We start from the raw sequence: 71419 nt of genomic DNA, 5'->3' as shown, positions 1-71419 counted from the left end.
CCTCTCGCCCGCGCCTGGCCGCCGCAGAGCCGGCCCCGACGAGGCCTGCCGGAGCTACGGGGCATCTCCGGCGAGGCTCCGCACATGGACGAGCTCAGCGGACTCCGGTGCATCTCCAAGGCCCATCCACGGACGGCGGGGTGGACCAAGGTGATGGCAACACGGGCGCCGGCGGACGAGGCCTTCGGGCTCCGACGAACTCGAAGAATAGAGCCACCGGGGAAGGAAGGGAAGCGCTGGAGTGGCTCTAGAGTACTAGGGAGGGCCGAGGTGGTGGAGGAAGAGAGGGATGGGCTCGGGCTTGTGCCAATTTAGCCGATGATCGGCGATGGCCAAGGCGGCCATGGGAGGGCTCTGGACCATCTTGAGCTCGGAGGAGAGGTCGGGGAGGTTTCTGGGAGTGAGGAGAGGGGGTTGGTGATCTCGGGGGTCTCGGGGGAGGGCTTAAATAGGCGCGAGGCAAGGAGGCCGAGCTGGCGTCGCTGCGGATACGTGTCCGGCGCCGCGGACGTGTGTGCACGCGCATAAGCTCGGGGTTAGGCGACGAGAGGGAACAGGAGGGAGAGCTAACGGGGAAGAGGCGGGCAAGGAAGCACAGGGAGGACGAGACGAGGAGGAAGACGACGGTCGACGCACTGTGCTCCTGTGGGCGTTCGGCGGCGAGCGTCGGTGAGGAAGCAGACGGAGGGGGTGAGCTGTCCAGGGGGTGGCAACGATGAGGTGAAGACGTTGGACACGGTCACGCGTGCGAAGGCGACGAGAGGAGGAGGTGCCGAAGCACAAACAGCCACTGGATGCGGCCACTGCACACAGAGTGCGCGCACAGGCTTGCCATCGTCGCAGTCACCGCGTGCACTGGCATGTAGCGGGTAAAATGAGCTGGAACCTGTTGTCTAGTGCTAATTTCTTCCAGGGGAGGTTTCAACTTCGGTGGTAGATCGATGAAAAGCTCTGTGGTTAAATGGTAATCATCGTCTGAAGTTTACTGCAGTAAACTGGAACGTGCACTGGTGATCAACACGGAAGTGATTGTGGTCAATGGAGTTGTCTGGGGTGATTAGCTTAGGAAGGACTATAATCCTGGAGAGTTTGAGGGGATTTGGATCAAGATTTAGTATCTACTACTATTACTCCACACATCGACCGCTATCCAGCATGCATCTAAAGTATTAAGTTCATAAGAACAGAGTAACGCTTTAAGCAAGATGACATGATGTAGAGGGATAAATTCATGCAATATGATAAAAAAAACCCATCTTGTTATCCTTGATGGCAACAATACAATACGTGCCTTGCTGCCCCTACTGTCACTGGGAAAGGACATCGCAAGATTGAACCCAAAGCTAAGCACTTCTCCCATTGCAAGAAAGATCAATCTAGTAGGCCAAACCAAACTGATAATTCGAAGAGACTTGAAAAGATAACCAATCATACATAAAAGAATTCGGAAGATTCAAATATTGTTCATAGATAAACTTAATCATAAACCCACAATTCATCGGTCTCAACAAACACACCGCAAAAGAAGATTACATCGAATAGATCTCCACGAGAGAGGGGGAGAACATTGTATTGAGATCCAAAAAGAGAGAAGAAGCCATCTAGCTAATAACTATGGACCCGAAGGTCTGAGGTAAACTACTCACACTTCATCGGAGAGGCTATGGTGTTGATGTAGAAGCCCTCCGTGATCGATGCCCCCTCCGGCGGAGCTCCGGAACAGGCCCCAAGATGGGATCTCACGGGTACAGAAGGTTGCGGCGGTGGAATTAGGTTTTTGGCTCCGTATCTAATTGTTTGGGGGTACGTAGGTATATATAGGAGGAAGGAGTACGTCGGTGGAGCAACATGGGGCCCACGAGGGTGGAGGGCGCGCCCCCCTACCTCGTGGCTTCCTGGTAGCTTTCTTGACATAGGGTCCAAGTCCTCTGGATCATGTTCGTTCCGAAAATCACGTTCCCGAAGGTTTCATTCTGTTTGGACTCCGTTTGATATTCTTTTTCTGCGAAACTCTGAAATAGGCAAAAAAACAGCAATTCTGGGCTGGGCCTCCGGTTAATAGGTTAGTCCCAAAAATAATATAAAAGTGAATAATAAAGCCCAATAATGTCCAAAACAGAAGATAATATAGCATGGAGCAATCAAAAATTATAGATACGTTGGAGACGTATCAAGCATCCCCAAGCTTAATTCCTGCTCGTCCTCGAGTAGGTAAATGATAAAAACAGAATTTTTGATGTGGAATGCTACTTGGCATAATTTCAATGTAATTCTTCTTAATTGTGGTATGAATATTCAGATCCGAAAGATTCAAGATAAAAGTTCAATATTGACATAAAAATAATAATACTTCAAGCATACTAACTAAGCAATTATGTCTTCTCAAAATAACATGGCCAAAGAAAGTTCATCCCTACAAAATCATATAGTTTAGTCATGCTCCATTTTCGTCACACAAGAATGCTCTCATCATGCACAACCCCGATGAAAAGCCAAGCAATTGTTTCATACTTTAGTAATCTCAAACTTTTTCAACCTTCACGCAATACATGAGCGTGAGCCATGGATATAGCACTATGGGTGGAATAGAATATGAAGATGGGGGTTATGTGGAGAAGACAAAAAAGGAGGAAGTCTCACATCAATGAGGCTAATCAATGGGCTATGGAGATGCCCATCGATTGATGTTAATGCAAGGAGTAATGATTGCCATGCAACGGATGCACTAGAGCTATAAATATATGAAAGCTCAACAAAAGAAACTAGGTGGGTGTGCATCCAACTTGCTTGCTCACGAAGACCTAGGGCACTTGAGGAGGCCCATTGTTGGAATATCCAAGCCAAGTTCTATAATGAAAAATTCACACTAGTATATGAAAGTGACAAAGAAGAGACTCTCTATCATGAATATTATGGTGCTACTTTGAAGCACAAGTGTGGTAAAAGGATAGTACCATTGTCCCTTCTCTCTTTTTCTCTCATTTTTTTGGGCCTTCACTTTTTTTATGGCCTTTCTCTCTTTTTTTAATTCCTCACTTGGGACAATGCTCTAGAAAATGATGATCATCACACTTCTATTTATTTACAACTCAATGATTACAACTCGATACTAGAACAAAGTATGACTCTATATGAATGCCTCCGGCGGTGTACCGGGATATGCAATGAACCAAGAGTGACATGTATGAAAGAATTATGAACGGTGGCTTTGCCACTAATACTATGTCAACTACATGATCATGCAAAGCAATATGACAATGATGAACGTGTCATGATAAACGGAACGGTGGAAAGTTGCATGGCAATATATCTCGGAATGGCTATGGAAATGCCATAATAGGTAGGTATGGTGGCTGTTTTGAGGAAGATATAAGGAGGTTTATGTGTAAAAGAGCTTATCATATCATGGGGTTTGGATGCACCGGCGAAGTTGCACCAACTCTCAATGTGAGAAAGGGCAATGCATGGTACTGAAGAGGCTAGCAATGATGGAAAGGTGAGAGTGCGTATAATCCATGGACTGAACATTAGTCATAAAGAACTCACATGCTTATTGCAAAAATCTACAAGTCATCAAAAACCAAGCACTACGCGCATGCTCCTAGGGGGATAGATTGGTAGGAAAAGACCATCGCTCATCCCCGACCGCCACTCATAAGGAAGACAATGAAAGAACACCTCATGTTTCAAATTTGTTACATAACGTTTACCATACGTGCATGCTACGGGACTTGCAAACTTCAACACAAGTATTTCTCAATTTCACAACTACTCAACTAGCACAACTTTAATATCACTACCTCCATGTCTCAAAATGATCATCAAGCATCAAACTTCTCTTAGTATTCAACACACTCATAAGAAAGTTTTTACTAATCTTGAATACCTAGCATATTAGGATTATTTAAGAAAATTACCATGCTATTTAAGACTCTCAAAATAATCTAAGTTAAGCATGAGAGATCAATAGTTTCTATAAAACAAATCCACCACCGTGCTCTAAAAGATATAAGTGAAGTACTAGAGCAAAAACTATATAACTCAAAAGATATAAGTGAAGCACATAGAGTATTCTAATAATTTCCGAATCATGTGTGTCTCTCTCAAAAGGTGTGTACAGCAAAGATGATTGTGGTAAACTAAAAAAGTAAAGACTCAAATCATACAAGACGCTCCAAGCAAAACACATATCATGTGGTGAATAAAAATATAGCTCCAAGTAAAGTTACCGATGGAAGTAGACAAAAGAGGGGATGCCTTCCGGGGCATCCCCAAGCTTTGGCTTTTAGGAGTCCTTAGATTATCTTGGGGGTGCCATGGGCATCCCCAAGCTTAGGCTCTTGCCACTCCTTGTTCCATAATCCATCAAATCTTTCACCCAAAACTTGAAAACTTCACAACACAAAACTCAGCAGAAAATCTCGTGAGCTCCGTTGGCGAAAGAAAACAAAAGACCACTTCAAGGTACTGTAATGAACTCATTCTTTATTTATATTGGTGTTAAACCTACTGTATTCCAACTTCTCTATGGTTTATAAACTCTTTTACTAGGCATAGATTCATCAAAATAAGCAAACACACACGAAAAACAGAATCTGTCAAAAACAGAACAGTCTGTAGTAATCTGTAACTAACGCAAACTTCTGGAACTCCAAAAAATCAGCCAAAATAGGACTACCTAGAGAATTTGTTTGTTGATCAGCAGCAATTGGAGTCCATATTTTATCACATTCTGGTGATTTTTAACAATTATTTTCGTGAACAGAAAGTTTCTGGAATTTTCAGCAAGATCAAATAACTATCATCCAAGAAGATCCTATAGGTTTAACTTGGCACAAACACTAATTAAAACATAAAAACACATCTAACCAGAGGCTAGAACAAATACTATTCCTAAAAAGAAGCAAAAAGCAAAAAAACTAAAAATAAATTGGGTTGCCTCCCAACAAGCGCTATCGTTTAACGCCCCTAGCTAGGCATACAAGCAAGGATAGATCTAGGTATTGCCATCTTTGGTAGGCAATCCATAAGTGGCTCTCATAATAGATTCATATGGTAATTTTATTTTCTTCCTAGGGAAGTGTTCCATGTCTTTCTTTGATGGAAATTGTAATCTAATATTCCCTTCCTTCATATCAATAATTGCACCATTCGTTCTAAGGAAAGGTCTACCAAGAATAATAGGACATGAAGGATTGCAATCTATGTCAAGAATGATAAAATCTACGGGCACATAGTTCCTATTTGCAACAATAAGAACATCATTAATTCTTCCCATAGGTTTCTTAATAGTGGAATCCCCAAGGTGCAAATTTAAAGAGCAATCATCAAAATCACGGAAACCTAGCAAATCACACAAAGTTTTTGGAATCGTGGAAACACTAGCACCCAAATCACACAAAGCATAGCATTCATGATCTTTAATTTTAATTTTAATTGTAGGTTTCCACTCATCATAAATTTTTCTAGGGATATAAACTTCCAACTCATGTTTTTCTTCATAAGATTGCATCAAAGCATCAATGATATGTTTAGTAAAAGCTTTATTTTGACTATAAGCATGAGGATAATTTAGCACGGATTGCAACAAGGAAATACAATCTATCAAAGAACAATTATCATAATTAAATTCCTTGAAATCCAAAATAGTAGGTTCATTAACATCTAGAGTTTTGTTCTCTTCAATCCCACTTTATCAATTTTAGCATCAAGATCTAAAAACTCCGAATTTTTGGAACGCCTTCTAGGTAAAGGTGGATCATATTCAGTCCCATCATTATCAAGATTCATATTGCAAAACAAAGATTTAATAGGGGACACATCAATAACTTTTAGATCTTCATCTTTATTTTCAAAGTTTTCCGGCTTAGCGGCCATCTTATTAACTAAGGTGGCCTGCTTATCCGATATTTTAGTTATTAACATCTCAAAACGAGCAATTTGGGATCTCAACCCATCAAATTCTTTAGACATGTCATCGAGCTCTTTATTCATATAACTCATAAAGCTTTTTTGTTCCTTAAGCTCGTTTCTAAAGAAATTGTTACGTTCAAATTGTAAAACCATAAAACTCCTAATGTTGCTTTCGATCTCTTCCAACCTTTTAAGGTGAAGATCTCCAAATCTAGGTAGAGCCATTGAGACAAGCAAGCAATCCAACACACGAGCAAACAAGAGAAGGGAAAAAAGAGGCAAACGGAAAAGAGAGGGCAAATAAAACGGCAAGGGTGAAGTGGGGGAGAGGAAAACGAGAGGCAAATGGCAAATAATGTAATGCGGGAGATAAGGGTTTGTGATGGGTACTTGGTATGTTGACTTTTGCGTAGACCTCCCCGGCAACGGCGCCAGAAATCCTTCTTGCTACCTCTTGAGCACTGCGTTGGTTTTCCCTTGAAGAGGAAAGGGTGATGCAGCAAAGTAGCGTAAGTATTTCCCTCAGATTTTGAGAACCAAGGTATCAATCCAGTAGGAGGTACGCGCGAGTCCCTCGCACCTACACAAACAAATAAATCCTCGCAACCAACGCGATAAGGGGTTGTCAATCCCTACACGGTCACTTACGAGAGTGAGATCTGATAGATATGATAAGATAATATTTTTGGTATTTTTGTGATAAAGATGCAAAGTAAATAAAGTAATAAAAATAAAACAGCGTCAGAAATAGCTTGTTGTCGGGATATTAATATGATGGAAAATAGACCCGGGGGCCATAGGTTTCACTAGTGGCTTCTCTCAAGAGCATAATTATTTTACGGTGGGTGAACAAATTACTGTTGAGCAATTGACAGAATTGAGCATAGTTATGAGAATATCTAGGTATGATCATGTATATAGGCATCACGTCCGAGACAAGTAGACCGACTCCTGCCTGCATCTACTACTATTACTCCACACATCGACCGCTATCCAGCATGCATCTAAAGTATTAAGTTCATAAGAACAGAGTAACGCTTTAAGCAAGATGACACGATGTAGAGGGATAAATTCATGCAATATGATAAAAAAACCATCTTGTTATCCTCGATGGCAACAATACAATACGTGCCTTGCTGCCCCTACTGTCACTGGGAAAGGACACCGCAAGATTGAACCCAAAGCTAAGCACTTCTCCCATTGCAAGAAAGATCAATCTAGTAGGCCAAACCAAACTGATAATTCGAAGAGACTTGCAAAGATAACCAATCATACATAAAAGAATTCGGAAGATTCAAATATTGTTCATAGATAAACTTAATCATAAACCCACAATTCATCGGTCTCAACAAACACACCGCAAAAGAAGATTACATCGAATAGATCTCCACGAGAGAGGGGGAGAACATTGTATTGAGATCCAAAAAGAGAGAAGAAGCCATCTAGCTAATAACTATGGACCCGAAGGTCTGAGGTAAACTACTCACACTTCATCGGAGAGGCTATGGTGTTGATGTAGAAGCCCTCCGTGATCGATGCCCCCTCCAGCGGAGCTCCGGAACAGGCCCCAAGATGGGATCTCACGGGTACAGAAGGTTGTGGCGGTGGAATTAGGTTTTTGGCTCCGTATCTGATCATTTGGGGGTACGTAGGTATATATAGGAGGAAGGAGTACGTCGGTGGAGCAACATGGGGCCCACGAGGGTGGAGGGCGCGCCCAGGGGGTAGGCGCGCCCCCCTACCTCGTGGCTTCCTGGTAGCTTTCTTGACGTAGGGTCCAAGTCCTCTGGATCATGTTCGTTCCGAAAATCACGTTCCCGAAGGTTTCATTCCGTTTGGACTCCGTTTGATATTCTTTTTCTGCGAAACTCTGAAATAGGCAAAAAAACAGCAATTCTGGGCTAGGCCTCCGGTTAATAGGTTAGTCCCAAAAATAATATAAAAGTGAATAATAAAGCCCAATAATGTCCAAAACAGAAGATAATATAGCATGGAGCAATCAAAAATTATAGATACGTTGGAGACGTATCACTTGCTTCACCTTTCCCCGAATTCTGACGGGTCTTTGCTCATATACCAATTCCTTGACGTTGATTCTCCATACCTGTGGTGATATCCAATGGATCTGATCATAAATTTTCTTGTGGTCATGAAAACCTTTTTACTCCAGTGATGGGGTTGCTTTAAATAAATGCAGGCCTTCTAGTTTCAATAAATGTCGAGAATTAATCATGGCCATCTTCTGACGGGATCTGACTGCTCATAGGTGGTACCAATTTATTTTGATTTATTCCTTTGGCTCGAGCATGAGATATGTACCAAAGATTCGATTCCCTTTTGTCGTGAGCAATATAACGGGGTATGGAGTTATAGTTGTGTCATGCCACAAATATTTACATCTTGAGACTGGCCTGATAGGGGTTGCCGGACAAATGCTTTTCCTGACAGACTGACCATGTACTTGATTCCGTCGATAAGTATACCGGGTCTGAGCTGATTGTTCGGCTTTTGATTTTCCCATTTTGTCGGTATACCAATTTGGATTTTCCACACTAACCATTCCAAGCGGGTTAGCGGAATATGAAATCCTTGTAAAATAGAGTAGGCCTTTGAGGGTATGCCTTTGTGGATCCATATGGAATTACGGCCTCCAACTGATTTGGGTATCCGGACCCTCATGGTCGTGCAAAAATCATCATACCTTTGCTGTCAGTCCCACCCTTTAACGGTCATGATTTTCTTTGTTAGGATACCTTACTGAAATAACTTGGCCACACCTGTCCTTGATTCTTCGTATGACCAGGGACGTGATTAGTGCAATAATTTTGACATTATTCCCTTGTGCTTGTTTTTTGACCTGGATCCGCACACATAGGACGTATACCCGGGGTTTGTAGCTGTACGGAGCTCATTGCTGGGGCCAATCATACAAGAAGGTGACAAGGTTTTAGGACATCTCCTTGTCAGTTACGGGAATAATGACCTTGATAACCATTGTCAAGGTTGTTGATTCTGTGATGTCATCCCCAGATCTTGTCGGTTCTTGTAATTCATGAGATGTATCTCTGCTTATTTTCCTTTGCCTGACTCGTGAGGTTGTGGGATCCTTACTTTCCTTAGGTATATCTGCTGGATCCTTGCCACATCTCGTATGAGTGACTGATATGACTAGGGATGCATGCTCACCATATATAAGAACCATATGCGACCAAACACTGGCTTTCTGAAGAAGACGCATGCCCTGGCGGATTTGTGCTTCCGACAAAAATGTTGCGAGTCTGATTCTTGAGCGGTACTGCCATACATTGGCAACTTATCATATACCCTCTGAGGATGGTACATAGTGTTGTACTGACGGGAGCTAAGTGGCTTACGAGAGAAGCCATCCGAGTAGCTTGCTGAGGAAGACTTGTTAACTTTTGCTCAAATCTTTTGTCTGGGTATCGTGCAGAAGAAGGCTCTATAGCTTACACATGAAACTTGGTTTGATTATTGTGCTGGAGAAGCCTGAGTTCCGTACTTGAGAATCTTCTCCTAGGTTTGCTTGTTGAGAAAAATTCATTTCCGTCTGTCAGAAGCTTTTACTGAGGTATCTTGCTGAGAAAGACCGGGTATTTTGGATCGGAAACTGTTCACATATCATGCTGAGGAAAATCGAGGAGCCTTGCATCATACTTTCTTCTAATAACGTGTGGAAGAAGACTGAGTTTCTTACATCCAAAGCTTCATACTAATATGCAGACTGAAATCTACACACACACCCATAATATTTTGTGGTTGATTATTTGCATGAGAAAATTTCTTTGACTATCTTCCTTGAGCATATCACATTCTGACTTTATTTCGGATGATAACATATTTCAAGCATCAGGCATTACTCAGCCAAAATTTTGTATACAATCCATACCTTTGACTTAAAATATACCATCGATCTTGTACCTAACTTGCCTTGCCGCTGACTTGATCCTTACTGCTGTGAGGGTTTTGTGCTGATGTAGACTTGAGTTATTAGTACTGTTGTGAGGAGTGCACACTAATGCAAAATTGATTATCAGCCTCAAAATCAGATATTCCCCATTTCACTGCAGTCGGCTAAGAATTCCATTATGTTTAGCTGAGTTTCCAAATATTTGAACTCCATGCTGATTCTTCGGGTCCGGTGTCGGTTGATGAGCAACTCTTTATAGGGGAAAATAATGTAACACCGGGGCCCAAAAAGAAAGAAGCAAAAGAAAACTCAATAAAACAAAAGCACACAACAACAATCAATTCACACACCATCAATGCCACATATTACTGCTAGTCACACAATATTCATGCCTACTTAAGCACACAAATCTCGCGGGATCTCCGGTTCTACGATCTAGCATGCTGTGACGATGTGCACGAGGACGAATAAAGGTGTGGAAGAATTGGTGTAAACAGTGCTACACCAAGTGCTAGCTTAGCCAGGAAGCAACCTGGACTAGCTCGGAGGCGAGGATGCACTCGGTAATCATGTAGTGGGACACAAAGGTCGCAACCACATTATTATCAAGCGGACGGAAAAAGATCCGTACTCGTCCAAGAAATAGGATAGCGGGGAAAAACTGAGGCTGCTGACATTGCCCCTTTTTTGATAACTAAGATCATTAAGGGTTGCCAACACAACAAAATGAAAGAGCGATTCGGGATAGAAGCATGTCCATCACCGAAACGATCGACGGGGCTGAAAGAAAGACATCAGCGCGATTCCTGAGCACCATTTCTGCAAACAGTGTCGGGATCACGTGGCATCACTCTGTTGGGACAGGAATGACACCAAACACCGAAGAACGAGCAAGAAAAGAAAACTAAAGAAATGCAAAGGCTGAGCTGTAGTGGATCCGAACCGATGCCAGCTACACTCACCAGATAAACCGTTAGCAACAACTACTAAGGCTATATGCATGCTATGCAACAAACAAATGCAGCAACCAAATGTAATAAACAAGCCGGACTTTAAACTACTGATTTCTACCAGTTTCTACCGCTCGCGCTGACTAGGGCGTCCTACAGCCAGACCTGCTCTGATACCAAGCCTGTGGCACCCCGGCTCAGAGAAACCGGAACGCCCCGTATTCCAGCCCAGAGATCGAGATGAAGTCTTCTGGAATACGGCACTGCTTAGCATAGAACAAATCAGCTCTTTATTACCATCTATTTGGATACAGGGGATTACATCGGCACGATGACACTACGCCTACCACAGTTGCTCTATGTAAGCGGCAGAACAACTCGAAGCAGCGGAAAAATTTCTAGCAGCAGAACAGCGACGACAGTGACGAACTCCACTCCGCAGGGACTCTGGCTGGAACGCTTATCCTAGCTCGCACGAACGGAAACCACAACATGCAAGCAATCAAATCCGGCATGACCTACAAACTGGCATGACACGCCAGGTCAGTACATTGAATGTACTTGCAAGCTCACAACAACCAAAGCAATCAAGACAAACAACAACATGGCATTTAGAGGTTAAGCAGGAATTATCATGAGATCATCAGGATTACATAGCATGAACAACATGAACATGATACAGCTAGAACAATATGAGCATGGTATGACTATATAAATCTGACGATACTAGCATGCAACATGATGACACTATATGCACCACTTATTCTGCTCGGGTTACCTCGTAACCATCACATGCATTACTTACCAACCTTGGACATCACACGATCATCTCAGGATCAAATCAAGCTTGGTATAAACAATACTATAGTAATCATTAAATGACCACAAGGAGCTTGATCTTCACCCACGATTCTCACACAACATCACGAATATCCAACAACTCGGTATCCTCGATACCACGGTGATCATTCATAGATCACAAACGGAACCACTCTTGGCTCAACGGGTTACCTCATAACCAAACGGTGATCATTCACGGATCACATAACCAACTTATCTCATCATCGAACCAGGGTTGTTATTAAGCACATTATTATTATTACTGTTGACCCATAGTGTGACCAACTACGAACTGGGCCCTTATCCGCGGGCGCGGCTATCGATAGATTTAATATACACTCTGCAGAGGTTAGTACACTGTACCCACACCACGGAACCCATGGCCTCGCACTCCCATTCGGGTGGACCAACGGCGTTCCGACAAACCGTCCTACTGCCATGACACCCTCTCGGCCACTCCGACAAACTCCCCTTTGGGCTAAGTCATGGGTGGCCCCGTGCCTACCAAAGACACCAACGGCCACCGTTGTGGCAAAACATAAACGGTCCCAAACGGGGACAAGGTACCATAACAACAACAACGGGCACACAAGGCTTATGTCCGCCTACCTGATCAGGGTAGCGCGCGCCCATAACCTTCCCTTGTTGGAGGCACCGGCGAGAGGCATGACAATAGACCCAGTTAGGACCTTCCCATTAGGCAAATGTGGTTGCACTGGTCAGCTCGATATGGTGGCACCATGACTCAGCCAACAATTGTTCAAGTTCATTTTAATCCGGTTAAACTTGAATGCAATATGCTGAGCCATGATAAAATAACATGATGCAATTACAAAACATGACCATGATATCAACATAAGCATGGAGGTACAACATAACTATTAACCAGATGAACAATGAATCATATCCAACTGAGCATAGCATAATGACGAGCATGAATATTACAAGTACAACACTACTCATAGCATAACATGACCATTAGCATCAACAATAAGTACCATGCAAGAACACATCAATAACATAACCGAGTAAACACTTAACCAACTAACAGAAAAAGAACAATGCATATCTACAGTACTCGGTAACCGACGACAGTCATGCACCGAAGAACATGACCAACCCAACATGTACTACTACCAAGCATGGCCAGAATGAAAGTAATACTAGCAGGTAGAACATGATAACAGAGTGCAAGAAAACATAGCATGACGGTAACCACCGATCCATAAGCATAACCGAAATAACGACAGCAGTAGCAAAACAAACATACAGTTATTTAAAGATTCAAGTTGAAAACCAATGCTACTGCATGACTATATCATGCAAATGGTGGTTGTGGCTTGCCTGGGGATGAAGAAATCACCGGGAGAAAGTGCGAGCAGCTCGCGGATCGAATCGCCGGAAAACGTTCTCGCTCGGAGGGGGCTGATTAAGCATAAGGGTAAAATGGGCATTTTGAGAATGTTAAAACATGGTGAAAATGATACCAATAGAACGGGCTCAACGAAACGAAGACGTGGGCTTTGGATTCACCTCAAATGGAGTTGTGAGCAAAAAGTTATAGCCCGACGAAGTTCAGGGACCAATCAGTAAAGATTTCTCCACAAACAGGTCCCTGGGCTGAAAAACAGAAAACGTATTTCAGAGAATACGCTTTCAGAATTGGAAAGCGTATTCTTCGCCGCAACAGAGAGAAATACGCCTTCCTGAAGAGAAAATGCATTTCTAGTTGAAGCAAAGCAAGAATACGTTTTCGAACAAAGGAAGACGTATTCAAAGGAATACGCTTCCACTTACCACGTGGCCAGGGGCGGGGTCAACGGATGACTGGCTGACGGGTGGGACCGCGGGGTCCACCGGCCAGCTGGCAGGGAGGGGGTCGGGGCCTTCGTCTCCTTCCTCTCGCCCGCGCCTGGCCGCCGCAGAGCCGGCCCCGACGAGGCCTGCCGGAGCTACGGGGCATCTCCGGCGAGGCTCCGCACATGGACGAGCTCAGCGGACTCCGGTGCATCTCCAAGGCCCATCCACGGACGGCGGGGTGGACCAAGGTGATGGCAACACGGGCGCCGGCGGACGAGGCCTTCGGGCTCCGACGAACTCGAAGAATAGAGCCACCGGGGAAGGAAGGGAAGCGCTGGAGTGGCTCTAGAGTACTAGGGAGGGCCGAGGTGGTGGAGGAAGAGAGGGATGGGCTCGGGCTTGTGCCAATTTAGCCGATGATCGGCGATGGCCAAGGCGGCCATGGGAGGGCTCTGGACCATCTTGAGCTCGGAGGAGAGGTCGGGGAGGTTTCTGGGAGTGAGGAGAGGGGGTTGGTGATCTCGGGGGTCTCGGGGGAGGGCTTAAATAGGCGCGAGGCAAGGAGGCCGAGCTGGCGTCGCTGCGGATACGTGTCCGGCGCCGCGGACGTGTGTGCACGCGCATAAGCTCGGGGTTAGGCGACGAGAGGGAACAGGAGGGAGAGCTAACGGGGAAGAGGCGGGCAAGGAAGCACAGGGAGGACGAGACGAGGAGGAAGACGACGGTCGACGCACTGTGCTCCTGTGGGCGTTCGGCGGCGAGCGTCGGTGAGGAAGCAGACGGAGGGGGTGAGCTGTCCAGGGGGTGGCGATGATGAGGTAAAGATATTGGACAAGGTCACGCGCGCGAAGGCGACGAGAGGAGGAGGTGCCGAAGCACAAACGGCCACTGGACGCGGCCACTGCACACAGAGCGCGCGCACAGGCTTGCCATGGTCGCGGTCACCGCATGCACTGGCATGTAGCGGGTAAAATGAGCTGGAACCTGTTGTCTAGTGGTAAGTTCTTCCAGGGGAGGTTCAACTGCGGTGGTAGATCGATGAAAATCTCTGTGGTTAAATGGTAATCATCGTCTGAAGTTTACTGCAGTAAACTGGAACATGCACTGGTGATCAACAGGGAAGTGATTGTGGTCAATGGAGTTGTCTGGGGTGATTAGCTTAGGAAGGACTATAATCCTGGAGAGTTTGAGGGGATTTGGATCAAGATTTAATATAGTTGCTTAACAACCACATAAACTAGTCCAGAAGCAAAAACAGGAAGGGGCACTCAAATGGAGAAGCCACTTAAGCTGAAATTTGGCAAGGCTTGATGATTTCGCCATACAATGATGCTGTAAAAATTTCATACCAATTGGATTTACCAAAATGGTACTTGCTTCACAAACATCCTTGCTAACCAGAAACTTGCAATAATTTTAGAGAAATATTGGCTAAGTGAAATGGTGCTAAATTTGGTGGAGAGATGTTATAAGGGTAGAAGCACAATCTGGTAATTTATCAGGATTTTTGAAGCAATATAAAATGCACTTGCTTCACAACCTAAAAATATTGCCAGAATCAAAGATTTGGTCCTGTGCTCACATAGATGATTGGATGGGGCTGAAATTTGGAGGAGGGTCATGATATGAGCACATGAAAGAGTGTGAGAAATTCCAACGCATTTGGATAAACCTAGCTTGCACTTCCTTCACAATGGCTTCTGTCTGATAGAAACATTGAAAAATCACTGAGGAAGATTGGCTAGGCAAATAAAGTTGAATTTTGGCATGAGGCAATTATTTGGACATAAAAGAATTTTGGCATGAGACAAGTTTGGGAGCAAACAAGATTGGATAGGTGGCACTTCCTTCACAAAATGCCACTCTGGACAGAACTGAAGAATAATTATTGGGGAATTATTCTTGGGCTAGGACAGGCAAGTTTGGGCATATTTGAGCAACATATGACCCAAAGGAATTATGAGAATTATTTGGGAATTTTTTGATGGACAGAAATATAGGTTGCTTCACAACCTAGGGCAGACAAGGTGATTCCTTTAATAGAAAAGGAATATTCTTGAGAAAAAGAAATTAGGGTTTGGTCAATCAGTGAAGTGGCATGATCTTGGAGTAGATTTGAGGATGATGAGTCACTTGGGATAGGAAATGAAGATGATTTCCCAGTTGACAAGGCCACAGAACCACTCCAAAAAGAAAACAGAGCAAAAACCAATAAATCGAAAAGAAAAGGGCCAAAAACCAGGCTGTTACAGCCTAACACTTGCAACAAACAAATGGTTGAGCAACATATAAAAGAGGCAACTTAAGAGTAGGCTCAACCAAAATGACGTGTGTGAGTCATGGCGAAGGACTTGAGAAGACTAATGTAAGGGTGAGCATTAAGCATCAACATAGTCTTGAATAGTGAAGATACAAGGTGCATGACATGTCCTTCCCACACACACTAAGCAAATGGATACACAAGCTTACTAAAAAGCAAAATTGCAACCAAGCTTGAGACAACCCATGGTGAAGATAGAAAGTGAACCTCATCAAGACGAGGGATACCAATTAAGATTGCAAAAAGCCTTGTCAAGACAAGCATGAGGAAAAAGATCTTCACCACATAAGAGTGCATCAAGATGCAACGAGATATGACCCGCACTCAAGGCACACACTTTCACGGAGCCACCAAAGAAAAAACATAAGAAAGACAAGGTGGACGTGAAAAAAAGGATATCATCTAGAGATGTAATTTCTCTCAAGTGTATAAGGTTCTAGGTAGATGATATATATCTACAAAGAAGGATGTACACCCGAAATAGTTACAACACGAAGGAACAAGATATCCAAAAGGAAGACATACATATACCAATAAGATATTTGCTTGGAAGCATATCACATGTCTGGATATGGTCTTATTGTATATAAATGAATTCCTACCACACAACCATCAAAGACATCACAACTAGCAACATGAGATCATCGTTGAGATGATTTGAGAAAGGAAACAAGTATCACAAGATGGAATGAATATCATGCCAAGATGCAACCTACACAAGGTTGAATGCAAGAAAAGAATGCATGAATAGATACTTGTTACCGAGATATCATTGGAAGGATGTAGAAGAAACCAATTGAAGGTAGTAGATAGTAGTTCATTGAGCATCCTAGCTTGACTCCAATAAGCACATGGTGACACCACCTTCCTTGTGAGTGAGCCGAGCATCCAATGCATCTCCAATTGTTCCTAGAACATCAACACAAACAAAATGGTACCCAAACTCATTGGGACCAAAGAGTTAGAAACACCAATATACATAGGTCAAACACCACATAAATATGTGCATATAGATATGGAAATGAATTTCATGCACATCTCATCCAATTTGATACTTGGTGGAGTTTCCCCTATATATTGGGTCAAAGAAAGAAAGCATGCCAAAGAAACTACATGGAGTTAATATGCATGCTCAAGACTTTCAAGAACCGATACCAATTGACAAAGAAATACCAAGTGAAGAAAAGATACCAAATGAATAAATCAACACTTGGAGGATATCAACTAAAAGATACATCAAGGAATGAAATATCCATTGATACACACTAAATAAAAGATGTCAAACTCCCAAAAGAGAGGATGGTTCCAAAGAAACCAAGCTCTCTACAAAGTTTCATGATGGCACAAAGTACCAAAAAGAAAACGGCTTGCCTTCCGCCAACACACACTTGATAAGGATCACAAGATGAGTGTTTTATAGAAAACAGGATGGCTCCCCCAAGACTAGTGCATTGTAGAGAATTTGCATTTGAATACAAAATGCACAAGGTGGGATCACCACTTTCACTATATCTAGAAAACACTAGACAAGATCAAGAAAATAACAAGATCCACAAGTGGTATGGAAGACAAAGGGAGTTGACACAAACCTTGGCAAGATATAAGGCAAATAAAAGAAAAAGCCAATGTAAAGATGATCAATAATTTCTACCACGCAAGTGAGTACCACTTGTCAAAAGACAAGAAGTATTTGGAAATAATTCCCGGTGGTAGATAGCAAGGATATCCAACATCATCTTCACACCAAACACAAGAAAATTTGCAACTTGTAGAGCTAACATGCCACCTAGGAACAAGATAATTTACAATATCAACTCTAGGTGACAATATCTCAAATGTACACTTTTCTAGGCTAGTAATATACACATAGCAAATTACTCCCCCATAATGTGATACCAATTAAAGATAAATAAGAGGCAAATAAAAGGATCCAACAAGAGATAATTAATGGACTATTTAGAATTTGAATTTATCATGTGAAGACATACCACATAGTGACTAGATAATCTTGTAATATCAATACTAGATGGTATTCCTAATATACACGCATTTATAGGATTGTGAGGTGCACAAAGCACATCACTTCCCAAAAATGGGATTTTCCATTAATCTCTCACAAGAGCCAACTAAGATACAAACAAGATGCGCAAAGGCTCAACGCACTACACACACGTACATGATGTGCGAACCAACACACACATACTTGATTACTCAAGATAAGCAAATTGGAAGCACAACATATACAACACATGCAAGGAACAAAACCAAAACATGCAAAGGGGCAAGTAACTTTCAATGTAAACAATTTAAGTACAAGTTACCGCAAGGAGGCACATTGGATATAAGATAGAAACTTGATAATCCAATTTACTTGGCTTGAGACAATATGAATGATGAAGATCCATTAATTATTCATGATGTAGCCAAGTCTCCAATGCCCTCCATAAACACCTATTGATCAAGTTTGAGCTAGTTGGTCCCCAACCAAGTTGGGTCCTAAGAGGTTAGTCACAATAGGCTTGGCTACCCAAATGGTTCTTTTCTTGACACCACCTTGAGTACCAACAACTTTGGCAAACACACTGCCAACCTTATCCTTCCCAAGAGAATAGATATCATCAATAATAATTGGGTTGGATAAGTTACCACTAGTGCATGAAGAAGCGAGGTGACCTTTCTCACGACATAAGTAGCAACGTCTACTCTTCACTTTCTTCTCACTTGATTTCTCAACTTGAGAAGCATTAGCTTGAGTTTTCTTGGGAAGAGGCCTTTCTTCAACTTGAGATTGAGCATGAGAGTGAACTTGTGGTCACTTCCCTTGTTGCTTGTCACTAATGGGCTTCTTATTCAATGGGAAAGATCTAACATGATGCCCTTCTACTTTGCACTTGAAGCAAATAATCTTGGCCGAATTCTTGAGGTGTTCTTGGCCCTTCTTGTTGTTTCTCTTGGACTTCTTCTTCTCATTGGAGTTGAATCCAAGTCCACCTTTGTCATTGGGGGATTTTTGCACACTCCAGATATTGTTGAGTGGGAATTTCCCTTCATGACACTTTTCCAAGTCTTTCTTCAAACAAGTGACTTGGGCCTTGAGCTCTTTGATTTCCTCTACATGGTTAGTCTCAACACAAGTACTAGAGAAAGTATAAGCTTCATCGTTAGAGCAACACGGCAAGGAAAGCAATTCATCACAAGATGTACCAACATTGTGAGTAGATGAATTACAAGGACTAGCACATGGCAATATAACATTTTGACTAGAAGTAGTGCTAGTATCCACATGAGGCTCACTAGATGTTACCTTAGCAATCATGGCCTCATGAGCTATCTTTAGCACATTATGGGTACTAGAATATCATCATGAGAGCTTGAGTGCTTTTCATGACTTTCTTCCAATTTCCCATAATTGCTAGATAGCAACTCAAGTTGAGCCCGTAGCTCAACATTCTCCTTCAAAATGGATGCTTCACAAGTAATAGAGTTAGTAGCACAAGCACCATCAATAATAGCAAGAGGAGAAGGCAACTTGGCAAGCTCTTTTCAATATGAAGCTTTAAGTTGTGCATGAGACCCGGTGAGTTTGATGAGCTCACTCTTAATGACCCTTGAGCCATTTTCGAGGTGCCCAAAGTTCTTAAGGAGTTTAGCATGCGCAACTTCAAGCTTCTCATTTTTAGTTTCAAAAACATTGGCCACCTCAAGAGCTCTATCATGATATTCCTTCACTCTAGATAATTCTAGATCAAAAGTCTCCTCAAGAGATTCCTTGGTGGTTTTTTCAAGTTCGAGAGCTTGGGAGAGGTCCGCAATCTCATTAGCGTAATCACGCTCATGACCTTCCATTTTATCAATGGTGACCTCAAGCTCCTCAAGACGAGATTCCAACTCATCAATATATTTCTTGCCCTCAATAGCAATGGACATGATTTCCATGAAGTTGGAATGAGCAATTTATTCTTAAGAAGAGCTTTAAAAATCATTTCCCCCTTAATTTTTAAGGAGGCAACATTATCATTCTCTTCACCATAATCAACATCATCATCATTCTTGCCCTCATCAATATCATCACAAGATATATTGGGATTCAAAGTGTGAGATACCTTTGAAGGCCTGGCCATAAGGCAAATTGCAATAGATGATGATGTAGGATCCCTTGAAGCACCATTCAAGACCACATCTTGTTCCATGGGGTGTTGGGTTTCCTCTACATTGTTAGCACAACAATTCGAGGAAATATATGCATTTTTATCATGGCAACAAGACATAGTAAGCATATCATCATGAGATTTAGTCAAGCAATTTCTACATGATATGCAAGGACTATCAACACAAGCATGTGAAACATTTGGAGTGCTCGAAGTGCTAAATTCCAAAGATGAAGCATTGCAATAAGAAAGTGATGAAGGATTATCAACAATAAGCCCACTATCATCATTGCAATGTACACCACTACTCACCATGTCATTACCTTGTGGCAAACCACATGTAGGTGAAGTAGAAGAAGTTGAGAACACAACACGGCCGGAGGTGGAGGGAGAACAATCACCCCTACAAAACTTGTACACGCCATATTTATCTTGAAGCTTTGTCCACAACTCATGAGCATCCCGGAATGACGTGAGTTGAAATATAACTACATTGCTCAAAGCATCGAAAAGCACATTAGAAGCTTGAGCATTGAGATAAGAGTTTTTCTCATCCTCTAAAGATAATCTTTGGGGGTCCTTTGGAGGAGAAAAACCCATATCTACAATTCGCTCTAAATTTGGGTCCATGACCCTAAAGAGATTAAGCATGCGAATTACTCAAACATCAAAATTTGTGCCATCGAAACTAAGAGTGTCAGAGAATCCTAAACCCCTAGTAGACATCCTTACTCTCTAGGCGGTTAAGCCCTAAGAAGAGAGACGAGGCTCTGATACCAATTGAAAGATCGAGGATGTCGCCTAGAGGGGGTGAATAGGCGCTTTAAAATAATTACGGTTTAGGCTTGAACAAATGCGGAATAAACCTAGCGGTTAATTTGTCAAGCAAAAAACCTACAACAACTAGGCTCACCTATGTGCACCAACAACTTATGCTAAGCAAGATAAACAACTAAGTGATAGCAAGATATATGACAAGAAACAATATGGCTATCACAAAGTAAAGTGCATAAGTAAAGGGCTCGGGTAAGAGATAACCGAGGCACGCGGGGACGATGATGTATCCCGAAGTTCACACTCTTGCGGATGCTAATCTCTGTTTGGAGCGGTGTGGAGGCACAATGCTCCCCAAGAAGCCACTAGGGCCACCGTAATCTCCTCACGTCCTCACACAATGCAAGATGCCATGATTCCACTAAGGGACCCTTGAGGGCGGTCACCGAACCCATACAAATGGAAACCCTTGGGGGTGGTCACCGAACCCGTACACTTTGGCAACCCTTAGGGGCGGTCACCGGAACCCGTCAAATTGCTCGGGGCAATCTCCACAACCTAATTGGAGACCCCGACGCTTGATCGGAGCTTTACACCACAATGATTGAGCTCCGAACACCACCAACCGTCTAGGACGCCCAAGCACCCAAGAGGAACAAGCTCAAGGGTACCAAGCACCCAAGAGTAATAAGCTTCTCAACTTGTAACTTCCAAGTATCACCGTGAAGAACTCAAACCTATGCACCAAATGCAATGGCAAGGGCACACGGAGTGCCCAAGTCCTTCTCTCCCAAATCCCACCAAAACAACTAATGCTAGGGAGGGAAATGAGAGGAAGAACAAGAAGGAGAACACCAAGAACTCCAAGATCTAGATCCAAGGGGTTCCCCTCACATAGAGGAGAAAGTGATTGGTGGAAATGTGGATCTAGATCTCCTCTCTCTTTTCCCCCAAAAACTAGTAAAAATCCATGGAGGGATTGAGAGATAGCAAGCTCAAAGAAGGTCAACAATGGGGGAAGAACACGAGCTCAAAGGATAAGGTTCATTGGGGAAGAAGACCCCCTTTTATAGGTGGGGAAAAATCCAACCGTTATGCTCACAGCCTGCACAGAGCGGTACTACCGCTCGTCCTCACGGTACTACCACTAGGGGTAGCGGTACTACTGCGTGCGAGCGGTACTAAAAAAATACATCTGTGCCTACCACCGCTGGACTTGTGACGAGTTTTTGGTCCGGAGCGGAAGTAGCCACGGAAGTAGCCGCGGTAGTACCGCGCCAAGCGGTAGTACCGCTTGAGGGAGTCCTGGATTAGGGGATCCTCGGACAGCCGGACTATATACTTTGGCCGGACTGTTGGACTATGAAGATATAAGATTGAAGACTTCGTCCCATGTCCGGATGGGACTCTCCTTTGCGTGGAAGGCAAGCTTGGCAATTCGGATATGTAGATCTCCTCCCTTGTAACCGACTCTGTGTAACCCTAGCCCCCTCTGGGGTCTATATAAACCGAAGGGTTTAGTCCGTAGGACAACAACAATCATAATCATAGGCTAGCTTCTAGGGTTTAGCATCTACGATCTCGTGGTAGATCAACTGTTGTAATACTCATATCATCAAGATCAATCAAGCAGGAAGTAGGGTATTACCTCCATCGAGAGGGCCCGAACCTGGGTAAACATTGTGCCCCCGCCTCCTGTTACCATCCACCTTAGACGCACAGTTCGGGACCCCCTACCCGAGATCCGCCGGTTTTGACACCGACATTGGTGCTTTCATTGAGAGTTCCACTGTGCCATCATGATAAAGGCTTGATGGCTCCTTCGATCATCGGCAACGATGCGATCCAGGGTGAGGTTTTTCTCCCCGGACAGATCTTCGTATTCGGCGGCTTCGTACTGCGGGCCAACTCGCTTGGCCATCTAGAGCAGATCGAGAGCTACGCCCCTGGCCGTCAGGTCAGGTTTGGAAACTTAAGCTATACCGCTGACATCCGTGGAGACTTGATCTTCGACGGATTCGAGCCCATGTCAGGTGCGCCGCACAGTCACGACGAGCATAACTTAGCTCTGCCGTCGGACGGTGTTCGGGGGATCACACCTGTGGCTACTACGGCCCTCAATCCGGAGCAGATTGCACCGTCCGAGGATGGGTGGATGGACCCCGCCATGGAGGCCGCAGACTTCACCTCCTACGAGACCTGTGTTGCCGGACCCTTGGATTCGTCCCCGGCCACGGGCTCCGAACCGCCTACGTCCGTGCCTATCGAATCTGATTGGGCGCCGATCACGGAGTTTTCCTCCGCGGATATCTTTCAGCACTCGCCCTTGGGCGACGTGCTGAATTCATTAAGGTCTCTCTCCTTGTCAGGAGGCCCTTGGCCGAACTATGTCCAGCTCGAGTGGGAAGCAGACAACGAAGAAATTCGTTCCGCACCCACCACCCACTTAATAGCCACTATCGACGACTTAACCGACATGCTCGATTTCGGCTCCGAAGACATCGACGGTATGGACGACGATGCAGGAGAAGAACAGGAACCACCGCCCACAGGGCGCTGGACTGCCACCTCATCATATGATATATACATGGTGGATACCCCCAAAGAAAGTGATGGCAATAAGGCAACGGAGGATAATCCCCTCGAGAAGCAATCTAAGAACCGGCGTCATCGGCGCCGCTCTAAGCCCCGCCATAGCAAAAGCAGCGATACCGGCACAAGAGACAATAACGCTGCGGATAGTGCCGAAGACGAAGAAAATCCCCTCCAGCCAGGCTTCGAGCGGGAGGATGGGCAAGCTAGCCCTAAAGAACAGGCAGCAGATGGAGAATCAGAGGATGACAATTACATGCCTCTCTCCGAAGACGAGGTGAGCCTCGGCGACGAAGAATTTATCGTGCCTGAGGATCCTGTCGAGCAAGAGCGCTTCAAGCGCCAGCTTATAGCCACAGCAAAAAGCCTGAAGAAAAAGAAACAACAGCTTCAAGATGACCAAGATCTGCTAGCGGATAGATGGACTGAGGTCCTGGCAGCCGAGGAATATGAACTCGAGCGCCCAACCAAAAGTTACCCAAAGTGCAGGTTGCTACCCCAACTAGAGGAGGAAGCATTAAAGCCTACGCTTCCAGCGTATGATGCGGCTGACCGGCCACCTCGTGGCCGAGACAAAGCGGCATATCAGGCCGAAGTCCAGCCCGCACCCTGTCGCCAGTTAAACAAAAATACCAAGGCCTGGGGTAACACGCAGGACCTGCGAGACGTATTGGAAAACAAAGCAGTACATGCAAGATCGATTTACGGATCACGAGGGCGCGCCCCAACATGTGACAACGACCGTCACGCCGGATATACTAAAAGCAAATCCAGCAGGGCCGAATACAGCAGACAAGACTCGTATGAACTGCGTCGCGACATAGCCCGGCACAGAGGCGCCGCACACCCCCTATGCTTCACTGACGAAGTAATGGATCACGAATTCCCAGAAGGGTTTAAACCCATGAACATTGAATCATATGATGGCACTACATACCCCGCGGTATGGATAGAGGATTTCTTCCTCCACATTCACATGGCTCGCGGGGATGATCTACACGCCATCAAGTATCTCCCGCTAAAACTCAAAGGGCCGTCTCAGCACTGGCTGAATAGCTTGCCAGCAAACTCCATCGGAAGTTGGGAGAACCTGGCAAACGCATTCCTGGACAACTTCCAGGGCACTTATGTGCGACCACCGGATGCTGACGATTTAAATCACATAACACAACAGACCGGAGAGTCAGCCAGGAAATTCTGTACTCGGTTCCTAACTAAAAAGAACCAAATTGTCGACTGTCCGGATGCCGAAGCCCTAGCGGCCATTAAACATAACATCCACGATGAGTGGCTCGCCCAACATCTCGGCCAAGAGAAGCCAAAATCCATGGCAGCCCTCACGACACTCATGACCCGCTTTTGCGCGGGCGAAGATAGCTGGTTGGCCCGTAGCAACAACACAGCAAGCAACCCTGGCACATCAGAGGCCAGAGATAGCAACGGCAAACCCCGACGCAACAAACACAAGCGCCGCAAAAATGGTGAAAATGCCGAAGATACGGCAGTCAATGCCGGATTTAGTGGCTCTAAGTCCGGTCAGCGAAATGGGCCACTCAAAAATGACAATTCGGGTCCATCCAGTCTGGACCGCATACTCGACCGCCCATGCCAAATTCATGCACCCCAGGAACACCAGCCAATCATACCAACAGAGAATGCTGGGTCTTCAAACAAGCCGGCAGGTGAGGCGCCAAAAACAAAGATAAGGGGTCTAAAAGCGATGATGGCAAAGAGGAGCCCAGATCACCGAATACAGGAGGGCAAAAGAAATTTCCCCCGCAAATCCAAACGGTGAACGTGGTAAACGGCACCCACACTCCCAACCCGGACCGGATGCACACCCTTAGGGATGTCGACTTAATGGAACCAGTCGTCCCACAATATAAACTAGGGCCGATCACCTTCAACCGCACAGATCGTCCGGTTAACACCAATCAGGGCAATCCAGCCGCACTAGTCCTCGACCCAATAATTGACGGGTTCCACCTCACACGAGTCCTTATGGACGGAGGCAGCAGTCTAAACCTGCTTTACCAGGACACAGTGCGCAAGATGGGCATCGATCATTCGATGATCAAGCCCACTAAAGCCACCTTCAGAGGTATTATACCAGGTGTGGAGGCCAGCTGTACAGGCTCCATCGCCCTTGAGGTAGTCTTCGGATCACCAGACAATTACCGTGCCGAAGAGTTAATCTTTGACATCGTCCCCTTCCGCAGTGATTATCAGGCACTGCTCGGACGAACCGCGTTCGCTCGATTCAACGCGGTGCCACATTACGCCTACCGTAAGCTCAAGATGCCCGGTCCACGCAGCGTCATCACGGTTAATGGCAAGGCCGAACTTTCCCTCGGCACCAAGGAGTATACCGCTGCTTTAACAGCAGAAGCAACGAGTGGCACCTTCCAATCGAACCTCGAGTCGACGGCCAGGCTCCCGGACACCGCCAAAGGACTCCGAACTACTTCGCGGCAGGATATTCCGGCTCGTCCAGAGCTCAATTAAACACTCCGACGAAGGCCGGGACAGGCCGCACACCGCGGCTGAACCGCTCTCCGGCACACAAACATTTCTTACATTCCATTTGCAGGTTCACCATTGTGCCGACCAGGACTGGCGATTTGGAAGCAGCTTGAACGCACAAGGGAATCCTTAGATATTCCCCGCAATGACCATCCGACTATACTCGGGATCCGCACACAGCTTCTTCCCCCTGGTCTCAGCAGGTTCCACACTCATATCTCTTTTTTATCACATTACCTGTACTCATACGCATCGACGTACCATTCAAATACAACATGTGGATTTATATGATGCTTATCTGCTGTTATTTCTTATTGAAATTCTTTCGTCAAGTGGCATCCGTACGCCGCGATATGCCTTAAATTTGCCAGGGGCTTCGTTTCACCCATAATACGGCAATAAAGTCCGAACACCTTCATGGAAGTTCGGCACCCCAAACTTATAGCATTATATGCATCAGCTCCGAATCATGTCTTGGGTCAAATGTTGGGTTTGCCCGGCTCCCATGTTTTGCTGCCTTACGTTCCGCTATATCGGCTAAGGCGGCACAGGGAGAACTACTGCGATTGTGTCCCAGTTCTTCCGGACGAGCACCTCAGTAGAGAAAGCCGAAAACTGACTGTCATGATACGGCGAGACCTGGTCAGCTGTTCGAGAGGTTGTAAAATCTTTAAGGATTTCTCCCGCATAATGCCATAACCAATGCAGCGTGCGATGGATCGGTTTTCTTCCGATCAGGTGCTTATAGAGCCCCTCGTGCGGTCTTCCGAACACCAGGGGCTGCGCCTACCTTCCTTTTCTAAAGCTCCTATGGCTAAGTGAGAGTGATAAAGCCCTATAGTCCGATTGCCTGGTTCATTGTGCTGAACACCTCCTTTGAAGGACCCAAAACTGGGATAAAGAGTGATCAGGTTTATCCCGAACACCCCCGTACTTCCTACGTGGGGGCAGTAGCCGACGACTGGCCAACTCTCAGGATTAATATATAAAACGGCCGCGCAGGAGGATAAACTTTAATATAACAGGCAATAAATAATAGAAATGACCTTGTTCAACATTACAAAGGACAACATGATTGTATTCATGGAAATATAAACGTCCTTGGTGCATTGCTCCGCCGCAAGGCATGATCCTTTCAGGACACTTTCATAATATAATTCGGGCTTGCGGTGCTGCTTCCCCTCTGGCGGTCCCTCGGTCATCAGCTTTTCAGCATCCATCTTCCCCCAGTGCACCTTTGCGCGGGCGAAGGCCATTCCCGCACCCTCTATACAGACCGACCGCTTGATGACGTCAAGTCGAGGGCAGGCACTTACAAGCCGCTTCATGAGCCCGAAGTAGCTGTTTGGAATCGGCTCGGCGGGCCATAGCCGGATAATCAAATCCTTCATGGCTAGTCCGGCCGCCCTATGTAGTTCGATCAGCTGTTTTAGTTGATTGGCAAAAGGCACCGGATAATTCGGTGCCAGATACTGCAACCAGACGAGCTTATCCGCAGTTTCCCTTTCTTTGGCTCGGTAGAATTGAGCGGCATCCGATATGCTGCGGGGCAGCTCCGCAAATACCCCTGGAGAAATCCGAATTCGAAATTAGAAACATGATTTTCTCCTCAAATACTTGCTTTACATGGAAAAAAGCCCTACCCGCCGCGATCTTCCTCGCCTCTTGAATCTCCTGCCGGGTGCTTTGGGGTTTCCCCCCGGGCATCGCGCACGGCTTGGTGAGCCCTGGTGAGTTCGGATTCCTTCTCCGTTAAACTCTGCTCCAAGGTCTCGCATTTCTTCACGGCCTCTTGAAGCTCCTGCTCAGCTTCAATAACCCTGGCCTCGTGCTTCCCACGAAGAGCCTGCTCTATGGCTGCCTTTTTCTCGGCCTCGGCCACAGCCTTCTTAAGAGCCTCGACTTCGGTCATCGTCCCTAGCACAAATCATGAAACATATTTATCATACTGGAAATTCGTTCGCAATGAACGCGAACAGGGCTTGTGCATACCTTGTTTATCTTTTAACTGTCTTTTCAACTGGCCAAGTTCTTCTTTGGCCCGCTCCAGACTTTGATTCAGTCCGGAGACCTCCGCAGTATGAGAGGTAACAGTCGCTACAAACGCCTGCTTATAAAAGAAGAGAGATAGATGTCATCAACAGAGTCTTCCTGCAAACATAAATTTGATCCTCTGTCTGGTTCTTTCTTTCACCGAACAGTGTATCAGGGGCTACGGTCCATACTATGACACTCTTTGAAACCTCATAGAACATACCTCAAAGCCTCTTATAAGGCTCATACAAGCTTCATTCAGTCCACTATCAGCGGACTGAACCTTCTCAATCACCGCACCCATAAGGGCACGGTGTTCATCGACGATGGAGGCGCTCTTCAGCGCCGCCAACAAAGCGTCCGGCACCTCTGGTTGGACAGCGGTTGCCGGTGGAATAGGCACACTCCCTCCAGTCGTGGGAGGCTGCCTACTTGATTCTGGAGCCGTATTGGTCTCCGGAATTGCGTCCAACCAGGGGCCGAATTCAAGATGGCCCCCGCCGTCGACTCCTATGGGAATCTTCTCCCCCATGTCTCCAGCCCCTAAAGTTTGACCTCTAGGCGCCGCCTTCACGATCTCCCCCCCCCCCTCCTTGGCTTGGGTCCTTCTGGGACGAAGCCTCGGTGTTATTCACATATTTGGGGGAAGGGGCCTTCGGGGGCGTCCCGCTCTCCATAGCATCCGAGCTCAGCAAATCCTCTGACGAGGAGTGTTCGGTGCGGGACCTCGCCGGACTACAAAAAGTATGGCTCAGGTTAAAATATTATATCGTGATGAGTCTGGGCGCATAATCGTGTTCGGATACTCACAAGTTCACCAGGGGCTAGGCCCTGGGATCCCACTCCGGGCCGCTGTCGGCGGCGGAAGTGGACTCCTCCAGAAGAGGAGTTTTTTCCCTTTTGGGCAATTCGGCCTCCAAGTGTATGGAGGCCGTCCTCTTCTTTCTTCCCCCCGCTGGGGATTCATCTTCCTCCTCCTCCTCATCCTCTTCGGAGGCAGAACGGGCATTGGAGCCTTCGGATATTGTGTCCGAAGTGCCGCGGCGACGAAGGCCGCCCCGGGTCTTTTTGGCCTCCTTCTCGGCCTTCTTCTTCGGCGCCTTGTAAGGCGCCGGGACCAGCATCTTCATCAGAAGTGGGCCGGCTGGTTCTTCGGGCAGCGGGGCCGGACAGTGGATCCGCTCCGCCTACTCCGTCCAGCCCTAGGAGAGTTGTGAAAAACACATTAAGCATTTCCCTTGGGTGATGCGGAAAAAACGTATGATAACTTACCAAGCTTGCAGGGCAGGACAGTTGGTATCTGCGGTCCTCGGCAGAGTCCGGCCATGATTTGCCGGACTTGAAAAGCACCTTCCAGATGTCTTTGTGTGAGGAGCCAAAGAGCTCTCGCAGGGTCTGGTGCTTGGCCGGATCGAATTCCCATAGATTGCAAGTCCGGTGTTGACAAGGCAGGATCCGGCGAACTAACATCACCTGGACTACATTGACAAGTTTGATGTTCTTGTCTTCCATATCTTTAACGCGCGTCTGGAGCACCGACAGTTCATTGGACGAAGACCAGTTCAGGCCCTTCTTGGGCTAGGACGTAAGCCGCAGAGGGGCTCCGTATCGGAACTCGGGAGCAGCGGCCCATTCCGTGCCGCGTGGCTCAGTGATGTAAAACCACTGTTGTTGCCACTCTTTGACGGAATCATTAAAAGTACATGTTGGCCATGTGATGTTGGGCATCTTGCTCACCATAGCGCCCCCGCACTCGGCGTGCTCGCCACTCACTACCTTGGGCTTCACATTAAAGATCTTCAGCCATAAGCCGAAGTGTGGCGAGATGCGGAGAAAAGCCTCGCACACGACGATGAATGTCGAGATGTTGAGGAAGGAATTGGGGGATAGATCATGAAAATCGATCCCGTAATAATACATGATGCCGCGAACGAACGGGTGGAGGGGAAACCCTAGCCCGTGGACAAAATGAGGGAGGAATACAACCCTCTCGTGGGGTTCCGGAGTAGGGACGATCTGTCCCGCCGTCGGAAGACGGTGGCTGATTTTCTTGGCCAGGTACCCGGCCTCCCGAAGCTTTTTTATATCCTTCTCCCGGACGGTAGAGGCCATCCACTTGCCTCTTGCTCCGGATCCGGACATTTTCGGAAGGCCTTTGTGGGCGGAGAAGATGAACGCTCGGGCGCTGGAGCTCGAGCGAAGGGGAATGGATCGGGAAGAAGAAGGCGTGGGCGAAAAAGAGGAGTCCTTGTCCCTTTATAAGGGCGGTAGAAACTGTGCGCCTCCCCACTTGCCTGGTAAAATCGCTTATTCCCCAAGCGCCGTGATTGATGGCGCGGTTGGGTTACCCACACCCGTATTGATGAGAATCCCGTGATAAGGGGACACGATCTCTACTTCGACAAGACGTGCCAAGAAAGCCACCTCGCAATATGTGCAGTAGCTGGTTGAGAAAAATGGTTTGAATAATGACCGGGCCATGGCGTGATGTCACGCTATGAAAGCTGTCAGCAGATTAGATTTGTGGAATATTATACTCTCTACGGTGGTATGTGGAATTTGTTTTGCAGAGCCGGACACGATCCTTGTGTTCAAAATCTTCTATGGAGTATTCGGAGGAGGAACCCGCCTTGCAATGCCGAAGACAATCTGCGCGCCGGACTTATCATCATTGAAGCCTGGTTCAGGGGCTACTGAGGGAGTCCTGGATTAGGGGGTCCTCGGACAGCCAGACTATATACTTTGGCCGGACTGTTGGACTATGAAGATATAAGATTGAAGACTTCGTCCCATGTACGGATGGGACTCTCCTTTGCATGGAAGGCAAGCTTGGCAATTCGGATATGTAGATCTCCTCCCTTGTAACCGACTCTGTGTAACCCTAGCCCCCTCCGGTGTCTATATAAACCGGAGGGTTTAGTCCGTAGGACAACAACAATCATAATCATAGGCTAGCTTCTAGGGTTTAGCCTCTACGATCTCGTGGTAGATCAACTCTTGTAATACTCATATCATCAAGATCAATCAAGCAGGAAGTAGGGTATTACCTCCATCGAGAGGGCCCGAAACTGGGTAAACATTGTGTCCCCCGCCTCCTGTTACCATCCGCCTTAGACGCACAGTTCAGGACCCCCTACCTGAGATCCGCTGGTTTTGACACCGACACCGCTCCCAAGAGCGGTAGTAAAAAATTACATCCCCTCCAAGCGGTAGTACCGCTCCCACGAGCGGTAGTACCGCTGCAGCTTTTATAAGGACACCAAAACTGACACAACTTTTGCAAACGGACTCCGAATTCAACGAAACCAAGTTTGTTGGAAAGCTAGCGACAAGGGCTAACACAATCTTGATAGAAATAACAATAAGAAGCAAATTAGAAAAGGCCCATAAGAAAATGGTGAGAACCCTTCCTCAAAAAAGACCGGTAAAACCTCTAACACCGAAAACACAATAGAAGAAGCATGTGAACTCCGTTTTCGATGAACTCGAGCTTGTCAAGAAGATGACCATAAGCTCAAAATCTCACAAGGAGAAAACCAAACAAGAACCAAGAAAGTTGATGCAAGCATGCAATGGTTTGAGCTCTCTACGAACGATAAGATCAAGCTACTCACTTGAGAGCCCCCCTTGATAGTACGGCAAACGATCCTATAACCTGGTCTCCAAACTACCACCATGAGACCGGTAAAATAGAGAACCTATCAAGGCGAAACCTTTGCCTTGCACAAAGTCCACTTGAGCTAGATGTAGACGATCTTGACTTCCTCAAGTAGGATCACCTTTCTTGATTGTGTTGGCTCGGTGAAGACTAGTAGATTGCTCCCCATACTCCATTATGGGTGAGCCACTTTTCAGCACATCTTCACAAGTCCATTGTCACCACAATGGACAGCAATCTTCAAGCACTTGATCTCTTCATGATGCATCACTTGAACGTGCACACCGCAACCTAACCCCGCAAAGAACTCTCACGAAGACTATGGGTTAGTACATAAAGCGTAATGGACAATGCTTACCATACCATGGGATCACTTGATCCCTCTCGGTACATCTTCTACGCTTTGTGATTTGATCAACTTGATTCACTCTTGACTTAGTCTTGATCAACCTTGAACCTTTCCAACTCCTTTATTTGGATGATGCCTTGAAGGTAAGCATGAATGATCACACAATCTTCTTCTTCAAGACATGCTTGGAATAAGCTCAACTCTCACATGACCAATCTTTTGATAATTCCTTAATAGCACCTTGGTCAACACATAAACTCCTTGAAACCAACACATGGACTTCAAGAAGTGTCTATGGACAAATCCTTCAAATATAACTCAATGCAACCATTAGTCCATAGAGAATGTCATCAATTACCAAAACCACACATGGGGGCTCCGCATGTCCTTTCAGAAGCCCTGCCGCGACTCTGCACTACACACCATCAGCATCATTGCCAAACAGGTAATCACCCCCGAACCTCCATATCATCAACTGATTGTTGCCAATCACGATATCGTGTATGTCCTGACCTGGGAAAGTACGCATGGAATCACCATCTACAAGACGACGTCCTCAGGAGGGGAAGCGACTGTCGGTGTCAAAACCGGCGGATCTCGGGTAGGGGGTCCCGAACTGTGCGTCTAGGATCGATGGTAACAGGAGACGGGGGACACAATGTTTACCCAGGTTCGGGCCCTCTCTTATGGAGGTAATACCCTACTTCCTGCTTGATTGATCTTAATGAATATGAGTATTACAAGAGTTGATCTACCACGAGATCGTAATGGCTAAACCCTAGAAGTCTAGCCTGTATGACTATGGTAATGAGTATTCGGTCCTATTGACCTAACCCTCCGGTTTATATAGACACCGGAGGGGTCTAGGGTTACACAAAGTCGGTTACAAAGAAAGGAATCTTCATGTTTGATCGCCAAGCTTGCCTTCCATGCAAAGGAGAGTGCCATCCGGACACGTCGAGAGTCTCCGGTCTTCATATCTTCACAGCCCACCAGTCCGGCCCATGGCTAACCGGCCGGACGCCCGAGGACCCCTTAGTCCAGGACTCCCTTAGTAGCCCCCGAACCAGGCTTCAATGACGAGGTGTCCGGCGCGCAGATTGTCTTCGGCATTGCAAGGCGGGTTCCTCCTCGGATGACTTCAAAGTGATGTATCCGGCCTTCCATTTAATGTCGTATCCCTCGGCTTCTGTGCGTCAACAGCTTCAGCTTCCACATGTCGAGCAAATGCGAGAGGTCAGAGTATTTTTGCATATAACACCCTAGTCACGAAAAAGAGCGTCTATTTAAAGAGATTGGATCCGAGATCCATTTGGCACCACGTAGAAAAAATCCTCAGAGACTGCCAGAAAAGGCCATCCCAACATGGCGAGCGCACCCAGCTCTTCCTCCCATTCCTGCAGCCCAGAAAAAGGAGAGTGGGAGAGCTGCTCCGTATCCCATGGTCAGCTGGAGAAGCTGCAAACACGGGGATTTCTTCCCCCACAGATATAGTCCCTGTTCGAGCAGGATTGACCGTCTTCAATGGCGGGGCTCAGGCTGAAGATTTCCCCTATCCATCCGGGGGGAACGAGTGTGCTTTGTCCCTTATCTGCTAAGAGGTGTCGGATTTCCAATTCATCCATTCCTCCGCGGGCTTCTGGAGTATTATGGCCTCCAACTGCACAACTTTACTCCGGCCTCCATCCTGCATATCGCGGGCTATGTTGCCCTTTGTGAGCTATTCCTGGGTTGTGAGGCCTATTTTGAATTGTGGAGAAAGTTATTCTGTCTCGCCTCGCGCAACTACGGGGGATCAATATTTGAAGTGGGCGGAGCCGAAATATGGCGCATCGCCGAGACCGGGTACCTATCCGGCACACCAAAGAAGGCATCCGAAGAGTGGCCGTCCGAATGGTTCTATATTGAGGACGTCGCGCTTCCAGACCCAGTTCGGAGGGGTCTCCCCGAGTTTGCAAGAGTCCCTTTGAAGAAACGCCATAGCTGGCGCCCCCGGAGTCTAGAGGAAGACGATAGCGCGGAAGTTTGTCAACTCATGGGCAAGATAAAGATGCTCGCCTAGTCTGGATTATCAATAGCCGAGGTAATGGCGACTTCAATAGTGCGGGGGGTTCAGCCACTCCAATACCGAGGGCTTCCCATGTGGCACTACAATGGGGAAGATGATGCCTCCCGCTGCGGCAGGAAGGGTCCGGACATCCCCGCCGCTCTGGCCAAAATATTGGCCGAACTGTACAAAGGGTACGAGGAGGAGTTCCTTCACATCAAGTGCATAGATGGATATTCCATGTACAATCCACCTAGCTGGGTAAGTCTTAACCCCTCTGCTCTGCTCTGCTCTGCTTACTCCCCTCCTCAAGTCATCTTTTAATGAATTTGTAATCCGCCTGTTTATTATAGCACTGGCGAAGGTCTCCGAGGGGCTTTACAGCCCCGCCCCCCAGCCAGAGGACCACAACTGGGAGGAGGATCCGGATATATTCATGACGCTCATGGACGGGACATTTTACCAGGCGTGCTACGACGGCACGGAAGTGGCCATCATCGCCGACTACCCTGGTCTTCTTCCCACCTCCCATGTAAGTAATCAGGAGACGTTTTCCCCGAAGGGGTTTCCTCGTTTCGCCTCACCCACCGCACTGTCTCGTGCTCCAAAGGGGAGGCATTCGACGTGTCGCGTTACCCCAGGAGCGATGCCGAAGAGACCGGCTCCTACACCGGGCAAGCCTTCGAAGAGGAAGGCAAACAAAGACACGGTCGGGCCCTCATCAAAGAGGTATGGGTTTGTAAATATGTCTTTAGCAGTTGCATCCAACTGAGACTTGCGTGTTCGTCCTATATCAGGAAAAGAGTTCGTCGGACTGTATCCAGGGATCTGGCCGGATATACTCCCGACAGCCGGGATCCGGTCCCAGCCGAAGAGACAAGGGCCGATATGGGAGTGGTGTCGGACTGTCCTTCGGCTGAGGACTCAGAAGATATGTCCGTCACCAACTCGGAAGTGGAGAGTGCCATGAATCATCGGCACTGGAGGACCGTTTTACGCGACCCCCGCTTCTCGGAAGCGGCGTTCAATGCCTTCAGCTCGGCTGATGCATACTTCCGAGCTGCTCGAAATGGGCTTGGCAGAGCCACAGAGCAACATTTAAAAGATGTGCAGGTAAATTTACTGTGTCCGGAATATGATAACCATATGCCAGTAGCCCCCGAGACATAAAGTAGTTGGTACAACTGATTTGAGGATCGTTGTATAACCAGGTTCTTACGGAGAAGAATGACCGACTAGCTCAAGAGCTAGAAAGGTGTCGGACACAGCTAACTATTGCTACCGCCGAACTGGAGAAATCCAAGAAGGCGTCACCTGGTAATATTCCCCTCCATCTGGAAAATATAATTATATGTCAGTAATGCTAACAATATTGCATATACCATGACATAATTGTCAGAGGAATTCAAGGAGGCACTGGAAGTCGCGCAAGCAAATGAACAAGAAGCCAAAAGGCTACATGCTGCAGGCGAGCGTGTGCTGAAACAGGTCATTGATGAGAAGAATCAACTCCAGGATTCCAAGACCCATCTGGGCGAAGAGCTGAAGGATGTGCGGGCCCAGCTAGCCGACTCCATGAAGGAAAATAAGAGGCTGCGAGGCGGCATATTTAGTATGTGTTCAAACTTACCACCGTGTAATTCGGCGAGGAAAGGAACTGACAGAGCTATGTCTGTAGGTATGCTGACTGGCCGTCCCGAGGAGGAGATGTCCGGATCTTCGGGTGATCTACTACAAGAGTTGTCGCAAATGCACGAGCAAGCGCGGCAAGCGATGTGAAGTGTTGTCAAGGCCTTATGGCCGTCCGCCTCCCCTCCAGGAAGTATGGGAGAGCTTATACAACTATTCAAGGGAGCGCGGCGGTGTTTCTGGTTATGGAAAATATCAGCCTGCCGGGAAGGTGCAAGAGAAGCTTGGGCCATGGTGAAAACACGGTATACCAAGCTTGATCCGAAACATATGGCCCGGGTCGGGCCTCTAGGGTCAGATGGGAAGGAAATTCCCGTGAGTTTGGTGTATAACCAAGTAGAAGTAGCCGTCAAGTATTCCCAACAGGATTGCAAATTGGACAGCCTGTTGGACGGCATAGAACAGGAAGTTTTTGAGTCTTAAATGACTAGCTGAATTGTAAAACGCTTGTCATGGCAGACCTTTTCGCTTCGACCTCTGGACCCGAGGGTGCGGAGTGTTTCCGAATACCAGGGCGGCCGAGTAGACTGGGGTATGCGTGGAAACCAGGCGTAGGGGTCATAGTTGCTTGAACAGACAAGTACCTGGCTAGTTATGTTATATTACATTAAAATTGTAAGAAACATCTTCCAGAGAGAATAGTTTCGTTAAGGGTTCCTTTCCCTGGGTGTACATGCGTTATCGTGCATGTCCGAACTGTGATTGAAAAATCGCAGTATATATAAGTTCTGGGGGTTCACGATGGAGTGAGTGCAAGAACATCTTTAGTTCACCGACCGAATATTCCCTTAAGAACGCTAGCTTTCGGCTTCACCCAGTCTGGGGTACACATCCGGATGACCAGGCAGTAACAATCGCAGAGGTGCTCCCTTTATGCCCTAGCCGAACTAATGGGAACGTAGTGCATAAGCACAGGAGCCAGGCAACCCAGCTTGGCCAAAACTTAAGTCATATCGATGCATATAATGGCGAAGAAAAGGTACGTATGGAAAGAAAAACGCATATGTGACGAGCTTGATGCTCGAAACATAACATTAATAAGCTTCTGTTAAAGAAGCCCCCAGGTATGGTGGACGTACATATTTGAGTATGTATATGTCGCTGGTGTACGGTCGAGCCGCACGAAAAAACTTGAAGGCTAAAAAAAGGGAAAAGCGAAAAAAGAGGGGAAAAATAGAAACAATAGGGAGAAGGAGACGGACAAAGAGTTCGGCGCTTAGGCGTAGAATCTTCGGAGTCTGGCCGCGTTCCATGGGTTCGGCTCTAGGCGATTGTCTGACGCATCACGCAGGCGGTACGCTCCTCCGGTGAGAACTTCGTCAATGATGAAGGGACCCTCTCACTTGGGCTTGAGTTTGTCCTTTTTCTTCTCCGGTAGGCGTAGAACCAGCTCACCAACATTACAAGTCTTGGCCCGCACTTTTCTACTTTGATACCTGCGAGCCTGCTATTGTAAAATGCAGAACGGGCTTTTGCAACATCGCGCTCCTCCTCCAGGGCGTCTAGGTTGTCCTGCCGATCAAGCTCGGCCTCTCTCTCTTCGTACATGCGCACCCGAGGTGAGTCATGAATAATCTCGCAGGGTAACACAGCCTCTGCGCCGTACACCATGAAATAAGGTGTATATCTAGTAGTGCGGTTGGGCGTGGTCCGCAGCCCCTAGAGTACGGAGTCGAGCTCCTCAACCCAGTGCTTGTCTGATTCTTTCAAAGACTGCACTAGTCTGGGTTTAATGCCGCTCATAATAAGACCGTTGGCCCTTTCGACTTGACCATTTGTTTGCGGGTGATAGGCAGAGGCGTAATCGAGCTTAATGCCCAGATTAGCACACCAATTTTTCACCTCATCGGCTGTGAAGTTGGAGCCGTTGGCGGTGATGATGCTGTGTGGAACACCATAACGGTGCACAACGCCGGATATGAATTCTATCACTGGCCCGGCCTCGGCCGTTTTAACTGGTTTGGCCTCTATCCACTTAGTGAATTTATCCACCATAACCAGCAGATACTTTTTCTTATGGATTCCCCTTTAAGGGGTCCAACCATATCGAGCCCCCAGACGGCGAAGGGCCAAGTGATGGGGATCGTTTGTAGGGCAATGGGTGGCATATGGCTTTGGTTGGCGAAAAGCTGACATCCGACGCAACGTTGGACAAGGTCCTGTGCGTCTGCTCGGGTCGTTGGCCAATAGAAACCTGTACGGAAGGCCTTGCTTACGAGGGCCCGAGCCGCGGCGTGGTGACCTCCAAGACCAGCATGAATTTCAGCCAAGAGTTGCCGCCCTTCTTACTCAGAGATACATCTTTGAAGTACTCCGGTAGCGCTTTTCTTGTAGAGTTCTCCGTCGTGAACTTTGTAGGCTTTCGAACGCCGAACAATGCAGCGGGCCTCATTCTGGTCCTCGGGGAGTTCTCACCTATTAAGGTAGGCCAAGAAGGGTTCGGTCCATGGGGCAATGACTGCCATGATGAGATGGGCCGATGGTGTTATTTCGGTGGCTGAGCCCCCGATGATGTCAGTGTGTTCGGGATTTGGGGATGTGGTCGGATCTGGACTGGTGTTGCCGCTCTCCCCTTGCCACACCACGGAAGGTTTAAAAAGCCTTTCCATAAAGATATTAGGTGGGATGGGGTCGCGCTTGGCGCCGATGCGAGCAAGGACGTCCGCCGCTTGATTGCTTTCTCGAGCCACATGATGGAACTCAAGCTCCTTGAATCGAGCTAACATTTTGAGAACGGCATTACGATAAGCTGCCATCTTTGGATCTTTGGCGTCAAAGTCTCCATTTATTTGAGATATTGCGAGGTTTGAGTCGCCCACGCACTTCTAGGTGTTGTATGCCCATGGAGACGGCCATCCGAAGTCCATGTAATAGGGCCTCATATTCGGCTGCGTTGTTGGAGTCTGTATATAGTATTTGGAGTACGTACTGAACTACGTCTCCAGTGGGCGACGTTAACACGACACCCGCTCCTAACCCTGCCAGCATTTTGGAACCATCGAAATACATGACCCAGTTGGAATACGTGTCGTACTCTTTAGGGAGTTCGACCTCTGTCCATTCGGCGATGAAGTCAGCCAGTACTTGGGATTTAATGGCTCGACGCGGTTTGTATGTTATGTCAAATGGAAGTAGCTCAATGGCCCATTTGGCAATCCGGCCCGTAGCATCGCGGTTGTTTATTATGTCGTTGAGTGGCACTTCGGAAGCCACCGTGATCGAACACTCTTGAATGTAGTGTCGTAGCTTCCGGGACGCCATGAAGACCGCGTATGCTATCTTTTGGTAATGAGGGTACCGGGATTTTCATGGCGTGAGGACAGTGCACACGTAGTATACTGGCTTTCTGAAGCGGGAACTTGTGTCCGTCCTGTTCTCGCTCGACGACGAGCACGACGCTCACCACCTGGTGTGTTGCCGATATGTATAATAACATGGGTTCGCTGATGTTTGGCGCGGCCAGGATTGGAATGCTTGCCAAAAGGGCCTTTATTTCCTCCAGTCCGGCTGTTGCAGCGTCCGTCCACTCGAAGTGGTCAGTGCATCGGAGGAGGCAGTAGAGTGGCAAGGCTTTTTCTCCCAATCTGGAGATAAAGCGGCTTAAAGCTGCCACACATCCCGCAATCTTTTGGACCTGTTTAAGGTCTGTTGGCGTAGCCAATTGTGACAAAGCTCGGATTTTGGCTGGATTTGCCTCAATTCCTCTATTGGAAATGATGAAGCCCAGCAATTTTCCGGCAGGGACGCCGAAAACACATTTTTCCGGATTGAGCTTGATGTCATATGCACAGAGGTTGTCAAATGTGAGACGTAGATCGTCTATTAGTGACTCGACGTGCCTAGTTTTGATGACGATGTCATCCACATATGCTTCAACTGTCTTGCCGATCTGTTTCTCCAAGCATTTTTGAATCATGCGTTGGTAAGTGGCGCCAGCGTTTTTGAGCCTGAAAGGCATAGTGTTGAAGCAGAAAGGCACATATGGGGTAATGAATGCCGTTGCGGCTTGATCGGACTCCTTCATTTTGATTTGATGGTGTCCGGAATATGCGTCGAGGAAGCATAGTGAGTCGTGTCCTGCGGTAGCATCAATGATCTGGTCGATGCGGGGGAGGTGGAAGGGATCCTTAGGGCAGGCCTTGTTGAGGTCTTTGAAATCGACGCACAAGCTGCACCATCACCAGGTTTGCTAGCCAGTCCGGGTGTTTTATTTCTCTAATGAATCCGGACTCGATTAGCTTGGCTAGCTCTTCCCCCATAGCTTGACGTTTAGGTTCTGAAAGCGCCGCAGTGTTTGCTTGACCGGTTTATATCCCTTCAATATATTGGGGCTGTGTTCCGCCAACTTGCGTGGGATTCCTGGCATATCAGAAGGATGCGAGGCGAATATGTCCCAGTTTTCGCGCAGGAACTCTCGTAGCGCGCCGTCAATCGTTGGGTCTAGTTGTGCTCCAATGGATGCTGTCTTCTTGGGGTCCGTTGGATGGACTTGGAATCTGACTATTTCTTCTGCCGGTTTGAAGGAGGTGGATTTGGGCCGTTTGTCTAGGATCACGTCGTCCCTGTCCATCGTGGAGCACAGTGCGGTTAATTCTTCGGCCGCGAGGGCCTCAGATAATGCCTCAAGGGCTAGGGATGCGGTTTTGTTTTCAGCGCAGAGTGCTATGTCCGGATCACTGGCGAGAGTGATTATGCCGTTGGGCCCGGGCATCTTAAGCTTCATGTACCCGTAATGAGGTATAGCTTGGAAGCGGGTAAATGCATCTCGCCCCAAGAGGGCGTGATATCCGCTGTTAAATGGGGCCACTTGGAAGGTTATCTCTTCGGACCGATAATTCTCCGGCGTGCCGAATACCACGTCAAGTGTGATTTTTCCCGCACACCGTGCCTCCCGACTGGGAATGATTCCTCGGAAGGTCATGCTGCTTTGCTCGATGCGGCTCCTGTCTATTTCCATTTTGTGGAGTGTATCCTCATAGATGAGGTTTAGTCCGTTGCCGCCGTCCATGAGGACCTTGGTAAGCCGAAAGCCGTCCATGATTGGACTGAGGACCAAGGCGGCTGGTGCTCGGACTGTCCTGTATTTTGGTTCGTCACCGGCGTTAAAAGTTATAGCCGTGTCGTTCCAAGGGTTTATTGCTGCGATTTGGCAGACTTCGGCGAGTTCGCGTAGTGCCTTTTTGCGTCTATTGTTTGAAGCAAATGTCTCGAAGACCGTCAATACTTTGAGGTTGTTGTCTTCTGGGGGGGTGTTGTTCTGGGGTATTCTTGGTAAGGATATCCTCGCCGCTCTTGGCCACTTGCCGGAGTATCCAACATGCTCTAAGGTTGTGGGTTGGCGTGTTATCCGGTGTTGTGTGTATTTTGCATGGCCCATCGAGCCATCCTTCCAGAACGGTTCCGTGCCCCATAATGGGCTTATATTTCTTTACTATTGGACCGGGCGTGCCACGAGGGTGCGCCCTTTTCGCCTGAACGAGGGGTTGAGTGGGGACCGATGATTCCCAGCAGGCCGCCTGAGTTTTCCAGGCGCTTTCCATTGCGTTGTACTTTTGTACGATAGTTGCCAAGTCAGCGAAGTGCAATATGCGACGATGATTAATGGCATTAAGGATTCCTTCGTCCGTGTAGTTGTTGCGGAACGCTGAGATCACATCCTCGTCGCGGCAATCTTTAATCTTGTCTTTGACAAGGAGGAATCTGGCCTAGAAGTGATGGACCGTTTCCTGACACTGCTGTTGTATGCTCATGAGAGCGCTTATGTTCGGGTGGGTGGGTGGATTTAAATCCGGACCCTGGCCCAACTTTGGATCCAAAGTCTGAAGATCTTCCGGACTTAACAGTTCGGGCTCCGAGATATCAACTAACTTTTTAGGCTTGCCATCCGATTCTATGTTCGGAGAACAAGGTGTGTCTTTCTCCCGGTGGGTGTCCAGCTCTTCGATATCGGAGATCCGAGCATAGTTCATCCTCAACATAGAGGAGGAGTTATCTTGCTCCTCGACTGTCGCTATCTGGTGGGTGATCGGCAGAGTTTTAATCTCTCTCTGGTCAGGTTTAAGCCCAATCCGATCGTAGTCGGTAGCGACTCCCAAGGCGGAGATGCGATCTAGGAGTTCGTTTAAGGATGATAGCTCCGTCGGATCCATCCGTTTGGAGTGTTCGGGATCAACGCTGAGGCGATTTTCGATGACTCGAGAGGTCATCGTCGGCTTAAGGCCCGGACAGGCGGTCATGACGAAGCCGCCCAGCCGAAGGGTTTGGCCTGGGGCCAGGGTTCCTCCGGAGGTGATATTTTCCTTGACAACAAGGCGAGCCATCAACCCTTTCGACGACGGCACAGTGGAACTCTCAATGAAAGCACCAATATCGGTGTCAAAACCGGCGGATCTCGGGTAGGGGGTCCCGAACTGTGCGTCTAGGATCGATGCTAACAGGAGACGGGGGACACAATGTTTACCCAAGTTCGGGCCCTCTCTTATGGAGGTAATACCCTACTTCCTGCTTGATTGATCTTGATGAATATGAGTATTACAAGAGTTGATCTACCACGAGATCGTAATGGCTAAACCCTAGAAGTCTAGCCTGTATGACTATGGTAATAAGTATTCGGTCCTATTGACCTAACCCTCCGGTTTATATAGACACTGGAGGGATCTACGGTTACACAAAGTCGGTTACAAAGAAAGGAATCTTCATGTTTGATCGCCAAGCTTGCCTTCCATGCAAAGGAGAGTCCCATCCGGACACATTGAGAGTCTCCGGTCTTCATATCTTCACAGCCCATCAGTCTGGCCCATGGCTAACCGTCCGGACGCCCGAGGACCCCTTAGTCCAGGACTCCCTCAGCGACGTGGATCGATGCCGTCGTCCGACCCTGCACCGCAGGGCCAAGGTCTTCACCCGAAGATGACACCCGAGGCCGGGGAGAGAGGAGAGCTCCAAGACGACCCCCAAGGGGGTAAGCGATGTCCACGGGTGCCGCATCATTAGGCTTTCGCTCGGAGCAACCCAGACTCCGCACCCCATGCAATCCGACAACAACGCTATCGACCTGCAAACCCGCTGGCCCAAACACCTATAATGTGACCGGCGGCGCCACCACCACACCGGAGCCACCTTCCTCGCCGCCAACAGATGTCGGCAGGATTAACACTAGTAATATTGTTTTGCATCACGTTAGACATTATTCATACACACCAGTAATATTGTTTCTATACATATTTAACATTTTTAGAATGCATTATTAACATTTTCAAATATAATATTAGTTTTTTTCATTTTTTACGAAAAGATTTTTTAATATATATACATATATATTTGGAAATATAAACAAAATTAATAAATAAGAAAATAAAAATGTGAAGGAAAAACAAAAAAAATCATGCATGACATCAACATGATGCGGCTTGTGGTTACTGGGCACCCTCCAGGTGAGTTGTGCCTAGGGGTCGCAATAAGCGGCACATAGCCCCGCCCTTAGGGCAACTCCAACGTGTGGACGCAAACTGATGCGGATTTTCTCCGCTTTTTATCCGTTTCGGTTGGCTCAACGGATCCTCGTGTCCCTTTTTTGATTTGGGTCGGCTGTGTGCCCAATGCTAGGCCCACACAATTTTCCGCATGGACTATCATAAAAGATAAGTTAAAAACATGCGCCAAAATTTAACATAAACATTAAACGACAGGTCAACAGCTGACGTAAGTCCACTTAAACATTAATAAAACATAAATTTAAAAACTAGAAAAATGTGTCTCCACCCAGCACGCTGCCCTAGGCATCGCCATCGACGCCATCATCACCTGTGAGGTCGACAAAGGCTGGCGGCGACCCAACCCAAGGAATGTGGTCTGCCACGCCGCCCGTGCCAATTCCTTCGCCGCCTGCACTGCTGCGCGAGTGCGCGCGCGCTCCTCCTCCCGCTCCCGGCGCTCTTCCTCTTCCTCCCGTGCCCAGCGGGCACAACGCGCCTCCTCCTTGCGCTCGGCCTGCATTTGGCGCTTGTCGTCGGCGCGCTCCTCCGCCCGTCAGCGCTGCTGCCAGTGCTCCAGCTTTATTTCAAGGTGAACCCCCTTCCCATTTCTTCCCTCCCATGCCAAATACCTGTATAATCATCTATTTAATTTGTTGCTAGTAGTACCAGAAAGGGTTGCGGAAAGCCTATGTAGGATATTAGTGCTTGATCATAGTTACTCGCGTGGTCTTGTTGTTTTAACTGACGGTAATTTTATAAGAAATGTTTTCAGATTTTCCTTTTTCTTGCCCCCCCCCCCCAAAGAAATGTGGGAATTGGCCGGGATGATGGATTTACCATCACGTGGTATGGATTACTACTCAAATCACTAAATTGCATGTTAAAAACTTGTTCTAAGTTTGCCTTGCTCTATATATCATTCTTTTGGAATTTTTGCCATGGATCATGGCAAATTTTACATTGCATGTCTTTTTTTAACACAGTACAAACGCAAGCGCTCATATATACACGCATACACTCATTCCCGTGAACGCACACGCGCACATCCTACCCCTATGAGCACTTCCGAGAGACTGAGCCGGCATATCATTTTGAGATTTTACGAAATCACCGTAGGCGCCTCGTGGTTGACGGGAACGTCTCCTCCCACTGAACGCGCATCGCTGGAAATCCTGTAATAAATCCAGGATAAATGCGAGCACCAGGACATGAAGCCTGGTGGGCTGGGATACCACTATCCACCTAACCATCCAACCGCAGGTTGGTTCGCATTGCATGTCATTTTTGGTACAACACCATGTCAATTTTTCATCCTCGTGTTTCCCCCCTATTTGACCATGGTTATTTTATTGTACATACAAAGACAAATTTATTGAGCATACTATGGCATTTTGTGTAGAAACCGCATTTACAATGCATATACCATGCGATTTTTTAAGAGCATGGCATTTTTTTGTTATTAAGAGCATGATGTTTTTATTTTAAAGAGCATGCCATTTTTTGTAGTGCATGGCATTTTTATTACAAAGAGCATGGCATTTTTTTTGTACAAGCATAACACTTTTATTTAAAAGAACATGACACTTTTATTATAAAGAGCATGTTATTTTTTATTTAGAGCATTGCTTTTTTCAAATAGCATGACATTTTTATTACAAAGACCATGTCATTTTTTTGTACAAGCATGACACTTCTATTTTAAAGAACATGCCATTTTTTTGTACAAGCATGACACTTTTATTTTAAAGAGCATGTCATTTTTCTATGGAGCACATTTTTTTCAATTTATAGAGCTTGTCATTTTTTTGTACAAGCATGACACTAAGAGCATACCATTTTTATTATAAAGAGCAAGATTTTTTTCATTTCATAGAGGATGATTGTTTTTGTAGAGCATTGCATTTTTTATAAAGCATGTTTTTTTCATTTTGTAGAGCATGGCATTTTTATTACAAAGAACATGACATTTTTTGTACAAGCATGGCTATTTTATTTTAAAGAGCATGCCATTTTATCTATAGAGCATGGTTTTTTTCATTTTCTAGAGCATGCCATTTCTGTTACCAAAATCATGGCATTTCTTTTGTAGAAGCGTGGTAATTTCATTTTTTTTCTATAGAGCATGGCTTTTTTTAGTTTTGTAGAGCATGGCATTTTTTATTAGTAAGAGCATGACATTTTTTTAGCATATCATGCTAAAAAAAATTGTATGGAATTTTTTATGTACAAACATCGCAACCAATATTTTTGTGTGCATACAACAATTTTAAATTTGGATATGGGGATTTTGATCATGACGGCCTTTTGTTTTCGGATTTGCTATTTTACAGTCGAATGTTTTGCAATTGGTTGTCATTCAAATCTCTGTCCGTTCGATCTCGCGTTGAGATTCACGCTCGGTCCTGTTTGGTTTCTGTCGGTTTTTGGGTCGGGTTTTTTTTATCGGGCGTGGTTTTTTTGTTTCCGCCCGTTTTCCTCGGCTCCGCCTCGCCCGGCCGGGTACTGTTGGCTTTTGTCATTATTGAATTTAGGAGCGGGGTGTCATTCCCCATTTCCATTCCGATAAGGCAGAGGGGAGAGGTCGAGCGGCGGAGGAGGGGGAGGCGATTCCTTGTGTTCATGGTGATTTCGAGCTCATCCACGGCAGGATACTGACTTCTTCCTCTTGTTTCTCGTCGTCCGCGGCTGCTCTGGTTGGTTGTCCCCTCTCTCTTGCGCTTTTTGCCCGTGGTTTTCGTGCCCTTGTAGTTTCAGATCTAGGTGATTTCGCGGATCCGCGGGCTGCGCATGTTGCTGTCGCGGTGTCGCCTTTGGGGTGTGCGCGTGAATTTCTGGTAGGAGCCTGCAGTGCGCCACGGGCAGGTTTCGCCGTGATCCCGTGTGTTGTTGTTGTGGTCGCACACGAAATCCCTCCCCCCTGCGGTTTTTTGGTTCTCGTTGTTGATGTGTAGGTAGGCGTAGAGGTAAGTTTTTCTGCAGTTGATGTTGAGGTAGGCGTTGTAGGCGTTAGTTTTCAGCGGCGGATCCCGTAGCTTGTCCCTGAATAGTTCCTGGTTGTAGCCCCAGAATTTTGTCATGTTAGTCTCATTTTTTACCATGTTGTTGTTCATCCCGGATGTTTTACTGAACATCTCTATGTATTTTGCTCCTTTTGTTGTGCATTTTCCTGAATTACATGCTTGTTTTTCAGTGTTTTCTCCATAATAGGAGTGTATGTAAGATCAAGGGTCTGCAGTGGTATGCGCATGAAGTTCTGCTGTGCATTTTCTCTCCCTTCATCTCTGTGCAGTTGACCTATATGCATCTCTGTGTTGTAGAACTTCACTGCTTGCTTATGTGCCATATGTAGCTTTGCTGTACTTTCTTCTTTTTTAGTTAATATTGTACCCCTTGCAGTATTTTGCCCAGTGTTTATGTTGTCATAGTTGATGTGCAACTTGCTCCCTAATTAGTGTGTGGGTATTGTATCCTTTGGCCTTTGTAAATATTGTATCCTTTGGCCCTGTTCTAGTCTGTAATACCCCTCTTGTTCTTCACTATGCATGTGTAGTAGCACTGCCTTCATCATAGTATGATTGATACTGTATTTTTTCATAATTTCTATTTGATGTATCTCTGACTTAGACTGTACTCCCCCTAGTTTTCTTTTGATGCAGTTGTATGCCCGATGAATTTTTGTAATGTATTTCTGAAGTTCGGTGTATTTTCCTGGAGTTTTACACTGTAATTTGTGTGGGTGAGGAATGTAATTAACCATATGGCTTACACTGCAACTAACCATAGGGCTTACACTGTAAATTAGCAGAGTTTTCCACTGCAATTAACCATAGGGCTTACACTGTAAATTAGCAGAGTTTTCCACTGTATTTTGTGTTGATGAGGACTGTAATTTGTGGTTTGGGCTTAGCTTGTATTTTTCATAGGGCTTACACCGTAATTGAGTAGAGTTTTACACTATAATTTTTGTGGGTGAGGACTATATTTTGTTGTAGGGCTTACAGTGTATTTTTCCTAGGGCTTAGACCATAAGTGAGTAGAGTTTTACACTGTAATCTTTCTGGGTGAGGAATGTAATTGTAAAGTGTATTTTTCCTGTTGGGCTTACACCGTAAATGAGTAGAGTTCTACAGTGTAATTTGTGTGGGTTGGGACTGTAATTGTACAATGTATTTTTCCTATTGGGCTTAATTTGTAAGTCAGCAGAGTTTTTCAGTGTAATTTGTGTGGGTTAGTACTATAATTGTTGCATGACTTTTAATGTATTTATCTATGGTAATTATAGTTTAATATATTTCGCTTAATTTTCAACGTAAATTTAGCGTGACTTGTCCTGAATTATTTCTGTAATGTGATGCAAAATTATAGTGTAATTTCACTTTATTATTTTTTCAGTGGTGTTACAGTGTAATTTCACCCTTAATTACTGTGCAGTGGCTCTGTAGTTATGATGCACTTTTACAATGTATTTTACTCCCATAATTACAGTGGAATGTGATGCCCATTTTTACAGTGTAATTGTACCCCTAATTACAGTGTATTTTTGGCCATAATTCATGTACTGCTATCTGCTGTTTTTTAATTTCTGTAAACTGACGCTCTTTGATTCACTGTAACTTTTACCTACAATTTCTTTGCATTTTGTATTGTAGTTACTATGTGACCCCATTTTTTTTTGCAGTGCTTTTTTCCTCTTAGGTTATTGCTGTAAATTTGCATAGGTTTTACACTTCCACTTTAGTCTCTTTAATTGAGCCCCATTTGCTCTCTTGTTTTTCAGCTACTAACTCAATGGGCAGACTACGGAAAGCCTGTCCCAAGGATGTCCGCTTGTTTCTTCAGTCGAGAGTGCTGATTCTTCAAAAGAACCTTTCGTGCCTAACGATTTTGCTGATGATAATGCTATGTCTTTGGTAGTTATTTTTGTCTTATTATCGTATCTTTTTTTCTCATTTTTTCCTTGCATTAATACTATTTGCTTATTTGTCTGAACTTCTTCTTTGTCAGGATTCTTCTGGTGATGATGAAGAGCTTGGCAAAGCACTTTACAATTTCTATGTGAAAAATGTAAGTGTTTGTCTGATCTAGTTTTTTTTTCTTATTCTTTTGTTGGTTTGATGTTTATGTATTTGTTTTGTGCAGAAGGTCAAGCACCTGAAGAGGAAATTGTCTTCTGTTAGTAGAAGGAATGTTGTAAGTCTCTTTTGCTCTTCTCGTGTTATATGTTCCATGTTCTTTTGCTAGGGATTCCCCTCTGTATCTTCAATTTATTTTGGTTTATTAATGTAATTCTTATTTTATTTTTTGTAGAGGCAGAAACGATCTTCTGATTACCCTGTTTGTTCGACGTTCACTCGATATTCTGGAAAGTTCTTCTCAGGAGTTGTTGATGGCATGTGTTCTAGGTACAAGGATTCAGAAGTATGGCATGGGCTGTCTCCTTAATTTTGTCCGGGCCGAGGTTCCTCTTAGGCTAGTTAAGTGGCTTGCATCTAGGTTCGACGTTCCTGCTTCTGAGTTTCAGTTGAAAAGGAAATTCATACCCTTAACTAAGTATGATATCCATGACATCCTTGACCTCCCAGTAGATGGTGAGCCACTTGTTTCAGATCCTGAGGCTGGTCGTGATTTTATCCTCTCTCATTTCAATCTTACCAGTATCCCACCAGTGTCCTTTTTTGCCAACAAGCTTAAATCTGTAGAAGTTGATTTGCTTGATGAGGACGTCTTCATTTTTTTCATGATTGTGGCTTTCTCTACTTTCCTTTGTCCCAACTCTAGCCTCAGTCCTAGTCCGAAGTACCTCCACATCTTTCAGGATTGTCAGTCTGTGCGTTCCTATGATCTTTCTAGTTTTGTTTACGAGTGGCTTTTGAGTAGCATCAAAAAAATTCAAGGATGCTACTAAAGTTGCCTCCAAAAGATCAGTGACCTTCGGTGGATGCCATTATGCATTTGCCGTAAGTTTTCTTTTTTCTTTTCTTTTATTTATGTTGTCCTTAGTCTGTTTGAATGTTTATTATTTAGGTTAGTGCTAACTTGTTTTTGTTTTGTTATGTGTTTGTTTTTGTAGGTAGCTTACCTTGATCATTTGAACTTTGGGCTTCAGTCTGTACCTGATGTGAAACCTCGTATGCTTGCATGGAGAGGCAACAAAGTCAAGCAATTTGCAGAGCTTGACCGAAACAACAGTCGCTCTTTTGGAAAGAGGCCCCTAAAACGACCATGTGCTCCAACTAATTTGCAGGTTATCTTCTTTTTCTTTTCATGTTCTGTTGTTATTTTTAGTTCATTGTTTCTTTATTCATCCATTTTTACTTTTATGTTTTGCCATGTATTTACTTTTGTTTTTGTTTCAAGGTTCTGTTGAAAAATCCTCGGGCAGTAAGAGTTTTGATATTGGCCCTTCTGATGGTTCTTTTGCAATGAAAGTTCAAAGAACTATTTGCCCTCACTTTGGATCTCAGATATTTTGTTGTGGTTAGAGTGTACTTTTCTGAGCATTTTAATTGTTGCTTTTTGCTGATTTTGTCCCTTGTTCAGACTGCTCTTGAAGTCATTGAGCTTGTTCAGACTAGAAACCAAGACAAACCTAAGATATTCATTAATTGGGCAGAGTCTCTTGTTTTAAATGTTCTGGAATGTGTGTTGAATTCATCTATGCCCAAAGTGTCTGGAAGCGAGCATCAGTCTATGAGCAAATTCTCTTTTGGTTAGTTCATAATCTTTTCTTTTTTAGTTGCATGTAGCTTTTGTATTTTTATCTTCGTTGTTTTAGTGTTATTTTTGATTGCTTGTTCTGCTTGTCATTTATTTGTTTTTGTAGGTAACAAGTCTGTCTCATTTCATTCTGCTATCGCCAATGGTGTTTTTGCTAAATCTGATGGTATTCCAGAGGTTGCTATATCTGATGCTATTCCGGAGGTTGCTAAAACTGATGTTGCCCCAGAGGTTCCTACGTCTGATGGTATTCCAGAGGTTGCTACATCTGATGGTATTCCAGAGGTTGTTGTACAGCAAGAGAGTCGTCCTGCGGTCACTCCAGATGTTGTTACTCCCATTGTCCCTCCTGCTGTTATCTTTGGTGGTTTACATAATCCAGTTGTTCTATCTAGCTCTTCAACACCAGCTAAAGTGCGTAATGAGGTGTGCATGTTCTTCTTTCTTAGAATGCTTTCTTTCTAGTTTTTTCCTTGTCGTAGCTCTTTCATTTTTTTTCATTTGATTTGTAGGCTGTTGCAAAAGAAGGTCATGTTCCAGTATGCGCCTTGTTTTCCAAAGTTAAAACAAAAGATTCAATTGCTGCAGTTCCACCCAAAGGTTCTATATGCACTTTTTGTTTTGTTTATTTTGCATATGAGTTTCCCTATTCTCTCTGTATCTTCAGTTGCTCTGTTTTTAGGTTGTGTATTCTTTTCTTATTTTCAGGTATTTCTCCTTCAAAGTCTAAATGTGATATCACTGATGTCGATTCTTTCGTGTTGCTTTCAGGTATTTGTTTTAGTTATTGTTTTCATGTTTTTTTCTATTTCAGGTATTCATGTGCTTCTTTTAAGTTGAATTTTTGTTTTTATTCTTTGTCTAGATGGCCCTGCTAAGGATTGTAATGAGAAAGATGTTGTTAATGCTTTTGGGATTCCTTCTTTTGCCGAGCTTAATCGTGCTCTTGGTATTCAGTCTCCTTCTAATGTCTGCAATTACACCCCAGTTCATGCTCATGGAAAATCTCCTATGGAAGATACAAATTCTTTTAGAGACCTGTCACCCCTTGTTCCAATTCGCTTGTCGCAGTATTTCCGTAATGAGGTTAGTATTTCTTTCTCCTTCAACTTTATTTTCTTGCATTTTAGTCTCTAAATTCATCTTTTTTGATTTTGTTTTATTTTTTCATGGCTTTTTTGTTTCTGTAGTTGGGTGATGTCCAGTGTTCTCAGTATGTTGCCGACAGATATCTGAAGTCGTTTAATTCACCTAATGACGAGGTTTGTTGTTGTATTTCCTTTTTTTATTGTCGTCTTGTACTATTTTTTTAATCTTTAATTGATTCTCTGTTCTTTTGTATTCCCTTTCTTCTAGGATTGTATTGTTATGGTTAATGTCGATCACTCTGATAATTCAAAGCCAACCAATCATGTGAACTTATGTTCTCCTGATGTAATCTTGAAAACTACTCCAAAAGGTGTTGCGAAGGTGGTTTTTACTTTCTGAATGTATTTAGTTTTCTTTTTCTTTTCTTTTCAGTAATGCATTTATCTATTTTTTCTAGCTAGTTTTTTGAAATTTTATTCAAGCTTTTTTATCTTTATCTGCAGCTCAATGAGGCAGTAGTTGATGTCCATAAAGTTGGTAGCTCAAACTTTGCAGCTAGGTGTCAAGAGCTATCTAGATCAAATGATGTTACTTACAACAAGCTGCACAGTTTTGCTGCCCCTGCAACAAGTTATCGTAATCCTGTAAAGGTATAGGTATTTCTTTATTGGTTTTAACTTTTTTAATGCTTGTATTTTGTTTTCATTTTTATTCTTTTTCTTTATGTGTCTGCTTCCTTTGATCTTTTTCCTTCTCATTTTACAGGTTCCTAATAGCCCAGAATTAGAGATCCTGTCAGACACGCTTGTTGTTTCTAGTGCTCATCTTTCTAAGGTTCCTGCATGTTCTAAAGGTGCTGCATCATTTCAGCCCCTTGGTGGTTCTACAACTAGTTCTTCTGCAGCTCATGTCCCTCGTAGAATGTTGTCCCTGGTAGATTCAACTCAGATCCTTATGTTCCTCAAGTGAATCGTTATTCAGTTACTACTCAAGAAAGGCGTAATCATCTTGCAATGGTTCAGATTGCAAGTCATCCAGAGTGGTGCAAGTAAGTTTTCACAGTTAGTGATGTTTTTGGTTTTTGTATGTTCTTTTTTATGATCCTGATCTTTCTGTATTTCTTGTAGGTACGAGGTTATTCGATATGAAAGAGCTTACTGTAGTTACCGTAACCTTTCTTCACTACAGTTCAAATCTCGCGACAATTTCTTGATCTTGTGTGTGTGTCGATATCTATATCAATGAAGCTCACCCTTCCGTTTCTAAGAAACATTTCTTCTTCTCTTACATTGGTGTAAGTAGTAATAAGCTTCTGTTGCATTTCTTGCTGTCTGTATTTGTTAGTTTTCTTTTTGACTTACCATTATTTTTTCTCTTGCTTAGGAAACAATTCTGGATGGTACTAATGCTGAGATTGTTGGTAATGCTTTCAATGGTGCTAATAGCGCTTTTCCTATGTGGAGAAGCAACATGGTAGGTGCTGATTAATATCATAGTTTTATTAAGTCATTTTTTTGTGCTTAGTCTCATGTAGCTTTCTACCTAGGTTTCTGATGTGTTGTTTGTTTTTGCCAGCTGTACTTCCCTATTTGTAGGTTCAGTCATTGGTTTTCTTTTGTGGTTTGCTTGAAGGAGAAACTATTTGTCTTCCTCGATTCATTATATGGCGAGTTCTCAGATTTCCACCTAGCCATTCGTGATCCGATTGTAAGTTTTTTCTCTGGCTTCATGTTTCCTCTATAGCTGCCCTTTTGGTTTTTTTCATTAGTTTTATGATTTCTCTTGTTTCATGTGTTATTTCAGGTTAACAACTTCACCAATCTATGGGACACATATGTGACTCCTATATTGAGGAAGCGTATTGACTTTGAAAATTTCGACATTGTGTATCCTGCGGTCCCTCAGCAAAATAACACGTATGTCAAGCAGTATCTCTATACTCATGGCTGCACTTTACTTTTTCTATTGTTCCTTTCTTTGTATTTTTATTTTTTAGTTTTGATATGTGGCTTAATTGTTGTTGCTCATTATTCTTTTTCAGGTATGATTGTGGTGTTTTCTCTATTATGTACATGAAGCACTGGACTCCTAGGACTCCAATTGGCAATCTTTTTACGCAAGCTGATATAGATAACATCAGGATCAAGCTCGTAAATGAACTTTATTTCAGCTAATTCAACACTGCTGACAAGTCTCTTGTCACAAACTTCTTTGGTGACGTGACTGTAGTCTCTGTTTTTTTATTTGTTTTGCCTTAGTCATGCGTTGATTGTTTATATCTTCTAAGTGTTTTTTGACTAATGTATGACTTTTGTGGCAGGTGCAGAACTAGATAACTTTTTCTATCTTGGGTGGTGATTGAGTGTGAAGGTTTTCCTTGGTGGTCAACTGCAGAGTTTTCTTGATGGTCAACAAGTCTGGAGATGCTTCGGTCTTTTATTAGCTTCTATAGTTTAGCAATGTGTTGGTTTTGATCCAACAATATTATTTGGTGCAAGATTGTTCTAGGTTAATGTACTTTTTGGGCTGATGAGTTGTATCCCTGCCTTTGTAACAGTTCAAGACCCTTTGTTATTGGGATTGTTTTTTCGCATGTTTTTTTTTAGTTTTATGTTGCACTATATTGATTCGTTTAATCAATTTCTAGACCCTTTCTTGGCTGAAATGATTTTCATGCTGTCTATTGATTCGTACGTATGTTGTAGTCTTTTTACTATTGATTTGGCTACATCAAGCTTACATCTGGTATTAAGTAAGTTCTCTCCTCATTATCTACTTTTATCAGCATATAGTAATTGTTTATAGCTACTTTCTACAGTTTTACTCCTTTTCATTTTGCTTTCTTTAATTTTTTTTGCCTCATCTTGTTTGTTGCAGTGTTGCTTTATAGTTCTAAAGTTCTTGCGGAAACTTCCAAACAAGCATATCTTATGGCTGTCTATTAAGGTATTTCAATTGTCAGCTTTTTCTTGCTGCATTTTCTTGTCTAGTTTACTTACTGTATTTAGAAGTTTACTCAATATTCTTAAACAAGTTGAATGTTAAACTTTCATTCGTAAGGCACCAATAATGCACAAAATACATGCCTCATAAAGTAGTCCTTTTAAATGCAGTAGGTCGCAAACAATGCTTGCCCCTCTTAGTACAAGTCAAGTATTTTTGTTCATAACCATCTCTTATTACAAGTCAACTATTTCCTTTTCCTTGTCGTCTTCCTTGCTTGTCCTTTCTGTCTTATCCTATGTCCTCCTCAGATTCTTGTCCCCTAAGCCTTTGTTGTTGCTGATTCGTCCATCTTCTTCTTTCCTCGGTTCCTTTGCTTGCTGTCATCCTTCTCCCCACCTGCAATTTTTCTTGTTATTTTTAATTTCTTGAATTAAAGTAAGTGTAGCACAACATGATTATTAAAATACCTTTCTTTACATTCCTAGGGTTCGACTGCTTTCGTCTGTTGCTTCTGGGTAGATTGTATTGCTTGTCAAGGTTGGTGCAATTCTTGATAGTGTGCTTTTGTGACCCACAGTGCGAGCATTTGTAGAACTTGTTCTGCTTTATTGATTCGCGAATAGTTAGCATCCTTGGCCTACCCTTTGTTTTGGCTATATCTGGGTCTTGTATTGTCAGTGCCATGGTTGTCCCCTCTTCACCCCCTGCTATTGGTATAGAAGTGATTGTTCTTGTGGTTACACTCTGACCCTCATCTCCAGTTTCTTCTACATCATCCACTTCTCGCAATCTTTTCTGTATCCTGTCCAATTCTCCCAGCAGATATTCATACTTCCTCTTCTTCTTTGAAGCTATTGATGCCACATGCACCATTTTCCTTGCTAACACATTGTACCTTAGTGTGGAGTTCTCTGCTGCAACATCTGGTGTCTTTGTAATATCGAGCTTGTAGTCATTTTTCCTCCATCTGTCAATGATGTATTTTTCTGGTATCTTCTCGATGTTGAGATGGATCATTACTCGTAGTATGTGTGAGCACAACAGTCCATCTTTTTCGAATGAACAACAGATGCAGGAGTACTCTTCTTCGTTCAGTCCAACTTGCACTAGGTATAACCTTTTCCGCGTTCTTTTACAGGGTAGTTTTCAGCTTAGGTAACTATGTAGTATTTGTCTTTTTCTTGCTCAAAGACAAGCAGCCTTTTTGTGTCTGCCATTTTATGCTGGAATTTTCTGAATATTCCAAGGTTATACAGCTCATGTGCTTGCCTTTCTATGTTGTATTTCGACCAGAAAGCTTTGCTTGCAACCTTCTTGTTTCTAGAAACATGATCACATTCTTCTTCCCTGTCATGTACAACATCAAGAATCCGGTCATACTCTCTTAAAAAGCTGGTAGCACTGAATTTAGCTCCAACCCCTTTTTTGAAGAGGGAATTTGTTCCTTCACTTCTTGTTGTAGTTTGTATGAATGGGAAGAATTTGTCCTTGAAATACACTGGTATGAACTTTTTCCTGTTTTCCCACATGTCGCTGAAGTACTTTATGTCGTGAACTTTGTACTTTTCAATCATTTCTTGTCAGTGTGTTTCATATTCTTCCACAGTCAAAGATTTGTCCACAATGTCCTTGAAATCTTCATATAGGCCTTCATTAGCTTGGAAACATGGCCCAACTTTCTCCTCTGCCTTTTTCTTTATGTGAAACAGGCAGCTCCTATGGATAGCATTAGGAAAGACTTTTTCAATTGCTGCTTGCATAGCCTTGTCCTGATCTGTAATGATTGATATAGGATGCTTGCCTCCCATAGCCATTAGGAATTGTTCAAACAACCAAGCAAATGTTTCTTTTGTCTCATTGATAATGAAGGCACAAGCAAACAAGTAAGTGTTGCCATGCGGGGATATTCCAACAAAGGGTGCAAACGCTAGGTTGTATCTGTTTGTCAGGAATGTAGTGTCAAAACTGATGCAATCACCGCAAATGTCATACATCATTCTTGACCTAACATCTGTCCAGAATAAGCTTCTCACTTTATTCTCTCCATCAAGCTCAAACGAGTAGCAAAACCCAGGATTTTCTGCTTGCTTCTTGTTGAACATTTGCACTACTTCCATCATGTCAGAGTTTGTGATATCTCTGTTTATTGTTGCTGCATAGTTAGTCACATGCTTCTTTGTGTAGGGTAGATGAGCCATTCCTCCTCTCAAGTAAGCTAGGACAGCAACAATCCTTCTTGTTTCCAGGTTTGTATGCTTCAAAACCTGTATCAAGCACTTCTCTTCATCCAACATGTACTTATGTGACCTGAAGAATCTACTGTTTGGTGTTAACTCGTGGTTGTGATCGAGTTGTTGTCTTGTAATTTCCCAAAAACCTCCTTTCTCTGATATGACCACCACAACTTTACAATCAGTTTTAGCAATGATTGTACTTTTTCTCATGGGTACAACGCATTCTGTCTCTATTTCCTTTGTCTTGCCCCACTTGTTGCACTTCATAGTGATCCTTGTCACCTCATTGTTCCTCTTTTTGCTTGTTGTTCTGGAGATTGCTACAGTAGCCACTGAAAAGCCTGCTAGTTTCGAGTAGAAATTTATATATTCCTGAGCTTCTTCTTTTGTTTTGAACTGCATGCCTAAATGTGGCTTGAAATTACTGTTCGTGTTCATCAGATTGCCTTCTGATGCAGCATCTTGTTCATTTTGCAGGAATCTCTCAACGTCTTCTTCATCGAGGAATTCATCATCTCCGTCTTGTTCAAGTGAGTGTTCTGGTTCTTTTCTTTCTCCTTCTTCATTGCTACAGCATGTGCTTGAGTTTGTTTTAGCTGCTGCTCTTCTTATGTCAACATCCTCAGGCTCCTGCAACTTTAGGTTTTTGTGTTAGTTTTTTTCCTGATGTAATGTCTCAACTTTCTCATATGTTCATCGTTTGTTCTTTCTGAAGTTTTTGTAGTATGTACCTGTTGCAGATTCATGTTGTAGAACAGGTCTGTGTCCCATGGATTAGATTCTCCTCCACCATCTTCACTTGCTGCCACTTCGTGATGCAAGTCTCCCTCAAATGTCTGCAAAGTTTTTGAACAGGTTAGTATAATGAATGTTACTGCGTTTCCTTTGGTATTTTCTTGTAATTCTCATTCGGCAGATATCCTTGTTTACATTGGTGTCTATTGTTGTGGTGAAACTATCATCTGCTTTGGTCCTGGAGTTCTGCTCAATAGTTCCCATAATTTTCGTCGATGCATCTCCTGAATGTACCTGCATGGTTCATCCCAACTTATAATTCAGACTTTTTGGGTATCATTTTGTGCAGTAGTTGATTTTTTGTATTTCTTTGATTTTTTACCTTGTATATAATGTCTGACTGAAGGAGGGCAGTGAATGAAAATGTGTCCTGCAGCATAATCATGTTAGCATTTTTTTAAAACTTAATGAACAAGCTCATGCAGCATAAACGAAGGGGGAAAGTTTAGCTACTGTATATTACATTGAGTATCAGTTCTTCCTGTGATAGTCTCAGTAGGTCATCTTCAGCTAGTGCCCTCATCGTGCTCCTGTCCTGAACCCATTTTTAAAAAGAAGAATGTCAGTGTTAGCGTAATCATGAGCAACCAAGCATTTTTTTTGGAATAGAATGTGAGATGCAGGTACTTTTCAATGTTCCGTGTCTTTTTTTGTTTGTGATTTGATTATTTACTCTGGAAGATCCTAGTTTCCCTTTTTGGAAGTACATGCATTTTGCAGTAGTTTTTTCACTGGAAATTTCCTAGAAATTACAAGTTACTTACAGCAGTTTTTACTGTGGGATTTTACAGGAATTTTGCATTGTAAAACATTGTAATTACATTGGAAACTACTTACAGTAGTTTTTTACTGTTGGATTTACAATGTGAAAACATGGTTTTACACTGGAATTGCATTGGAATTTACAATAGAATTTACTAGGGTTTTACACTGGAATTTGTGATATTTTCACTGTAAATTGTTTATTTTCCCACAGTAATTTACTAGGGATTTACACTGGTAATTGTGTTATTTTCCCACTGTAAATATCTGTGGGATTTTACACTGTAAATCATGTTTTCACAGTGGAAATTTACACTAGAATTACCAGGGATTTTTCTCTGGAAATTGTTTATTTTCCCACTGTAATCTTCTGTGGGATTTACATCTGCTTACACTACAATGTACATTATCAGCTACTTACACTACAATGTTCTAGGGATTTTATACTGCAATTTTGTTTTCAATGTTAATTTCCAGCTACTTGCAATTGATCACAAATTTGATGTAATTTTCTAGGAGAACAGCAGATGTTAATCTATCTTTTTTTGTTGATGAAGGAAATTCCTCCATGATCTGTTCATGCGAGAGGTGGAGAGAGAAGTTGGGACTTTTTTTGCTGACCTGTGGATCCTGTTGCGGATTCCTCTCTGATGATCTTCTTTCTTGCTGCTCGTCAGGTACAACATCTTCTTCAACTCTTTTCTGATTTGTGTTTGACCTCCCTTCTTCTTCTACCCCATCGCCCATGGCGGCCTCCATGTTCTCCCTTCTTTTTCTTCTTCCCCTTTCTGATTCGCTTCTCTGTGTTGTTAGGTGAGATCTGTCCAGTGGTTTGCGGGAGGGGTTTGGCCCTTTTTCGTGCGTTGCAAGTTGGGCACATGCTGTGTGGGCCTGGAGGTCGACAGAGGTTGGGGTAGGTCCCTAATTTTTCTGGAGTGGGTTGTTGTCGAGGGTTACCGGGTCAAGTATTTTCCCCGACCTGTTTTGGCGTTCTTTTTCCACTGTTAGCTGTTTTTGTGGCTGTGCAGGTGTCATCTGTTCATTTGTCAGGTTTTTTGAATGTTGTTGAATTGGAAAACACTCAAATGTCAAATAGACAGTCCCGCCTTTGTTTTTTACGTCATTGCATTTTTTGCAGCGTTGTTTTAACTTGTTAAAATTAGGTCCAAAACATAAGCTTTTATGTTTTAATATTGTCACATAAAAAAGGGCTTTTTAGGCCCAATTTAAAGGCATAAGGGGGGGGAAGGGTTGGTACTACCCGAGCGAATTTTTCTCTTATATATAGATAGAATAAGAAAGAAAATACTTGCACAAATCTTAACGTAAAATCAATGACATAGAAATTAGATGTGCAATACTTAGAGCACATCTAAATGTGCTTTAGTAAAATTGATAGATTAAACGTTCCCACGCAACGTCTGTTCGCTGGGCGTACCTCCACAGCTGGGCAGAAATCACATATTTGACCTGAGGGCGAAATCAAATCACAAACTGGCCTGCTTTTGAAAAAATTTCACTCGGCTGACCCTTTCGTGTGGCGCCCGACAGCTAGGCGCTGCACACTACTATGCAGCGCCTCTGCCTTAGGCGTCGCACCTCCTGCCAGCGTGGCAGCCCTGGTCCAGTTGCGGCCCCACAGACAGCACTGCAGCGCCTAAGGCTTAGGCGCCACACTTGTAATGTGCAGCGCCCGTCTCTTAGGCGCTGCACAGTCTGTGTTCCACTTAGGCTGGCCCCACCCTCTCTCCCCTCCCACCCCCACCCCACACACCCCCACCCCACCCAACCCTTAGAGTTGCGCCCCTCCTCTCTTCCCCTCTCCCCCCTCTCAAATCCTTCTCAAATCTTGCAAATCTGGAGTATTTGACCGTGGATTTCGAAGCCAACCCCTCCCTTAAGGTAATCTCCTTCGATCCCCTCGTTTTCATCCATAGGAATTGTCACATTTGCTCAAATCTTGCTACTTTGGGGAAACCCTAGCTTTGGCTTGGATTTGCAAATTTGTGTTGAATGATGTTATGTTTCTTTGCTAATTTGGTATGGTTAGGCTTTCATAGTATGCTAGGGTTAGGGTTATGTGTGTTTGATGTTGGTGTTAGGGTTATCCTATGGTTAGGATTGTGGTTATTGTTAAGTGGGGGTTATGGTTATTAATTCATATATATGTTATGGCATATGTATTTTGTGCAAATATTTTTGTTAAGTACTTACTTGATATATGTGTGTTTTTGATTATTGTAGGGATGGGGAGAACATGTGTTTATGTTCATCATGTGGATAAAGAGGCCTTTTTGAAAGGCAATGTTGATCCGGACCCGGATGAGCTTGACATGGTGTTTGAGAGTAGTCCTAGCTATGCGGAGCTCTTGGACCAAGTGAGGAAGGATTTGAATTGGATGGACCCAAGTGACGTTGTTGAGTTCGAGGGAAGGCATAATGTTGGTTTTGGAATGCACATCTGTTGGAAGACAATGCGTGTGAACTCGGAGCAACGTTGGGTTGCATACAAGGAGACGGTTGCCGAATCTCTAGACAAGGCTCTTGAGTTATTTGCCTCCAAGAAGGTTGAGTCTACTTTGAATTTGGACTTGAACCGGAACCCCTCCCCGTTGGTTGCTAGCACTCCCCCATCCATTAACCAAGATCAAATGAGTGAACCTCATTTCGTGCAACAAGATTGGCCAACATTGAGCCCGACTCCAAACAACCAAAATGAAGCTTTTAAAGAGGAGAATGATGAGTACGAGGAGGATGACAACGAAGTTGATCTCCATGACAACAATGTGGGTGATCTCGACCAATATCATGTGCAAGAGACAATGGACCAATCCATCCCTTTTCCCGTGCATATGCATCGGACTCGGATGACGATGGTCCCGATGAAGAAGTTGATGAGGAGGGGTTCACGCCGAAGGAGGCCCAAGCATTCAAGAAGGTATTCGGGAAGGACCACAAGACACCATTGTTCAAGGATCTTAGTCTCGCGGATGAAGCCGTTGTGGATGGTGGCAAATTCATATCTCTTGGAGCTAGGCCAAGTTCTCACCGTGATTTGGAAGACGGCAAGAACGGGATATATCCCGGTTGTGAGTTTGAATCCTTCTTGGAATTGAAGATGTGGCTTGACAACTATTCGGTTACACATTATCGTCCACATAAAGTGGCCAACTCGGACGTCAATGTGCGTTAAACGGCCAAATGTGAAGTGCCAAGATGTCCATGGATTGTGCGTGCGAGGCCATGGAAAGGAGGTCCCACTTGGCGCATAGTGAGTTGTCTACCAACTCACATGTGCCGGCACAAGAATGCGGATGGCGAGCTTGTGTACCAACAACACAGACAACTCACGTCCGAGTTCATTGCTTACAGGTTATCCAACCAAATATCCACACTTCCAATAATGAGCATCAAGAGTGTCATTGACCTTGTGAAAGCCATCTTTCATTACAAGGTGAAGTACGGCAAGGCATGGAAGGCGAAGCAAGCCGCATTCAAGATGTTGTATGGCAATTGGGAGGAAGCATACAACCGACTCCCTAGGTTGTTGTTAGCTATGGCCGCCACAAACACAGGCATGGTTCACGTGGTTGAGCCTCATGGGCACCAAACATTGATTCATAACGGGAGGACCATCCGAGTATTTATCCGTGCATTTTGGGCCTTTGAGCAATGCGTGAGGGCTTTTGAGCATTGTCGGCCCGTCATCGCCATTGATGGCACGTTCTTGACCGGACAATACAAGGGCACTTTATTGGTTGCAATAGCAAGTGATGCCAATAACCGGGTGTTGCCTTTGGCTTTCGCTTTGGTTGAGGTGGAGAACAATGATAACTGGGAGTGGTTCTTGCGTCAATTGAGAACAAGGGTATTACCGGCTAAAAGGGAAATTTGTGTCATATCGGATCGCCATCCAGGAATTCTAAACGCGGTGGTGGTTGACATTCCCGGACATACAAAGTTGCACCATCGATGGTGCATGAGGCACTTTTGTGCAAACTTCTATAGGGCATGTGGTATCAAGGAGTTGGCCGATGATCTTCAAGATTGTTGTCTCGCTTTCACCAACAAGCAGTTTGCCACATTGTTTAATGCATTGCTCAGACACAAGAAACTTGACCCCGGTGGTCTTGAATTTCTCAATAAGAACATTGTCGAAAGGAATATGTGGGCGCGTGCTTTCGATGAAGATGGCCGGAGGTACGGTCAAATGACAAGCAATATGGCAGAATGCTTCAATAAGGTGCTCAAGGGTGTACGTGCATTACCCGTGACAGCAATAGTTCAATACACATTTGACAAGATGAATGGATACTTTTTAAAGTACTCAATGGAGACGGATAAGCAGATTGCTGGTGAGAACAAGGATAAGCACAAGTACTATTTCCCACCAAAGGTTGAAGAATGGTTGGACTTTCAATCACGAAAGGCAGACTCCCAAGAAGTTGTACTATATGACGACAACGAGTGGAAGTATGAAGTGAAAGAGCCTGGAGGAACCACAAACGATGGGCACCAACACGGAGGCCGCGCTTTCAAGGTCTCCCTAACACGGTGTGATTGCAGCTGCATGAGGCCATCGTTGCTTCATCTCCCATGCTCGCACTTGTTAAATGCATCCCGTGTTAGGAATGTGGACATCAATCACCCTCTTACCGTGAGGGAGTCCGAGTTCTCAATCATGACGGTAAATAATACATGGGCTCCCCGGTTTCAGCCATACTTGGACCAATCACAATGGCCGGAGTATCATGGAGTTCAACTATGGCCGGACCCGGAATTGAAGGTCGTTAGACGGGGAAGACGTAAGACAAAGCGTCTTAGAGGTGACATGGACGGATGGGGCCGTGGTGGCGGTGGAGAATACGACACTGGCCAATTCCAAGAGCCTCGTGAGCAAACCCGTTGTGGGGACTGCAGTCATCGGGGACACAACACAAGAACTTGTCCCAAACCAAGAAAAAGATCAAAGAAAAATGATGCAAGCACAAGCCAAGCAAATGATAGCCAACCAAGTCAACCAAGGAGTAGCCAACCAAGTCAAACAAGCCAACGAGGAACTAGGCAACAAAGAGGGAGTCAACTAGGTCTTAGAAGAGGCCGTTGTGGTTGTAGAGGCCGTGGTGGTGGTAGAGGCCGTGGTGGCGGTAGAGGCCGTGGTGATGGCCTAGGCCGTGGTGATGGCCTAGGCCGTGGTGATGGTCTTGGCCGTGGTGAGGGTCTTGGCCGTGGTGGTGGGAGAGGCCGTGGTGATGGTCTTGGCCGTGGTGGTGGTAGAGCCCGTGGTGGTGGTCTAGGCCGTGGTGGCGGTAGAGGCTGTGGTGGTGGTAGAGGCCGCGGTGGTGATCTTGGCCTTGGCGGCGGCCGTGGTGGAGGAATGTTCAGTTGGCTCAATGGACCATTGCCGTATGTGACTTACTATGATCTTGTTCTTTTGGCTCAATGCTTGTGTTGTTATTTTGCATTGTGTGACTAACTATTATATTGCCATTTCCATAGGTATGGAAACAATGAAGGGGGTGGAGGACACGGAGGGGGAAGTGAGCTCCCTTGGTGGTCGGGGGAGGGAGAAGAAGAAGAAGAAGAGAGGAAGAAGAAGGGACAAGGACCGTGACCTTCTTATGAACCAAAATGTGTGCTACTATGTGCTATGAGACGTAAATGACTATGTCTTTTGGCTCAATGTTTGTGTATGACTATGTGATTGGACTACTCTATTGCTATGTGTGTATGAGTATGTGATTTGGACTACTATATGTGTTATGTCTTCTTTCTGTGTTTTGGACTACTACATGTGATTTGGATATGATCATGTGCCATCTATGTGAATCACAAAACATAAAAAGCACTTTGTATTTGAAAATAGCAGATAGTGCAGCGCCTAAGGGTAAGGCGCCACACTACTCAGTGCAGCGCCTCTTCCTTAGGCGCTGCATACTGACTTAGCAAATTTTTGGGTGCAAAAGCTACTAGAACGCTTCTGTTGCTCTCTGGACTGGCATGTCCAGGTGTGCAGCGCCCATGGGAGAGGCGCCACACACCACAGTGCAGCGCCTCTCCCTTAGGCGCTGCACGTCTAGACATGCCAGTCCAGAGAGCAACAGAAGCGTTCCAGTAGCTTTTCGACCCAAAAAATTGCTAAGTCAGTGTGCAGCGCCTAAGGGAGAGGCGCTGCACTGTATTGTGCAGCGCCTCACTGCTGGGCGCTGCACAGTACAGTGCAGCGCCTCTCCCTTGGGCGCTGCAGACTGACTTAGCAAATTTTTGGGCCGAAAACCTACTGGAACGCTTCTGTTGAGCGTCCGCCAAAGTCATATGGGGACCGAAGTTGAGCGTCCGCCAAAGTCATGTCATCATCAAGCTCATGGCCCTATCACACAATCAAACAATATGGTGAAGACCGGCGTCGTAATCAAGTGAGAATCACATCTAAAGGATTAGTCATACCTCTTGGGTGACCACGCCATCATCATCCAGATAAGCATATGAGGAACTCACATCGTCCCCCTGATGGTGAGATGAGGGGTCTGATGGTGTACCAGACCTAGAGGCAGATGGTTCATCAAATTCGGGATCACGGCAACCGAGAAGATTCGATAACCGCCTTAACTTCTTGGCCTGACGCTGTAACATGAACACTGTGGAAGATATCAAACTCCGCAACATAGACTGGCTCTCATAGTGAATGCGATATGTACCTTGAGGAATGCTCGTAGTGAACCATCATCATTGCCTTTTCCAACCGGTGTGTTCTCGAGAATAGACTGGCTCTCATCAGCTGCTTTCTCGATCTCGGTGCGCTGCGGATGAGAAAGAATGAACACGTTAGCCATTCAAACATGTGTAGTACGGCCAACGGGAAAGTAAAGAAGGAACACTTTACCACATAGTTAATCACCGGAACAGCAGGGACTCCTTGCCCCACCCTGACATCTCTGTTGTACTTCCCCTTTGATAGATCCTCAAAGTTTACGGGTTCTTCAAGAATATCCTCATTATATGCTGGCGGGCATATCTCAACTCGAGTATTTTCAAGAAGCCATCGTATGTAGTTATCAAAAGCAAGTGGGTTATGCTCACGAAGCTGGGCGCATGCACTGCTACGAGCTTGCTCCACGCAAAGCTGGAAGTGGGTAACATACGAAGCATGATGCTTGTCCCAGTCCTTTATCTTCCGCTGCCTTCTCCTGTCCAACCTGCATGGTACAATACCAAATATTAGCAAAATCAAGAAGGACTGACGATGCTTAGTCAATACGCTCTCTTACCTATGAAGTGCTTTGTCCGTATCCACCCATTCCGGTGGGTGAGGCTGGAACAGACCAAACTGACGAAACACGCGATGTGGCAAATGAAACTCAACAGCCCAGTTGCATATCAGTGGGCACCGCATAAGCCAGAGATCCCTATCCCGCAAGCACATCGGGTTGATGCTAAACTCCGGGGTGTACCCAAGTCTGTCATCGGCGCCATATGGCTGCCATTCCACCTATGAAATAGGGCAACAATGCAAAATTGGTGACTTTTTTTCTGGCAAACATGAGAAATGACTGAAGTAATGACCTCGTTACCTGCTTAGGCGTAATCGTGTCCAACTTGGCAACGTACTTCTAGTACATGAGATTGACATCGTTCGTCATCTCGGAAACCACATCCCACTTGTAAGCCCAAGTGGGGCGCCGTAATTCGTCATGTTCATCTTCATACCAAGGATTAAACCTGACGCTCTTCGGGCGTCCAACAGGCAGACGCTCCCAGCTCCATACAGAAAGTAGAAGCATATTACCACCAATGCCTGCACTATCTGTGATCCTGCAACACGCATTGTCCAGCTGCATATGAAAGAAAAACAATGTTAACTTGACAGCAAGCTTGCATTGCTAATGAAAAAATGAGTTGATCACAAAACAGACCAACTACCTGTCGATACAAGTAGGCAAGAGTCGCTGAACCCCAGCTCCATTTGCTATCGAAGACGGTCAACGCCTTCAGCCACATCCATGGAGCGTTCTTGCCAGTGGAGTCAGGAAACAAAGTCCTCGACACAACATACCACATGTAGACACGAGCATGTGTCTGGATCACATCATCAGTGGCATCCGGAGGGCACATCGCAAAGTGAGTTTGAATCCACGTGAAAGCAGCTCCGGCTGCTTTCCTTTCCCTCTTCTTCTCTTCTCCCTCCTCTACATCAGCCTCAGCCTCAGTAAGAGCCATACCAATAAGAGGAATCATCTGCTCGCGCCACCCATCAGAATCGGTGCTCATACAGAGAGGCATCCCGTCGATAGCAAGACCGGTGATCAACGAGACATCCTCGAGCGTCACGGTCATCTCCCCAGTCCGAAGATGGAAACTATGCGTCTCCGGCCTCCACCGATCAGCAAGAGCGGACACCAGTGGAGCGTTCAGATTCGGCGTGGACCGGCTGACCAACTGAATCCACGGGAGTAGTCCTGCCTGCTTGATGTACGGTGTGTACCGCTCAACGTAAGGCATGGCAGGACCAGAGACCCCGTGATACCGAATCTTCAAAGGTTCAAGCTTCTGCAAAAAACAAGTAATGACAAATCTTAGGGCATGTAAATTTCAACTTAAGGCAAATTTGCAAAATATTTAAATTACTCGTTATTACCATCTCCTTCTCGCGCATCATGTAGGCCCGGTGTTTCGTGTCGTAGACATCGTCGAGAAGCCAAACCATCCTTACAAATTTCAAACAATAAACATATATGAGTTCATCTCAAATATCGGTAAACACTCAACATTTCATATGTGTTCATCTAAACATCTCATATGTATTCATCTACAAGAATCTCAACATCTCCTTCTCACACAATGAATAAATGATTGTAAATTATCATATATATCTAGTATGTCATATGTGTTCAAGTAAATCAACATCTCATATTTCAAATAAACTCAACATTTCATATATATCTAAAAAAACTCAACATCTCACATATAGCTACAAAACTCAACATCTCATAATTATCTACAAAACTAGGCATCTCATATATATTTAAAAAAATTACAATCTAGGTTTCACTAACAAGAATCATATAGTGGGGGGGATCAAAGGTTCCACCTAATCTTGGGCAAACAAAGATCCAAACCAAGCAAATCAAAGGTTCCACCTAATCTTGGGCAAATCCCTAAAATTGCAACGCATTTACGGAGGAAAAGAAAGGAAACGGAGGAGTTTACCTAGTAGGAGGGATTGGAGATCGAATCCGGGCCTCAAAACTTCAGATTTGAGAGGGTGTGGGGGGGATCCGAAGGGGGCGCCGCCGCCGCCGCTCTCTGTAAACAGAGCAACTTCCTTAGAGGGGGAAGAACTGCTGGGAGGGGCTGGCCCGATGCGGCTTAAGTCAATGTGCAGCGCCCAAGCAATAGGCGCTGCACTTTACACAGTGTGGCGCCTAAGCCTTAGGCGCTGCAGTGCTGTATGTGGGGCCGCAACTGGACCAGGGCTGCCACGCTGGTAGGAGGTGCGACGCCTAAGGCAGAGGCGCTGCATGGTAGTGTGCGGCGCCTAGCTGTCGGGCGCCACACGAAAGGGTCAGCCGAGTGAAATTTTTTCGAAAGCAGGTCAGTTTGTGATTTGATTTCGCCCTCAGGTCAAATATGTGATTTCTGCCCCACAGCTGTCGTTCCCAGTTATTGGGGTCCAAAATATATTATTTCCTAATAAATTTTTTTTCCGAGATTCTTTCCTAATAAAAAAGACTTTTTCTTTTGAAGTATAAGATATATACTCTGTACTACGTACGTATTTGGCTCCATCTATACAAATACAACGTACTTATTTGACCTCCTATGCGGTGCCCCTCGCATCAAACGGACCAGAGGCATGCAGCCAGATGGAACGGTCGCCGCGCCGCACGGTAAGACAGCGGTTGGTGCGTGTGCTCAACGGAAACGAAGTATTTAAGATTTTCTTTTTCAGGTTTTCGGTAGTTTGTTAGTTGAGATAATATCGGAAACGAATTACAATCCTCTCGTAACTCGTCTATATTCACTCGTCAAATCCCAGCCTTTCCCAGCAGTAGCGTCCAAGTTCCAATCCCAATTGCGTGCGCAGCGATGGCGGCTGGGGAGCCGCCGCAGCAGGGCCGGAGGTACTGGCGGTGGAGCAAGGCCGATTTTTTCCCGGAGCCGTCGTTCCAGAGCTGGCGCGCGTACGGCGGCGCGCTCGCGGCCACCGCTCCGCGCCTGCGCGACCGCGTGGCCGCCCGATCGTCCGAGGCCGTAGAGGCGGGGACGCTGCTCGCGGAGAGCGAGAACCCGCTGCGCCGCTGCCTCTCCTGGGTCGACCTCGCCTTCCTCGGCTTCGGCTCCGTCGTCGGCTCCGGCGTCTTCGTGCTCACCGGCCAGGAGGCGCGCTTCGACGCCGGCCCCGCCATCCCGCTCGCCTACGCCGCCGCGGGCTTCTCCGCTCTGCTCTCGTCCTTCTGCTACGCGGAGCTCGCCACCGAGATCCCATCTGCCGGGGGGTCCTTCTCGTACCTGCGGGTCGAGCTCGGCGACATGGCGGCGTTCCTCGCCGCCGGGAACATACTGCTTGAGGCCGTCGTGGGGGCGGCCGGCCTCGGGCGCTCCTGGACGTCCTACCTCGCCGCGCTCTTCGGGCTCGACACCGACGCGCTCCGCATCCACGTCCCGGCGCTCGCTGAAGGCTTCAATCTGCTCGATCCCATCGCCGTCGTCGTCCTCATCTGCACCTCCGCCCTGGCCATGTCCGGCGCGCGCCTCACCTCCACCATCAACTCGCTGGCGTCCGTGATCGGCATCGTCATAATCGCCTTCGTCATCGGCGCGGGCTTCTCGCACTTCCACTCCAGCAACCTCGTCGAGCCGACCTTCTTCCCCTTCGGGGCCGCCGGCGTGTTCCGCGCGGCGGCGGTGGTGTACTGGTCCTACACGGGCTTCGACATGGTGGCCACCATGGCGGAGGAGACCAAGAACCCCGGCCGGGACGTGCCGCTCGGCCTCCTGTCGTCCATGTCGGCCATCACCGTGGTGTACTGCGCCATGTCCCTGGCGCTGGTCGGCATGCAGCGGTACAGCGAGATCGACCCCAACGCCGCCTACTCGGTGGCGTTCGCCGCGACCGGGCTCAAGTGGGCGCGCTACGTCGTGGCGCTCGGCGCGCTCAAGGGCATGACGAGCGGCCTCCTGGTGGGCGCGCTGGGGCAGGCGCGCTACACCACGCAGATCGCTCGTACGCACATGATCCCGCCATACTTCGCGCTCGTGCACCCCAGGACCGGCACGCCCGTGTACGCCACCATGGCCGTCACGCTCGGCGCCGCCTGCGTCGCGCTCTTCTCCAGCCTGGACGTGCTCGCCTCCGTCTCCTCCATCAGCACGCTCTTCATCTTCGCGCTGGTCGCCGTCGCGCTGCTCGTCCGCCGCTACTACGTCGCCGGGAGGACCCCGGCCAAGCAGCTGCGCACCTTCCTCGCCTTCCTGGCGCTGGTGGTCCTGTCGTCCATCGGCCTCTCGGCGTACTACAACTCGCGCTACGCCAGGCGGTGGCCGGGGTACGCGGTGTTCGGCGTGGGGTGGGCGGCCGGCGCGGCGGGGCTGGCGCTGGCAGCGAAGCAGCAGCGGCAGCCCAAGGTGTACGGCGTGCCGCTCATGCCGTGGCTGCCGGCCATGTCCGTGGCCACCAACCTGTTCCTGATGGGCTCGCTCGGGTCCATGGCCTACCTGCGCTTCGGCATCTGCACGGTGGCAATGCTCGTGTACTACGTGTTCTTCGGCGTGCACGCGACGTACGACGTGGCGCACTCTGCGACGGCGGCCGACGTCGTGGCCGAGAATGTCGAGCAGGGGAAGATTGTGCCAGGGTCCACGCTGCCGGCATGAGACAGTGAGAGTGGTTTCTAGTTGGAGGAAGTCATATTGCCATGTCGGTCTGTGAACTTTTAGGCTACATTTGGTGGCTGGTTACTCGAATTGGTAGCATAGTTAGTTGGGACAAAGATTCCGGATTCAGATTTTTTTTTTTACTCCATGAGCAGAGCTAGTTCCATAGCTAGTACAGTACTCTCTTCGTCCAAAATAAGTGTTATTGATTTAGTACAACTTTGGGGGACAGAGAATATATAATTTATCTTGTTTTCTGTACAAGCTAAAACAGTTTTTATTCAATTAAGCTTTGCACCTGTGTGATCTTTCGTCATTGTTAAAGTTTCTTATTGAAACAGTAAATTTAAGAAAATGAACGTCGTTCTTATTTTTCAGCTGTGACGTCGTATTCTTTTGAAAAGAGTGAAATCATGCCTTTTAGCGTGATAAAAAAGGCTTAAAGCCGTGTTTCATAAAGCAGTACTGTAGTAGTACTATGTCAGCGCACTCACTAGTAGTATATTACAGATTGGCAGGAAATGCCAAACAATGGCACACATGTTTTCACACAGATTATGTATTCAATCGCAACGTGGTTCAAGAACAGAGCACGTGCTCCTCGGTTCCATAACTCACTCTGAAATGATTCCTCTTCACTCCATGTTGTTCATCATCTTCTGATGTGTTCCTCTTCTGGTGTGTTCTTTTCGTCCGGTGCTAAAACCAAGTTAAACTTGTAAATGATCTCTATGTTGTGCAAAATATGTTGGATTGTTTCCCTGCAAGAAAATGAGAGACTAGAATATGTTGGATTGTTGAATGTTGATGATCCTTAAATAGTTTTGTGGATATTCTTTTTTTACCCACTAAAGGAGGAGATTAGATATCATGATTCTAAGCTAAAAAATAGGTATCCTCAAATAGATGGAGCATCAGCTATTCGTTTTAGCATTTACATACCCTTTTTTGTGCATAAATTAGATATGGGATGGTTCAGTAGAGTATGCTACTCCCTCCGCTCCAAATTAATCCAAGTATGTTGACCAAATTTATTGGAAAACTAGATCATCGAAGGCGTGCGTTGCCGCGCCCATCTATGTTACAATATAATGATAATAGGTATTACGAAATCGCTCGATGTATTATTAACAAGAATGGTAAGCTTTGGGACTATACTTGGAGGAATTGCAAAGCATTGAGGTTAAACTTACCAGAAAATAAATGTCAAAATTCGGAGTGCAAGATACTCAATTGAAAAGTAGTAACTATATATCATTATAATAGACTCCTTGAGATGAATTAATGCTACAAATTTTCCATGTCAAATATGTATAATGCAATTCATAGACACAAAGCTCACTCCAGCCTTTATGAAAAATAAAGATCTGCAATTAGCTTGGTTATTAAGTGAGAGGCTTCAAAACACATTATCAAACATTGCACATGTCTTTTTTACAGGCCGTACTGCCAAATCAAGCACTCAAATACAAGAGACCTTTAAAAAGTAACAATCATACATCAACAAAACTTTGATCTAGCCCCCTGCCACACCATCAGTAAAAGGTTAAGCTTTAACAAATGTCAAATGCTCCTACATCGGTTCTTAAGCAGATCATTTGAAAGTTCACTCTTGATTGGAGTTATATTGTCAGCCACCTCAATTTTTTTTCTCCAGCCAAAAACACCACCTTCTGCTCCAAGGTGAATAAATGTCAAATGCTACTACATCTGTTCTTAAGCAGATCATTTGAAGTTCAGTCTTGATTGGAGTTATATCGTTTGCCACCTCAATTTTTTCTCAAGCCAAAACACACCATCTTCTGCTCGAAGGTGAACTTGATGTTTTCAGCTTGTTCAAAGAGAGGGAAAAAAACTTAAATCCATGTAAACCTTGGTAAAAGGGTTAAAGCTGCATAAATGTAGTTGTATAATTTTCAGCCTTTCAAAACCCATGCAGCTCCCCTTCATAAGCAACAAAAC

General features: G+C 45.5%; 3 protein-coding genes across 14 annotated transcripts; all 3 read left to right on the top strand.

Annotated features, from left to right (window-relative positions):
• Positions 1–45551: 45551 nt before the first annotated feature.
• Positions 45552–58699, top strand: LOC109764148 (uncharacterized). 12 transcript variants are annotated; one of them, XM_020322995.2, is made up of 27 exons: positions 45552–45733; positions 47818–47950; positions 48045–48104; positions 48180–48230; positions 48348–48997; positions 49111–49284; positions 49581–49749; positions 49864–50183; positions 50270–50357; positions 50466–50528; positions 50623–50843; positions 50948–51019; positions 51114–51227; positions 51350–51496; positions 51612–51894; positions 51974–52140; positions 52230–52319; positions 52422–52553; positions 52650–52762; positions 52888–53060; positions 53167–53598; positions 53724–53792; positions 55977–56038; positions 56504–56556; positions 56767–56881; positions 58141–58260; positions 58397–58699. In XM_020322995.2, the coding sequence occupies exons 6-15, from the start codon at positions 49171–49173 to the stop codon at positions 51813–51815; spliced, it is 1512 nt and encodes a 503-aa protein (XP_020178584.1). In that variant the 5' UTR covers positions 45552–45733; positions 47818–47950; positions 48045–48104; positions 48180–48230; positions 48348–48997; positions 49111–49170; the 3' UTR covers positions 51816–51894; positions 51974–52140; positions 52230–52319; positions 52422–52553; positions 52650–52762; positions 52888–53060; positions 53167–53598; positions 53724–53792; positions 55977–56038; positions 56504–56556; positions 56767–56881; positions 58141–58260; positions 58397–58699. The 12 variants fall into 12 exon arrangements, with proteins under 12 accessions (XP_020178584.1, XP_040255569.1, XP_020178590.1 ...); XM_040399635.2 differs by adding an exon at positions 49398–49504 and having other exon boundaries at positions 49594–49749; positions 53167–53792; XM_020323001.2 differs by having other exon boundaries at positions 48183–48230; positions 53167–53792.
• On the top strand, positions 51860–53178 carry LOC141041229 (ubiquitin-like-specific protease ESD4). The gene is made up of 7 exons (XM_073507349.1): positions 51860–51894; positions 51974–51980; positions 52230–52319; positions 52422–52553; positions 52650–52762; positions 52888–52996; positions 53167–53178. Exons 1-7 carry the CDS (start codon positions 51860–51862, stop codon positions 53176–53178), a joined length of 498 nt encoding a protein of 165 aa, XP_073363450.1.
• An 8846-nt stretch (positions 58700–67545) lies between the features above and the next one.
• Positions 67546–69742, top strand: LOC109764147 (cationic amino acid transporter 8, vacuolar). The gene has a single exon (XM_020322993.4). The coding sequence runs from the start codon at positions 67670–67672 to the stop codon at positions 69455–69457; it is 1788 nt and encodes a 595-aa protein (XP_020178582.1). The 5' UTR covers positions 67546–67669; the 3' UTR covers positions 69458–69742.
• Positions 69743–71419: the final 1677 nt, after the last annotated feature.

Source organism: Aegilops tauschii, chromosome 2 (assembly GCF_002575655.3).
Source record: "Aegilops tauschii subsp. strangulata cultivar AL8/78 chromosome 2, Aet v6.0, whole genome shotgun sequence".
Classification (NCBI taxonomy): Eukaryota; Viridiplantae; Streptophyta; class Magnoliopsida; order Poales; family Poaceae; genus Aegilops; species Aegilops tauschii.
The sequence above is the reverse complement of the archived record's forward strand: the minus strand, read 5'-3'. Positions and strand labels throughout refer to the sequence as shown.

Bases quoted from the DNA above. Each gene is read 5' to 3' on its own strand.
- LOC109764148 (XM_020323001.2), top strand. From the start codon at position 49,171: ATGCTTGCATGGAGAGGCAACAAAGTCAAGCAATTTGCAGAGCTTGAC. The intron at 49,285-49,580 runs GTTATCTTCTTT...TCCCTTGTTCAG, and splicing joins GTGCTCCAACTAATTTGCAG to ACTGCTCTTGAAGTCATTGA. The intron at 51,497-51,611 runs GTATAGGTATTT...CTCATTTTACAG, and splicing joins GTTATCGTAATCCTGTAAAG to GTTCCTAATAGCCCAGAATT.
- LOC141041229 (XM_073507349.1), top strand. From the start codon at position 51,860: ATGGTTCAGATTGCAAGTCATCCAGAGTGGTGCAA. The intron at 52,320-52,421 runs GTAGGTGCTGAT...TGTTTTTGCCAG, and splicing joins CTATGTGGAGAAGCAACATG to CTGTACTTCCCTATTTGTAG. The intron at 52,554-52,649 runs GTAAGTTTTTTC...GTGTTATTTCAG, and splicing joins TAGCCATTCGTGATCCGATT to GTTAACAACTTCACCAATCT.
- LOC109764147 (XM_020322993.4), top strand. From the start codon at position 67,670: ATGGCGGCTGGGGAGCCGCCGCAGCAGGGCCGGAGGTACTGGCGGTGG.